This window comes from Mytilus edulis, chromosome 1 (assembly GCF_963676685.1).
Source record: "Mytilus edulis chromosome 1, xbMytEdul2.2, whole genome shotgun sequence".
Lineage (NCBI taxonomy): Eukaryota > Metazoa > Mollusca > Bivalvia > Mytilida > Mytilidae > Mytilus > Mytilus edulis.
This window is the reverse complement of record NC_092344.1, coordinates 14,625,384-14,684,409: the sequence shown is the minus strand read 5'-3', so window position 1 is coordinate 14,684,409 and position 59,026 is coordinate 14,625,384. Positions and strand designations below refer to the sequence as shown.

General features: G+C 31.9%; 1 protein-coding gene across 1 annotated transcript; it reads right to left on the bottom strand.

Annotated features, from left to right (window-relative positions):
* Window positions 1-13,144: 13,144 nt before the first annotated feature.
* Window positions 13,145-55,581, bottom strand: LOC139524746 (DNA replication licensing factor mcm2-like). Its single transcript, XM_071319806.1, has 18 exons — window positions 55,468-55,581; window positions 54,034-54,233; window positions 50,712-50,881; window positions 49,125-49,210; window positions 48,565-48,739; window positions 48,202-48,311; window positions 47,137-47,246; window positions 46,547-46,754; window positions 45,951-46,085; window positions 45,282-45,473; window positions 44,337-44,681; window positions 43,856-44,020; window positions 41,557-41,631; window positions 40,920-41,003; window positions 40,038-40,193; window positions 20,586-20,768; window positions 20,004-20,159; window positions 13,145-13,411 (listed from the first exon to the last, which is right to left on the bottom strand). The coding sequence occupies exons 1-18, from the start codon at window positions 55,471-55,473 to the stop codon at window positions 13,301-13,303; spliced, it is 2,667 nt and encodes an 888-aa protein (XP_071175907.1). The 5' UTR covers window positions 55,474-55,581; the 3' UTR covers window positions 13,145-13,300.
* Between the last annotated feature and the right edge of the window lie 3,445 nt (window positions 55,582-59,026).

Here is a 59,026-nt window from a genome sequence, read left to right as displayed (position 1 = left end):
TCCTTAACGGTAAACCAACTCGTGATGGCGTCCGTAAAATTTACGAAGGGATGATTTAAACTTCACCATTTGGAACTCTTGGTTTAATAGCTTCCTTGTGAGCAGCAACCCTCTATCAAGAAAATCATGATAGGAAATGCAAGCACGGGAATATCGTATCAAGTGGGAGATATATACCCCGTATGCAGGTGCTGCTGGAATGTTGCTACTTAGAAATGGAAAGTTCACAATTGGAAAGCTGAAATCATCTCTTTTGTCGTAAAGTTTTGTTTTCAACCGACCCTCATTGTTTATTTCTAAAAGCATTATAAGCTTTTTGTACTTAAAGAGGATGGCGAGTAAGATAAAACATTGCATTATGTAAGAGTGTACATCATTTTAATTAATATTGTATGTATAATAAATGAACATAATAGTTCACTCAGCCAAGACAATCATAATGGGTTCATTTAGTAAGTGACTTATTTCAAAAGGAAGTGTAGAAATATATTTATTACAAACATTGTCAAAACATTAACTTGAATTTCAGAGTAAGATTAATAAAATATTCAATAAGCTTTTTTTTCAATAATGGAAGGAATTCACGACAGACTTTGGATCACTTTGTAAAATCATTTTTCGTGTGCTAAGCATCTTTTTGTATAATAATCATAAATTTTACCAATACTTGTTGGAGTTGCATAGTTATCCTAGGAATATATTACCTTAGCTGTATATGGCAAAACTTTTAGAATGTTTGGTCATCAATGCTCTTCAACTTCGTGCTTAAGATGTCCTCTTAATCTTTTTTTTTTATATCCAATCATCACTGATGAGTCTTTTGTAGACGAAACGCGCGTCTTGCCCAAATACAAAATTTCTATTCTGGTATCAGTGATGAGTTCATTTACATAAAACATTATTTTTATTTAATCTCCAACTAAATGCAGCAGGAAATATTCTTAAATTTGGGTATATTAATCATCAAACTATACGGTTCTTCTCAAATGCAGCCTTGAAGACGAAACGCGTGATTCAGGCGCATACAAAAAATTGCAAAAGTGGTATTTATATTGAGTTTATTTGTGTATGATGCCGCTGCTGTTGAATATGAAACTTGAAAGAAATCTTAAGTTCAATGAGAAATTGTGATTTATTTATTATTCATTAATTTTCATTTATGATTTTAGGAAAAAACTATACGAAACATTTCCAACAAGAAAAACTTTTGTAAGACGAACAATTCTTCAAAGCACAGAAAATTGGTTATACTTATTCTACTAGAACAAGTGTTCCTGTAGGGTCAAAAATTCTTGCGCCACTTGCGATATCCCTTATGATACTCGTGTCGCACTACGTTGTGTCATATCTAATGATTCGACAACTCACATTACTGGATTGGTAAATATCACGCTAAGACTTCATTAATTTCCTTAGACATCGGTCATGTAATTTCTAGTATCTCTAACTTAAATAGAAACTGTGAACTAAATATTTTCAGGAAAAGAATAGAGAACAATGAAATTGAGAACAAACACTTCGAAAATTAAAAACATTACACGAATGAAAACTCGCACAAAGCAATTCTTTTATAAACTATGACTTAGATGGAGGGTTGTCTTATTATCATGGCACTCATACCACATCATTTATATCTATTTTACAGATTATAAATTTATAACCAATTGGATTATTTGGACTCTTGAAATATCAGTTTATGACAAATTAAAGTTGTCAGAACTAGTATGTGACCTATGTTTAATTTTTACATTTTTCAAAGTTCTCGTCTATTCAATGCTCTTCAACTTCGTACTTTATTTGTTTTTTAACATTTTTGATTCGAGCGTCACTAATGGGTCTTTTGTAGACGAAACGCGCGGCTAACGTAAATAAAAAAATTCAATTCTGATATCAATGATGAGTTTATTTTCATTATGTATATTATAAATTGAAAATTAAATGTCGACTCTCTTTAAGAAGCAATGATAGAATCGCGTAGAGAAAGGATCAAGAAAAATATAACTTAATAAGATATGTCACTTTAACATTACTCCTCAAATATATCCGCATATAAGTTAATCAGTATGATTTCGACCCTTACTGAGGCTATTATTTTTTTTATATAACTCCGTGTAAGTAAACTTTCAAAAGTCCTATGGAAAGCGGAATCAACTTCATAAAAAGTCGCAAATAATAAAAGTAACAGAGAATGAAAAATGTATATAACCGTCGAAAAAAATCATTGTCAATATGTATTCAGGAAGATTGTGGTATCAATTTGCCAAGCAGTTTAAGAGGAGACTATATTTGTGTTATGTTAATGAAGAAAACAACGGCCGCCTAGTCATAATTGTAGCGCTCAGGGCCCTTCACTCCAGTGAGCTTAGAATAATGCTTTATATGAATCTATTATGTGAAGAAGAAAACAATAATCTCCTTCCGTCAAGAATCAAAATTTATGTTACCTTAGTCAAGAACAAATAACAGCTGTATAAGATTTTGACCCACACAGTGGTCTTTAACACAAATATTCGTGATGCATTGAATAATGCGTAATGTATGTGGAACAATACAGCTAGGCTCCTTATTGGGATACGATTGCTTTCAAGCAATCTGTAGACTTATACCAGTGGTTCAGGACAATGCCCTCACGTCAATCGTTTTATTCTAAACATTAAGGACCATCTCAGATTCTTATGATTGTCTTGGTTTAAAAGGTAAAAACAAACAAAGGTATTGAACTCAAACAACTTTCCTATATTATTCTTTTCATAACCTTCATGTTTAATATTTCCCTTGACTTATATGCGTGTTTGTAACAACACCGAAAATCAGAATTAAGCAGTATTTATATTTAGTGTTTTTATAAATTTAGAAACACGTCAGAGGGAATTCCCCAGCTGTGATAAAAATGCGAGAGTTCTCTGAATTCCGATAAATCTATTTCTGTCATATAAGAACTGAAGTGGGGTTTCACTTATATGTCACCGTTATTAAACTGATATTTGATATTGTACTTCCATAAAAAAAAAATAGAGAACCATTTAGGTTTAATATTATACGTTCTTACTACAGAGTTTGTTTAGGTAATTATGCGCATGCGTATAGTTTTCTTAACTTCAAGGGGTACTAGGTTAAATGGTTGCTCTGGATTCCCCACTAAATTGATTAATTTATAACTCATGGGATCCTTTCTATGTATGTCTGCTATTGAGGATTATTGTTGTTGCATAATTTTAAATCATATGCATCATTTAAATTAAAATAAATTTAGTCCACCTCGTAAAGATTTACTTTTACACCCATTTAGGCGAAATGGAGTCTTCCATATTATCGTTTCGAGTTGTCTCCCTTCCGGAAGTCACTTCCGAAAATTCTGAATCAACAACATTTTCAGAAAAATTAACTCGTTCTGTCGATAAACGTCGTATTATATTAAAAAAACGATCGCAATTTAAACCGAGGAATGTGTACGGAAGGGAGTCATGATCACTGACCCAAAGGAAATTAAATATTTTAAAGAGTTAGGAATGGGGTTCCTCCTAGAATTAACGTAGGAATAATAAAATAAAATTAACGGTACCAATTTTCTTGTACCAGATAATAGGTGATAAGATACGAAGTGAAAAATTATACTTCTCTCATTCTGAGTCTCAGTGACTACTGTGGAAAGTAAACTTGGAATTGATAGTACAAAAATAAAACACAATAGGCCTAAGTACATTGTTCCTACACTTTTAACCGGGATTGGCTATTTTGTAACTATTCAGATTACGTAAATTACATTTTACATTTGCAGTTGAATTAGTTTTGAAAATAATATTATCCAGCTACATGTATACATGTGTCAATGAAAACAATGGCAATCGTATCCCTCAGAGCAATCTGCTCTTTGATTTTTTTTATGCTTTGGAAAAACTAGGATATCGAGCGACTAATGAAAACTGTAACAGAGCATGGCAATGATTACATTTTTGTGAATGAATTTGATGATATTCAATGAAATTCTAATACACTTGGTGATGAAAGATCATCAGTGTGGTTTTATATTTCTCAAATATTTGAAAGTATTGCATAATCTACGGCTACGTGGAACCTGGAGATTGTCCCAAGAAGTATATGGTCTGCTGAACGATATCTGAGATATTGATTTGACCACAAAGACTTAGTATTATTCACTGATCCTTGAAATAAAGTCGAGGTCCGGTGAAAACAGGCACGAAGACCCTGCACGTACTAAAAATAGTTATCTTATTACTCATTAAAAAAAAACAGAAATAAACATTGCCAGGACAATGGACAAATAACAAAAGGAGGCTTCATTCGGCATCTGTAAACAAAGAATGAAGTAGTAATTCTTTTACCATCTTTAATATATATTGTTTAAGTAGGTAGTTAGTTAACGCCACCGCCACCAGATCACTCTCTTTCTGCAACAGAAGTCACATTCTCGACAAAAAGATATACAATCGTCTATTTTTACCAATATTCTAAATACAATGTATAATACTTGAGTGTGTATAATAATAGATGATGCTTCACACCAAACTAACATATTCATGAAAACAAATCTGATATTCAATTAGCATGAAATACATATTATGTGCACTTACAGGATACGCAAATAATAAACAAATGAAGTGTTGTTTTATTCTATTTCCTAACATTGCTGACACAAAGACCTACAAACATTAAGGAACACTGCGTGGTGCAGACGTAATATCAAAATAAGAATATAACAAAAACAATAGTGTTTATATAATACAACATTTGAAGACCTCATATAAACGAAAAGGACCAGAGACCATAGCTAAATTCAAACAGAGAATGAGGGCTATGCATTAGGCATGTGCATTCCTTATTCAAAACGATTTTCTACCATACAATTAAAAAATGTTTTCATCACCCATTGAGTAAACTTTTATTCAAGACGTTTCTTGTGTACAACTTGGAAATTAGTATGGCATTCATTATCACTGAACTAGTATATATTTGTTTAGGGGCCAGTTGAAGGACGCCTCCGGGTACGGGAATTTCTCGCTACATTGAAGACCTGTTGGTGACCTTCTGCTGTTGTGTTTTTCTATTGTCGGGTTGTTGTCTCTTTGGCACATTCCCCATTTCCATTCTCAATTTTATGTAACCTATTTACTGATTTCTTAATAGGTCCGTGTCAGAAATCAAAGTTAAATGGTGACATTACCATTATTATATTGACCTATTTCAAAGTAAACATAGCAATTGTGATTAAACATAAAGTTATCAGCTTTTCCAAAAGTCCAAAAAAATAATTTCCATCAACATTCAAAATTGTTGATATACACATTGCAGTTTGTTCATAAAATAAAATACATACTAATATCATATCAATGCATTCTATCAAAACGATTCGCCATAAAGCAGAAGCGGAAACTTATTGTCAGGAAAATGAATAACTTGTATATTCCCTGAAATTAGCATCAACAATAATTATTGCCATAAACGTTTGTTTTTTTTTTTCATGTGCAACGATCACTTTAGAATCAAGTCAGATTTGTCAATCTATTTTTTTTTATGAGAATAGCATAGTTAGTCAGTAGTAACCTTCTAAATTTAAAATCATAGTGGAATGTTTAAATAACCTTCTTCAATATAAAATTCAAGGATGCTTAATTTGAAGAAAAATAATTTTAAGGACTTGGGTAACAATGCATTTCAGATAATCATTTGAAAGAAATTAACATTTGTCTGCAAAAGACAGGTTACCAGAAACAGTTGAGAAGGAATTTAAGAATCGAATGCAAAACATTAGCTCAAAGAATGCGAATAGCAACACCAATATTCACAAAACACTATTTGGGTACTATCATCGTTAAATTAATATAAAACTTACATTTATAGGCTTTATTGCGTATTTTCCGTAACTATCAGTAGAACATGTAAACTTACATTTATAGGCTTTATTGCGTATTTTCCGTAACTATCAGTAGAACATCTGTATTTGGCAAAACTTTGAGGAACCTTTTGTCAGCTATTATTCGTGTGTTTCTCTATCATATATGTTCTCCCATTTATTTGTATTGTAGTCCAACCATGTAATGTTGTCATTTTAATGTTATATTTAACATTGCCATAAAAGCGGGAAGTTTGGCATGCCACAAAACCAGGTTCAACCCACCATTTTTTCTTTAAATGTCCTATACGAAGTCAGAAAAATAGCCATGGTTATAATTCGTTTCTGTGTGTGTTACATTTTGATGTTGTGTTTCTGTTGTGTCGTAGTTCTCCTCTTATATTTGATGTGTTTCCGTCAGTTTTAGTTTGTAACCCGGATTTGTTTTTTTCTCAATCGATTTATGAATTTCGAACAGCGATATACTACTGTTGCCTTTATTTAGGAATTGTGGTCCTCAATGGTCTTCAACTTCGTACTTTATTTTGTCTCTTTAACTTTTTTTTATTCGAGCGTCACTTGTGAGTCTTTTGTAGACGAAACGCCAGACGCCTAAATACAAAATTTAAATCCTGGTATATATGATGAGTTTATTTACAACCACTGGATCGATGCCGCTGTTGGTGGATTGTGTATTCCCCGAGGATAACACCAGCCTAGTAGTCAGCACTTCTGACATGAATTATCAATTATGGTGTCTTCCCAATTGTCCCACTTTTTAAAATTACAGGTAAAAAAGTAAAGAAATTTTGTGGGACAATCGGGAAGATGTTTGTGGGACAATTGGGAATTATTTTGATAGTTATTAATTTGTGTTTATGGTGTGTAGCAGTTAATTATAGGTTACTAATCAATGTAATTTATAAAATATGTGGGGGGAAAAACAAGAAAGAAAAATAATATTTACATATTTTATGTTGCACAAAGTAGGTACAATTGAAATCATCAACCATGGAAAATAATATGAAATCATAAAATTTTAAGACTTAAATCACAGGCACTTGTCTCAGAAAAAAAATCATATATACTTTTATAAAACGTTATATTAAGGTATATAAAGGGGGGAATTATGAGACAAGTGCCTGTGTCTTAGATGCATGATTTTTTAAATTAGTTTTTAATAACTTTTAACAAGCTGTCAGTTAAACTGGAAGTACTGTCTGATCTGTACTTTTGTTGTGTGAATGATGAGTTGCCGTACACGTGTATTGTATTCTGTTTTTGTTAGATGTATTTCTGTTTGCATCCATCTGATGAAACAGTATAAAAAAGACGACGTGGTATGGTTTCCAATAAGATAATTCTTCACAAGAGACTAAATGACACAGAAATTTAACAGCTACAGGTCACCGTACGGCTCAACAATGAGCAAATAATGCTACATAGTCAGCTATAAAAGTCCCCGAAATAACAAATGAAAATCAATTTAAACGAGCAAACTAACAGCCAAATTTATTTGAAGAGGTTAGACGTTAGTTTTTCTTGTTTGTATTATTTTACATTTTTCATATGGGACCTTTTCAAGCCGACTATGCGGTGTGGGCATTGCTCATTGTTGAAGGCCTTATTGTGAATTGTACATGTTAATCTGTGTCATTTGGTCTCTTGTGGAGAGTTGTCTTATATACTTCTTTATGCTGTCTTTCAGATACTTATCAATTCATTCCTAACTAGATTGTGATCTGATGATTTTTTTCAGAAACGTGTTCAAATTTCAATATTGGTTAAAATTGCCTTTAACATCAATGTAAATTGTAAAGAGCTAAATATTATCATCATTTAGTTTTAAACTATATATGTTTATAGTGGATTGGGAAACAAGTTATTGCAACTTATATTAATCCCTTTCCACTTTGCTGGTGCGAGTGCTGCTTTGTAGCAGCATTAGTCTGCTCTTTTTCGAAATCTACAAAGGCGTCTTTTAGGTGCAAGATGGCTCTCTCTTAACGCGGGTCAGCCATTTATCGTCCCCTTCCGACGGACTATCATCGATTCTTTAGACCATACTCGCAAATGGCGTCAAGGGAGAGTCCCTGTAATTTTCTCCCCATAGCAGGGATCAAACCAGGAAACCTTTGTATTAGCAGTCCGATGCACTAACCACTACACCACGGCTCTTCTCCTATGAGCATCATTTAATGGACAAGATGTCAATTAATTGATTGTTTCACATTCAGTATTTTGAATAATAATTAAGCCCGTTTGGGTTGATTACTCATATTATCTCCAATATAACGCGACTATAAACACCTGTCATATAAGTGGGAGATTAAGCTACTTATAAAACCAGATTTAAGGTAGCACAATACAAAGATTTTATAACTCCAACTTCCAAGTTTTAAAATGCTGTAACTTTCTTAATAATGCTTGAAAATTTATAAAAGTGGTAGTTTTGGATAGCTAACAGATTGCTCTTTCAAATAAATGCAATGTTAGTATTATGCAACAATTATGTAACCAATTATAATGTTAACTGTGTCTAAAATATTTTTCACCAAATTTCCACTTTCAAATGAAATTAGCTTCTGCATAGGTGTCCCTAGAGGGTTGAATTTATTATAAGTTGTTCCTATGGCCATTATCTACAAAAGGGTGTCTCAGATTTCAGATAGAATGTATAACTCGAATAATTCAGCGCCCTCTATCCACTACTTTTAATGGAGTGATCGAAGTGATCGTAATATAACGACTGGATTATTCGGGTTAATAGAATGTATAGAACAAATTTTATACCTAATTAAACATTATCTTCTTTTATGTGGTTAGGATGTTTACACTAATTAGAGATTTATGAGAGAATGGAATACCATAGAGACAATCTGAGACACCCTTTTGAAGCCCATGATGTGTTGATTAAGATTTCGTTAACATTTTCTGTATAGTTAAAGAGATGATAGAGCTAAATTCATTCGAGTGAACTTACCCAGATTTTGCCACTAATTACATAATAATTGATTACATAAAGATTGCATAATAAAAATAACGCATTCATTTAAAAGATTAATCTTTTATCTATCTATATATACCTCTTTTATTATTTTCTATGCATTCATAAGAAATTTTTTTAATCTAGCTGTACATTGATATTTATAATTATTAATTTTCAATATATATACATATATGCTTGCTTTCACAACATGTTCTCATCGCAATTAACTAGGTGATTAAAAATTACATCCATGAGATGTACTCACCTACGTCATAGTTCACCTGTGTAACATACACTAGCGTTAGTTTTAATTTGTCGTTTAGTTGAATAATTTCAATTATGTGAACAAAAAACTGAATTTATTCCAGGGGTGGTGGTGGATTGTGGTAAGTATAATTAACCCTATAAATTCATATAAAATCTCTTCTTGAGATTTCAAAAATTACCATTTTATATGAATTTGGTTAAATATACTTACCATGAAATTACATTTATATATATAGAATATTTACTGATTAACAAGCAGTATTTCATTTGGTGGAGGATATGTATATATATATTTTAATCCCGTCTCTCATAATTCTTTTTAGAATGGCATTAATATTTTATATTATTGTATGTATTCGTGTATTATGTTATGTATTGTAATATTAATGGTGAGACGTAAATAAACTTTGTATTGTAATAAGAAAGTTACAGCATTTCAAAGGTTAGTGATTTGAAGTAAAACAATCTTTGTATTGTGCTACCTTAAGTATAGAAATATTATTTTAACTCGATATGTAGAAGAAACGCGCGTCTGGCGTATATATAAATGTTCCATCCTGGTATCTCATTATTGATGAGTTAATTTACTTCCGAGGTTACCCATAATTCTCGTCGGAAAATGCCTGGACCAAGTCAGGAATATGATTTTTTCTTTCATTTGGTTGTATAAGTCTCTAGTCTGAATTTGTCATTTTTTATTGACTTCCTCTTTTTTAATTTACCTTCGAGTTCGGCATTTTTGTACATTTAATACTCTGATCTTTTCAGTGAAACGAATGCTTTAATTCATACTAACCTCTTTATTTGTATCACTCATTAAAAACAAGAATGTGTCCCAAGTACATGTATGCCCCATCCGCACTATCATTTTCTATGTTCAGTAGGACCGTGAAAATGGGATAAAATTTCTAATTTGGCATTAAAATTAAAAAGATTATACCATAGGGAACATGTTTACCAAGTTTAAAGTTGATTGGACTTCAACTTCATCAAAAACTATCTTGACCAAAAACTTTAATCTGAAGCGGGACGAAAGGACGAACGTACGAACAGACCAGAAAACATAATGCCCATAAATGCATGCATAAATGGGGAATAAAAAAAAGTGAAACACTGAGACCAGAAAACATAATGCCCATAAATGGGCATAAAAAAAGTGAAACGCAGACCAGAAAACATAATGCCCATAAATGGGGCATAAAAAAAAAGTGAAACGCACAGACCAGAAAACATAATGCCCATAAATGGGGCATAAAAAATGTGAAACGCAGAGACCAGAAAACATAATGCCCATAAATGGGGCATGAAAAAAAATGAAATGCAGACCAGAAAACATAATGCCCATAAATTGGGCATAAAAAAAGTGAAAGGTTAACAGAGGAAAATAATGTCATTCAATAGCTACATAGAAACTCACTTGTGTCCTTGGATCTTCACAAGATAATCAGCATCAGACAACACAAAAAGTTGAATATAACAACGAAACTTCTGCAAGTCAAAACAAAGACAAAACAGTTATTCTTTATATTTGACAATAAATCTGGAAATACAAGTCTTCAACCAGAAGAAAGAGCTCTTTTAGCCAGGATTACGACAGAATCAGATGAAAATACTTCATTTTTCTTCTAAAATTTGCTTTGTCTTTATAGTGATTATAAGATTATAACACAATGTTGACTGCTGCAACACCATTTTTGCCTATTATGTCTGTATGTGTTTTATTCACACATCGTTGTCAGTATAGTGGAATCTTATGCTACTGTCATAAGCGAGAAGTTTTGCTAGCTATAAAAACCAGGTTAAGTCAACCATTTTCATAAAACATTATTCTATTCATAGGATCAGATCGCAGTCAAGTAGTAAGTCTTACTGAACCCGTCTTTCCTTTATTTTAATAGTCAACCACATACTCTCAATTTATAAGTCAAACAACTTGACCCATCATTACAATGTTTTTGTATTGTAATTTATCTAAACAATTTGATGACTTGTGCTCAAATGTGTTGCTCATCTGGATCTATATGCATACATACTTTGGGCTACTCACTAACATTGAAGACTGGAATATAAATCGTGACACCTATACTATTTGCTTTCTTGTAATTGCTGCTTTTTTATTTTTCACTCTCTTTTGTCTACAACAAAAATAAGAAAAAATCCAAGGCCAGCTTTCTACAAAAAGCAAACCGACCATTTGGCTGGTTTATATGTATTTCTAAGTCCTTTTCACTGTTAAAAATAATCTTTATTTTTTTTTTAGTTTTTCAGGCCAGAGCAGCTCAGAATGGCTGAAAAAAACGTCATTCAAGGGCAATAAAACATTCCAGTATAGGGCATATATTTTTCAAATTGTTTTGGTATGAATACAGTAAGTAATATTTTGGTTTTGTTTTTTTTTTTATCATTCAGACTTTCTAACACAGTAAAGGTTTTCAAGTTTATAGACATAACTCATTTTAACCAACATTTTATATTTTTGACAAAGTTGGATGTTTGTTTATGTCATCAGCCACATAAAACTGGATATTTCAATGATGGTTGTGGGAAAGTTTGCTTATAAGTGACCCAGTAGTTTCAGAAAAGAAGAAATTTTGCAAATGTTAATGGAAGACAGCTAACTGCAAGTGATGAGCTAAAATTGGGGGGAAAAACAAGAATTCAATGTACTTTCAATTTTATTCCATCTTTTTATTTCATGATAATATGAACCAATGCCTCATGTTTTATATAACAAATTAAGAACAATACATCAAATGGCATTGGCACATTACAAATATACAAAATCAGTCTGCTTCACATAGAACAGTATCTTATATAAAACTACATCTGTAAAAATTTCAATAGAAAATAATTTAATTGTATATTATAAAATATTTCTGTATATCCCAGAGTATAACCTGCAGGACACAAAAATCAAAGGAAAACTAATCATGAAAACAGCTGTTTAATTGCAATTTTTTAATTCAAATCAACTTTGCCTCACAGCCTTGGTTCAAGTAAGAGTTATACAGATTGTGTGAATTCTGAATTTCTGTTTTTAAGCAATTATCGCTATAGCTAAACAGTCTAAAACTTCCAGATTAACACAAGGTTTACCATTATATTATTTTGACACATGTGTTTTAAATGACTGCATGTCAGTTTTATTCATGCAAATTTATTTCATTCTTTGCCACATAAATTTCATGAAATAGACCTGATCTTATGCCTTTTTAAAGTTCTACAGAATATTTTATCAGACCACAAATTAGAGAGAATTGCATTGTTCTGGCCCTAGAAAAGGAGCATATAGTGATTTCTGATTTCATTTGCTTCTAGTAGTATTATATTTCTATTGGCGAATTCTGTGAATTCATAATTTTTAAAAGACTACAAACTGATGTAAAACTTTCTTTCAACAGATAATGATATTCTTCAATAAACTGCTATTAGCAAAACAATGATTACTTCTAAATATGAAATTAACCAGTCAAATATGAACATAGTTAAATGTATTAATCTACGTTCACAATGAACACAGAAAGGTGTATAAAACAACACTCACATTCTTATTGAACACAGTAAGGTGTATTAATCTACATTCACAATGAACACAGAATGAACACAGAAAGGTGTACTAATCTACACTCACAATGAACACAGAAAGGTGTATTAATCTACATTCACAATGAACACAGAATGAACACAGAAAGGTGTACTAATCTACACTCACAATGAACACAGAAAGGTGTATTAATCTACATTCACAATGAACACAGAATGAACACAGAAAGGTGTACTAATCTACACTCACAATGAACACAGAAAGGTGTATTAATCTACATTCACAATGAACACAGAAAGGTGTATTAATCTACACTCACAATGAACACAGAAAGGTGTATTAATCTACATTCACAATGAACACAGAAAGGTGTATAAAACGACATTCTTATTGAACACAGTAAGGTGTATTAATCTACATTCACATTCTTATTGAACACATCAAGGTGTATTAATCTACACTCACAATGAAGACAGAAAGGTGTATAAAACGACATTCTTATTGAACACTTCATTGAACACATTATTTATATGAACACATTAAGTATGAGCACTATGCTGAATAAAGTTTCAGTTATATCAAATATTACAAAATCTGTGTTTCTAATATCTTTTAAAATATTGATCTTGTGAAAATTGCACTGTCAACTTTATACTGTCTGGACAATCATCTTCCTTTTCCTGTCCAGGTTAAATCTGTTTGATCTAAATATATCACTTTCGTAGAAATTTGTCAGGTTACTGATGTTGATTTGTCTTGCCTGTAAATAAGAAACAAAATGACTTTTAAACATCTTTGAATTATTATATAAATTATAAAATGTTTTCGATTAAGCACCTCCTTTTAAAAAAGTTCTGTTACAAAATCATTAAACAAACAACTTCCCATCATAGTTATAAAACTTACAAAATCTGGTTAATTCTATAAGGGCTATTCCAGTAAAATTTACCTAGGAGGGGCGGAACGCAGACGATATTTTTTTCCATAGGTGGGGGGTTATCAACATAATTGTATTCTGGAGGGTGGTGGTCCCGATTTAAATTCATTTCTGTTGGTGGGGGGTTTCTGAATGATAGGTTTAACATATTGTTCCCCCTGTTATGAAGGAAGATTCTCCTGAAAAGGTCATCCGACTGCAAATAAAGTTGGCAGACCACTAATTTTAAGCGTCCGTTTGTGTTCTTGTCAAACCAGTGATCGGGAAGGACGTGCCCCCTGCGCCTATAGCGCATATTGACAAGAAATGGCGCAAACAGTGACAAATGTAAGCGCCCACGTGGCGCACGATACTTTTCACTTCGTTTCGAAACGTTTAGATATCGTCAAATGAATTTCCGATCGTGTTCCATGCCGCCATGTGTGTGTACACAACTGTGTTATGTTCCTCCAATAATAGGAGCACCTATATATTTTTGGGATGTCTCGGATGTTGGGAAGGTCTATTAACAGGACAGATAAAACCAGGACAGTTATTTTCGATACGTTTTTATCTGTAACTTTTGTTTTACTCAACATATTGTTAAAATTTAAATTGCATAATAAAGAACATGGTATTTACTTATATTATTTGCAAAAAATATAAAAATAAATAATAATTAAGTTAAAAAAAATCTGCCAGGACAGTTTAATTTTATGAAAAAAATGGCTGAAATTGCTGAGAAAAGTTTACTTATAATTGAAATATTTTTTCCAAAACAACTGTCTGGCATAATATTTTTGTACCATTATAAAGATTATGAAATATTCATTCTAAAAATCTATAATTCAATATTATTTTCATCTTTTAAAGGTAAAAAAATCTGCCAGGACAGTAGCCTTTCACGTTGGTAATTTTGTTGAAATTATTTCAAAATCAAAATACAAAGTTAAATATCTTCTTCAAAATAAATGTTTGGTAAACAAATGTTAGTTCATTAGAAAGTTGAGAATATAAGCTTTATGAAAATATAAAATTATATGAACTTTTATGTCATAAACACCAAAAACATTTGCCAGGACAGTAGCCTACTCCGCTAAATTTAAAAAAAAAATAGCTGAAATTGTCGAGAAGAGTTTACCTATAATTGTAATATTTTCTTCAGTACAACTGTCTGGTATAATATTTTTGTATGATTATAAAGATTATGGAATAATCTTTCTAAAAACCTATAAATTAATATTTTTTTCGTCTTTTAAAGGTAAAAAAATCTGCCAGGACAGAAGAATTTTATGTTAGAAATTTTGTTGAAATTTGTTCAAAATCAAAATACAAAGTTTAATATCTTTTTCAAAATAAATTTCTGGCAAACAAATGTTAGTTCATTTAAATGTTTAGAACATAAGCTTTGAGAAAATATAAAATGATATGGGCATTTAATTCATTAACAACAAAAAAATCTGCCAGGACAGTAGCCTACTTCGTTTGAATTATCAGCTGGACATTAGCCTAATATGCTACATGTTTTATAAATGGCAGAAATAAACATTATTTTTAATCATAAATAAAATAGTATGCTTTTTAACTTATCTGGCTTTTTTTAAATGATAATTAGGACTAAATCATTAAAAATAAAACTATAAATTAAAAACAAATTTGCCAGGACAGTACTATTACATAGGAAGAAGTGAAGAATTCTCAAAGATTTTTTTTATTCTATTCAAAGTTTTCAGTTTGAAATTTATCCGTGATAGAGTCATTAAAGTGAATATTTTTAGAAAACATAATTATATTGGTGTGGTTATTAAAACACTATTTGTTGATTTAATTCGATTTCTATTCATTGTATCAAAGGCAGAAGATATATATCGGAATTATGTTTTGACAGTAATAAAAACTTCAAAGTCACTGATTGGTGTCAAATACTCAAAAGGTGTTTATTCACTAATAAGTAATGTGTTTAGAGCACAGGAAAGTGTCACTTTTTTTATCCTCTTACATAAAACTGAAGAGTTTCCAAATGTTGCATTTTTTAACTTCTTTTTGCAATTTACAACTTTACATGTTTTCTAATAAATCAAATTTGCCATGCACAGTCACAATTCAGTACATTCCACAACACTAGTTAACCTTTTTCAAAAAAAATAATTCATGAAATAATCTAATAGTTGTTCTACATGTGGCCAACCTGAAAAACTTGTAAAAACAAAATTATACAGCATTTGCAATTGCGAATATCCCACAATCTATTGCATTAAATCTTATCTTTAAATATAAAATCAATTAGTTTTTCTAAAATTAAAGCTAAATACACATACTCGCTTTACGGTTGACATGACAGAATATACAAATACACAGATTCGATGACAGATCGTTAAGTTTAGCACGTGCCAACTAAATATTTAGCTATAGGACGACTCATGGGACACTTTTTATGAAATTCATCTATTATCGAATGAATATTTTTATCTTTTCCCAAAATTTAATGCTAAAACTTAACAACGAATTATAACAACAAAAAGTAATAATCTATTCAACTATTCAACCTGTAGGTAGGAAAAATATTTTATTTTATCAGCCAAAATACAGTTTAAACAAGCAGTTACACTAAACCAAGTTTCTTGTGAAGAAAAAAAAACGTTTTAAAACAACAAACACTGGACATGCTGAAAACCAACATCAAATGAACAGGCATTTTCAGATAAAAAACTTTTTAACCAAAACTGAAACTTTAACATAGTGTCATTATCCAATTTATGACATAAAATATGGTATAATTATTAAATACTGGAACACTTATAAACAAGGAATGTCAGTATGACTAGAACTGTTTTAAAGAAATATATTCAGACATGTATGCTTCTTGACTAGAATGTTTTCATAAGTAGAGTATTTTCATCAGAAAAATGTAGATATTAAAGATTTATAAGACAATGTATTAAAGAGTGTATTTTTAATAAAAAAAAAAATAACCATTGAATTTTCCTCAATTGAAAAAAAGGCAACTTGAAAAAAAAGTATTAAGACATTCGACTGTTTTCATATTTCTAACAATATTTAATTATATGTGATAAGGTTATATTTTTGCCAGGCTTTAATGAAAACCAAAGAAATCTAAAGTTTGGGTGAAATCCATAGCACCCCATTAAAAGTAAATGGTCTGTACTGAAATGTTTTTAATGCATAAAAAAAATTGGCAGCATAGCTCCTAAGGACATGTTTTAATTGAATTCACACAGGCCACAGTTTGGGTATATTTAATATTGTAAGAAAGAGAATAATTGCAATGAGTGGGGCAGCCCCCCTTATCCTAAAGGAGCATATTCATTGCAATCGAAGATAGATTTAATATAGAGAGAGTATATTTATTTTTCAAGCTAACCATTCATTTTCTCTACATCTTTGTGTAGTTAGGGTTGCTTCTTATTGATTTGACATGATCTATATCCATTAACATTTCAAATGAGCCCTTCCTCCGTACAGGCGTGTTTACAGATATCCATGAAGAAAAAAGTCACGGAGGAGTGGTTTCATCTTTGTCGTCTTCACAACGATTTGTAGAAAATATGCCATACTTCAAGCTGCTGTCGAATTATTTAACCACTGAAATTGGTTCAATAAAGTCAGGCTCCACAGATTCTGTATCCGATTTGTTTTAGACAGAATGGTTATCGTGTCAGTTATGAATATCCGCTGCATCATCGTCTATGATATCATCACACATCATTACATGTGCCCGAGTCTGTATAAACAGTTTACTAATAAACTTTTTTGTTTGTTATTTGTCTTAAAATTGACACGAGACGACAGCGTAAAGTACTCCTCCGTGTCTTCATGGATACCTGTAAACAATTTCCATGTGCTTTATCATTAAATGGTCACATGAACGCTTGACGGGAAGCTAAGAAAAACCGAACTTGAAATGCATAATTGACCCAGACTTTAAATCATTTCCGGAAAGGACCCAAAGTTCCGGATCGCGTCAATAGAAGTATTAAAAAAAATTTCTTCAAATTTAAAGCAATAAAATTTTCACAGTCGGGAGGATTTTCAAGGGTCGGTCGGTAAACTGCAAACAAACAATATTTTAATTTAAGCCCAATCGCAAAAAAGAAACTATTCAAATATTATATTTAAAAAAAAAAAACAATTGCGTTGTTAATTTCTGCAATTAATTCAGAAATTTAACGGAGTAGGCTACTGTCCTGGCAATTTTTTTTTGGCGTTAAGGAAATAAATGTCCATATTATTTTATATTTTCATAAAGCTTATATTTCAAACTTTTAAATGAACTAAAATTTGTTTACCGGACTTTTATTTTAAAGAAGATATTAAACCTTATATATTGATTTTGAACAAATTTCAACAAAATTTCTAACGTAAAAGGCTTCTGTCCTGGCAGATTTTGTTTACCTTTAAAAGATGAAAAAAATATAAATCATGGGTTTTTAGAAAGATTATTCCATAATCTTTATAATCATATAAAAATATTATGCCAGACAATTGTACTGAAGAAAATATAACAATTATAGGTAAACTCTTCTCGACAATTTCAGCCATTTTTTTTTTAGCGGAGTAGGCTACTGTCCTGGCAGATTTTTTTGGTGTTAATGACACTAATGTCCTATGATAATAGAACCATGCGATTTCACGTCTCGGGTGTTTTCCTATTGTAATAATAAAACCATGCGGTCTAACTGATAACCCGAAAAACGTAATTAACCATCATTCATGATATATATTTTTTTTATAAACAACTTTAAATTTGTTAAATTTGGCTAGTACAGACGAGATTTAGCCCTTATAATAATCTCATTTAGTTTAGCTTGCTATTATTTCGATTGAAAAACCCCAAAGACTTTTTAGGAATATAGTTTTTGTCTCCATAAAAGACGCTTAACTGTCCTTGTCATTTTTTGGTCTTTGGCTCATTTTGACATTTTGTAAACATGACTTCTTCAGCGATTTGTTGTTTTGTTCTATGAATTAATGGTACTCTATACTGTTATTCTTGTCACCGTGATGAAGATATAATGATACAAGAAGTGCAGAGGAATTGCCTAAAATGTCCTCTGATACGGAACGTCTGGAATAAGTATGGTATCGACGAAGACCCAAATTTAATGTTAAAAAACCCAACATGAACATGAACAAGGCAACAGTACCAGTTTAAACATTGTAAATAAAGGTTAACTTAAATATTGTTGCGGTTGGAAGAAGTTATTGTATATTCATTGAAATTGAAATGGCAGAATTTGCTGTACTTAAATCTCTTTCCTTGCAAAGAATATGTCCTTAATAAGGTGGACTGGCCAATTCTTTGCAATTTTTGTCCCAAATAATATTTTATTGCATACAGTTTATAACAACTTCAAGTACCCTCTCCCTTGTATACCGCCTCCCCACAAAAAAATATGTGTGGGTGACTTCCAAACTATGCGGTCCATAAAAAAATATTTATATTTGGCACAGACAATTAGATTTTTATTGCGCATGTTGCGTGGGTGGTATTGAAGGAAAAAAATGGCCTAATTTTTGCGGAAAAATATGGCCTTGTTACACAGGAGAGTATATCATCTTCATCAACATTTACCTATTGAAAAAAAAAAATGTATATAAGAAATACAAAAAATAAAAAAAGAATTACATTGTGCCTACCAAAAATATTTTATGGCTCAAACTAAACTCTGAAACATCAAATGGTTGGTGCCAACCAGTTTCCCCACCTGAAGAATATGTCGTACCTGAAAATCTTATTGACAGTTTTAAAAATAAAATGGGCCATAATTAAAATCGCACCCCCCTTTTTCGGTCACTGTGAGCTATTGCCGTCATGTTGCATCTGTCGTCTGCTGCTCCATAACATTGTTATATGTTTCATTTTATATTTTAATAGCAACATAGCTAGTATAAAAAAGAAGATGTGGTATGATTGCCATTGAGACCAGAGGCGGATTTAGGGGGGGCCAGGGCCCTCCTCCCTTTTTGGATGCACTGAAATAGATAAACCAACAAATTTTACATTTATTTGACAGGATGCAACATTTTTGTATACTTTAAAAAACTAACTAACTTTTATTTTTTTTCTCTAGGTAGGGTTGTCTTGGAAGAAAATACATGTTCTAGGTGGGGGTGTATTTTTTTAATCTTTTCCATAGGTGGGGGGTCAAAAAATAAGTGGCGTTCCACCCCCCCTGGATAATTTTTACTGGAATAGCCCTAATCATTGAATAATGAAAAATAGAATATAGGAAAAATGAGCCATACTTATATAAAAAGATAGGCAAAACTACATATGTATTTATTTTATGAAAACTTACTTGTTGGATAACTATGCTTTCTTCAGTTTTAGTAGAACTATGTTTACTTCAGTTTCAACACTATATTTATTTATTAGATGCAAGTATGAAGCTGTCATTATAATATTATAACAAACCTTATCTGCCAAATCTTTTTCTGAGATTTCTATAGTCTCTTGGTCAAGTCCAAATCTGTTCCTCTGGAATGACATTTGATCCATAGCTAATTGTTTCAGAATAAACAGTAACAATTCATTGTTGTCCTTCTTGTAGGTCAAATATCTGCTAAATGTCTGCAAAATAGAAATGGCATAATATAGTTTATCACCTATACATAGTATATATTGTATAATAAATTCTTTGGGTAAGATTATTCAAAAATGTTTTGAACATGTTTTAAATCAAAGTTTCTTTCGATACCACTTTTTGAATTTTTTATTACACATGTAAGGTGAACTTTTTAGATTTATTTGGCTTGTCATGTATTTAATTCTGATGTTCTTAAAACAAATTTCCTTTCATTTAATCAGGAATGTTGAATGTATTGTTTAAGAACTGGAGACTGAATACATGAAATAGAGACTATATACATAAAATAGGCTCCATATTTCTTCTGTTTTTCATTTAAAGGAGTGCAGTTTGACTAATTTTCCTCTTTTATAAATTGTGCCAAATCGGAAAAAAATCAGTCTTATTCCTCTTGGCCCCAGTAAGCTTACCTTTCTCATTGTTCTTGTGATGCTGAACTTTTGTGTACTAATGAAACTTTCTAACATAATTCTCATGGCCATGTTTACATCATCTTCATTAACATAATCTCTCAGGTGCATCTTAGCATGACCCTCTGCTAAACGTATCATGGACTCAATATGTCTGACGGTAATTGGTATACTACCTGTAGCCTGTAAAAAGTCAAATATAAATATCTTATAACTTATAATATAGAGACCAGTTAATCCAAAAGATTAAAAGAATTGACTTTTGACAAAATTATATTGAGGTCTAATTTTACCGAGGATTTCAAGATCTAAATGGTTCCCACTTAGTGTGTTTTATTGGTGGTACCTTTAATTCATAATTCATATATTATGAATGGTTAGTTTTTCCAATAAGGCAAAAAAAATATATGTCTGTTTACCACTTGACCAACCCTATTTTGAGCACCGACCCAAGCCGTTTTATTTCCATCGTAAAGAGAAAAATCAAAGAGCTGAATAGCTCTGAGGGGAAAGACGGCCCTTGTTTCTATTTCATTTTTTTTGGAGAGGGGGGGGGGGGGTATCATTTGATAGCTTTCATATAAAGAATGAAAAAAAGAACAGCTAGAAACATGTAGAAAGGTTGACAATATTGAAATCAATTGTTGTTCAATGTAATTTCGTTTCTTTAGTTTAGGGTTCAATTTAAACCAATGGAAGAGATCTGCATCTTCTAAATCTAAACATTCAATTAAAGTTGATAGTTAATTATCTAAAATTCAACTAGTTGAATTTGGTCATTTAACAACAACTACAATATTTTTTGAAATCTTAATAGTGTACGACTAAACTGCAGGCTAGGGCCATTTTCCATTTTTTGTGACAGTACTCTTAAGATTTAATTTTTTTTCTTAAAGTCATAAGAAACCTCAAATTAAAAAAAATCATGCATATGTTTTTTTATAACTAAATGGATAGTTTTCATTATACAACTTATGTACATATACTTTTTTCTGAGGAAAATTCTTTAATGTGTCCACATTTACAAGAAGTTTATTTGTTTTTAATTGCTTGCTTCCAGGAAGCAATTCGCCGACGTATTTTCCGTATGCATAGTGACCTGAGCGTAACCCTCCTCGTAAAAATCCGGCGATCGCAATACGCATGGATCTGTCATTAAAATAAACAATTATCTGATTGTACATGTTAAACACGTACTCAATACCCATGCTTTTTGTCATTTATTTACTATAAGGTGACAATCGATAAACTTCGGCTTTAAAACACGGCATTTAATGAGCAGCCATATTTGTTATATCATAACAGACAGAGAGAAAAAAAATTGACGATTATACGATATATTTGCGTAAAAAATGACAAAATTGTGCACAGAGCTCTAAGTTTATGATATAAACATGCATTGGTTCAAGAATTGGATAAACATTATTTTTCACCACTCACTGGTTTCATATGACTTTAAGAAAGTTAGGACTGAAAAATCTATTCAGTTTTAAAGGAGTAGGTCCGGTAAGGGCCGATTTTGGCCCCAAATTTCAGTTTCATCTAATGAGATATTTAGGACACTTTTTAAACACTTAAGTGTCTATTGTAATTGATTCGATTAGTTTATGCTCAAGATTTTAACTGATTCAGTCATTAAAAACGCTCCGATTGAAGCTTAAATATGAAAAATCTATCAAATATGCCAAAAAACGTCACTTTTCAGATGGTTTTCGTCAAAAATGAAAGTGGCCGCATCCGTGTTCATCCTCAACCTTTATATATGTTATGTCTTATCATCAAATACAACTTACATTTCAATATTATGAATGAACACGAATGCGGCCACTTTCATTTGAGACGGAAACCGTCTAAAATTTAACTAAAATGCTATAATTGTGAAGATTTCAGTAATTTAGCATGACTGTATGATGCTAGTACACGATATATGTGCATTGTATTGTCAAAAACAGCACATATTTATGTAGCAGAAGCATTCTACTTTCCAAAAAGTAGCTAAAAGATTACATTTTCACAATTTTGCAAAATTGCTTAATTGTGGGGCCAAAAAGGGATCTTACTGAACCTACTCCTTTCCAGTGATAAAGTTCCCAGTTAAAACTCTCATCACACGGGTACAGGTACTAATAAAAAAAACAATATGATTAATGTAAACTGTGTGAAGCTTGTTTCCAAATACTACGTTTTAAAATATTTGTAAAATTTCATGAATAAATAGGTTTAAACAACAAAATGCAACATTTGGAATTTAATTTTTTCTTGTCACCATTACAATGATTATGTTGGTACACACAATTAAGTTTTAATGGAAGACTATATATAGCTACTTATCATATACTAAATGTTACATTTTAAGTGTTTATTTTAGTGGATAATTACTCATAAATTGAGGTGCTCCTGATTTGGAGGAAAATTCTCAAAACAAAGTTTTGCAGAAAAAAATGAAAAAAATCGTTTCTCTCCCCAATCTCATGTAGCCCTCAGACTTTGTTTACTTTGAAAGTTGATGACCTACAAATTAAAGTATTGCATATTGATGTTTGAATTATCTACAGCAAACATAATTATGTTTCAATTAAACAAATACGATTTTTTAATTAGTGCACAATCTTTAAGGATGTCTGTCATGTCTGAGACATGTGACAGAGTTGTCAAGTCACAACTGGAGATTTAGAAATTTTCAGCTGGAGTTTGTGGCTCATAACCGGAGATTTTTTATCAACATTTTTATCGACGTACGCAATGGTTTTTTGGTGTTTAAACTGCATAAGTTCCTTTTTTGTTAATGATTCTATAACTCCATAGCCATTTTTACTTGATAGAAATCAAGGACGTATAACTAACATACGTCCTTGATAGAAATAGAAGATAAGGGTTTTTTAAATATTTATTTATTATATATAAAGTTCAAGATAGAGTGATTAGCCATCATATATAGTTGGTAAAAGTATCTATGCTTAAGCTACATTGTCAATTTTGGTACCACTAACTGAACAGTGGTGTTGACTTGATAGAGTTGTGAGCTTTCTGGTGGGTTTGCTGTATCCATATGTTTGGTCAAGTCATTAGGGTCACCATAGTCAGCTTTGCAACAAGTGTAGTAGGCATACATATCATATTTGAGATCATTAAGTCATTTGTCTTGAGGTTAAGTAATATAACTGTTCAATGTTTTTAACAGTACACAAAAAAGTCGTTGTTTATACAACTTTAATTAATCCATTGTCAGTATTTCACTTTTAATCATCCAGACATGTGTCCTAAACTTGCTAGTTGATCACCAATTGCCAATACTCTTTTATTGCTGTTTATACAGTCTAATCCTTAACACCTTCATAGATAACTCAAGGCTATTTACCTTTTGACATCAAAACAGTTAAAGGAAACTTCCGTTTTTCTCGGACTTTTCCGATATGAATTTTGATGTTCTCGGACTTTTTCCCTGTCAGTATCAATTTTGTAAACAAAAATTTCTACTGAAGATTTTTCGAGGTTGACATTCTCAAAAAGCGGAAGATTTCAAATTTTAACGGGAGGGACGGAAGAGGGTCTTAAAAGCGGGAGATTTTGATTCCCGCCGGAAGAATCACATGTAATCATTCAATGATTTAAATAACCAGTGAAGGATATCCCTTCTTCAACGTAGTGTGGCATTCCAACAATGACGTCACTATAAAATATAATGTAGGTTGGATATATTTAGAATATCTCGTCATACTGATTTTTCCGGATTGTAAAAGAAACGTAAATACAGTGTTCTCCCCAGGCCGTTTTAGCGTCGCGGTACCGTGACGCTATAATAATTACCGCGACGCTATAATTATTTTCAGGATGTTATTTTTCTCGTTCCTAAATTTTGAACTTTCATCTAATTACCACTTATGACCATAAAATAATATATCACTTTTAATTGTAATCCCTTCAAGTCGGACAATAGAGGCAATTTAGAGTGGTTAAAAAGGTGTTTATTGCCCTTTGGGTGATAACTGTTTGGATACGAATACCCCAAGCTGTCACTTTGACATGATTAATACCACGTGGTTTGCAATCGGCAGATTTCGACAAGGAGAAAACGTAATCAGAAAATCATAAAAAAATCGAAATATATGTTTGCTAAATGAAATTTCAAAAAAAAAACAATTTTTCTCTTTTAAAATGAGGTTGAGTCTTAGCTTTTTACGACTTTTGATATATATTACTTTCTTTCTTTCCCTATTAAATCGAGAGTGAAAATTTTGATTTTGGGCAAAATAAGTTTTGTTCTTTCGTAAGAAAGTGATCAAAATTGGCTTGTGCATATGTTTCATCCATTTAATGCATTAAAAACGCCATATTCATTCCCAATCTCTTGTCAAACATTGTTTATTTTCGTATTTTTCATTGCTTTTGGCGGCCATTTAATATTTTAGTGTAAACTACTGATCAGAACCGGACCAGATATGACAAAAATCCGGATTTTACAATAATAACTATATATGCACAAATGGCACAGTAGACTGAAAACAATGACACATAAAGAGAAAACTAAGCATTAACAGACTAGTTGTAGATAACTTTGTTAAAAATATATCATTTTGTAAAAAGAAACAACTGGGACCCTGAACTAATATGTTTCAAAGGCATGATAAAGAATTTTTTCTATTCAAATTTGTTATTAAGAACCCATGTTTTTTTCCTACATAGGTAGTGCAATTGTATCTATAAAGGTTGCACTATAATAAACCTTTCATTCATTTAGCTGGGTATAGGTAGGGTAACTGGAACCACACATATACTTTTATTTAGACTAAGAGGAAAAAAATAATTCTGGAACTATAAATGAATATAGAAAACATAAACTGAAAATACTGTTATCATGGTTATAGTTTAATTGTATTCTCAGTTATGAATTCAACAATATAAAAACAAAGAATAGGGTGGAATAGAATATTTTATTTACCAAATAAGGGCCTATGGCATACAAACAATATAATACATTTTGTAATAAACAATAATGTATATAACATAAAGGAAATAAAGCGTTGCCACGACACGATAAATTACATTGAAAAAAAAATGCAATTAATTTGTTTACGCCAAATGTGATGCTATCCAAAATTTCTGGGGAGAACACTGAAATAGTGTAAAGGAGTGCTCAATATACGATAATTTCAAGAGAAACAGAAGGGAAATGTGTAAAAAAAGTGTTTACAGTCAATCTATTCATTTGTGTCTCCCTTTCTCATCAATCTCAGTAAGATTTGTTGGGGGGTTTTCCACACTATAAAAACAAAATGAATGATGTGAGGGAATGTCACTCTGGTCAACCCCATTGGGGATTGACGGCTTGAAGCCGTCTTCCCCAATAATGTGTCATAATGTTCATAATCGTGAATATGATAGCTGTTTTAAGAAAATTCATGTTTCATGTGATGAAATAAATATGTTGCCGCCATTTTTTTCCAACCAATAACGAAGGGAAATAATCCAATCATTAAAATTACAGGTAAACTCGGCCCATGATCAACTTGGACCACGACAAGACCAAACTGCACACTCAAAATCATTTCACAAAAAAATTAAATAAACTAGAGGCTCTAAAGAGCCTGTGTCGCTCACCTTGGTCTATGTGCATATTAAACAAAGGACACAAATGGATTCATGACAAAATTGTATTTTGGTGATGGTGATGTGTTTGAAGTTCTTACTTTACTGAACGATTTTGCTTCTTACAATTATATCTATCATGAACTTTGCCCATTAGTAACAGAGAACTATATTTGGTAAAAATTTACATAAATTTACCAAATTAATGAAAATTGTTAAAAATTGACTATAAAGGGCAATAACTCCTTAAGGGGTCAATTGACCATTTAGGTCATGTTGACTTATTTGTAGATCTTACTTTGCTCAACATTATTGCTGTTTACAGTTTATCGCTATCTATAATAGTATTCAAGATAACCAAAAACGGCAAAATTTCTATAAAAAATACCAATTGGAGGGCAGCAACCCAACAACCAGTTGTCCAATTCATCTGAAAAATTCAGGGCAGATAGATATTGACTTGATTAACAATTTAACTTCTTGTCAGATTTGCTCTAGATGCTTTGGTTTCATAGTTATAAGCAAAAAACTGCATTTTACCCCTATGTTCTATTTTTAGCCGTGGCGGCCATCTTGGTTGAATGGCCAGGTCATCGGACACATTTTTCAAACTAGATACCCCAAAGATGATTGTGGCCTAGTAGTTTCAGTGGAGATTTTGTAAAAGATTACTTAGATTTATGAAAAATGGTTAAAGATTGACTATAAAGGGCAATAACTCCTAAAGGGGTCAACTGACCATTTTGGTCATGTTGACTTATTTGTAGATCTTACTTTGCTGAACATTATTGCTGTTTACAATTTATCTCTATCTATAATAATATTCAAGATAATAACCAAAAACAGCAAAATTTCCTCAAAATTACCAATTCAGGGGCAGCAACCCAACAACCGATTGACCGATTCATCTGAAAATTTCAGGGCAGATAGTTCTTGACCTGATAAACATTTTTATCCCCATGTCAGATTTCCTCAAAATGCTTTGGTTTTTGAGTTTTAAGCCAAAAACTGCATTTTACCCCTATGTTCTATTTTTAGCGGTGGCGGCCATCTTGGTTGGTTGACCAGGTCACGCCACACTTTTTTTAAACTAGATACCCCAAAGATGATTGTGGCCAAGTTTGGATTAATTTGGCCAAGTAGTTTCAGAGGAGAAGATTTTTGTAAAAGATTACTTTAATTTACGAAAAATGGTTAAAAATTGACTATAAAGGGCAATAACTCCTAAACGGGTCCACTGACCATTTTGGTCATGTTGACTTATTTGTAGATCTTACTTTGCTGAACATTATTGCTGTTTACAGTTTATCTCTATCTATAATAATATTCAAGATAATAACCAAAAACAGCAAAATTTCCTCAAAATTACCAATTCAGGGGCAGCAACCCAACAACCGATTGACCGATTCATCTGAAAATTTTAGGGCAGATAGATCTTGACCTGATTAACATTTTTATCCCATGTCAGATTTCCTCAAAATGCTTTGGTTTTTGAGTTATAAGCCAAAAACTGCATTTTACCCCTTTGTTCTATTTTTAGCCCTGGCGGCCATCTTGGTTGGTTGACCAGGTCACGCCACACATTTTTTAAACTAGATACCCCAAAGATGATTGTGGCCAAGTTTGGATTAATTTGGCCAAGTAGTTTCAGAGGAGAAGATTTTTGTAAAAGATTACTTTAATTAACGAACTAGAGGCTCTAAAGAGCCTGTGTCGCTCACCTTGGTCTATGTGCATATTAAACAAAGGACACAAATGGATTCATGACAAAATTGTATTTTGGTGATGGTGATGTGTTTGAAGTTCTTACTTTACTGAACGATTTTGCTTCTTACAATTATATCTATAATGAACTTTGCCCATTAGTAACAGAGAACTATATTTGGTAAAAATTTACATATATTTACCAAATTAATGAAAATTGTTAAAAATTGACTATAAAGGGCAATAACTCCTTAAGGGGTCAATTGATCATTTAGGTCATGTTGACTTATTTGTAGATCTTACTTTGCTGAACATTATTGCTGTTTACAGTTTATCGCTATCTATAATAGTATTCAAGATAACCAAAAACATCAAAATTTCTTTAAAAATTACCAATTGGAGGGCAGCAACCCAACAACCAGTTGTCCAATTCATCTGAAAAATTCAGGGCAGATAGATATTGACTTGATTAACAATTTAACTTCTTGTCAGATTTGCTCTAGATGCTTTGAATTCATAGTTATAAGCCAAAAACTGCATTTTACCCCTATGTTCTATTTTTAGCCGTGGCGGCCATCTTGGTTGAATGGCCAGGTCATCGGACACATTTTTCAAACTAGATACCCCAAAGATGATTGTGGCCTAGTAGTTTCAGTGGAGATTTTGTAAAAGATTACTTAGATTTATGAAAAATGGTTAAAGATTGACTATAAAGGGCAATAACTCCTAAAGGGGTCAACTGACCATTTTGGTCATGTTGACTTATTTGTAGATCTTACTTTGCTGAACATTATTGCTGTTTACAATTTATCTCTATCTATAATAATATTCAAGATAATAACCAAAAACAGCAAAATTTCCTCAAAATTACCAATTCAGGGGCAGCAACCCAACAACCGATTGACCGATTCATCTGAAAATTTCAGGGCAGATAGATCTTGACCTGATAAACATTTTTATCCCATGTCAGATTTCCTCAAAATGCTTTGGTTTTTGAGTTATAAGCCAAAAACTGCATTTTACCCCTATGTTCTATTTTTAGCGGTGGTGGCCATCTTGGTTGGTTGACCAGGTCACGCCACACATTTTTTAAACTAGATACCCCAAAGATGATTGTGGCCAAGTTTGGATTAATTTGGCCCAGTAGTTTCAGAGGAGAAGATTTTTGTAAAAGATTAATTTAATTTATGAAAAATGGTTAAAATTGACTATAAAGGGCAATAACTCCTAAACGGGTCAACTGACCATTTTGGTCATGTCGACTTATTTGTAGATCTTACTTTGATGAACATTATTGCTGTTTACAGTTTATCTCTATCTATAATAATATTCAAGATAATAACCAAAAACAGCAAAATTTCCTCAAAATTACCAATTCAGGGGCAGCAACCCAACAACCGATTGACTGATTCATCTGAAAATTTCAGGGCAGATAGATCTTGACCTGATTAACATTTTTATCCCGTTAGATTTCCTCAAAATGCTTTGGTTTTTGAGTTATAAGCCAAAAACTGCATTTTACCCCTTTGTTCTATTTTTAGCCGTGGCGGCCATCTTGGTTGGTTGACCAGGTCACGCCACACATTTTTTAAACTAGATACCCCAAAGATGATTGTGGCCAAGTTTAGATTAATTTGGCCCAGTAGTTTCAGAGGAGAAGATTTTTGTAAAAGATTACTTTAATTAACGAAAAATAGTTAAAAATTGACTATAAAGGGCAATAACTCCTAAACGGGTCAACTGACCATTTTGGTCATGTTGACTTATTTGTAGATCTTACTTTGCTGAACATTATTGCTGTTTACAGTTTATCTCTATCTATAATAATATTCAAGATAATAACCAAAAACAGCAAAATTTCCTCAAAATTACCAATTCAGGGGCAGCAACCCAACAACCGATTGACCGATTCATCTGAAAATTTCAGGGCAGATAGATCTTGACCTGATAAACATTTTTACCCCATGTCAGATTTGCTCTAAATGCTTTGGTTTTTGAGTTATAAGCCAAAAACTGCATTTTACCCCTATGTTCTATTTTTAGCCGTGGCGGCCATCTTGGTTGGTTGACCGGGTCACGCCACACATTTTTTAAACTAGATACCCCAATGATGATTGTGGCCAAGTTTGGTTTGATTTGGCCCAGTAGTTTCAGAGGAGAAGATTTTTGTAAAAGTTAACAACGACGGACGACGACGACGACGGACGACGACGGACGACGGACGCCAAGTGATGAGAAAAGCTCACTTGGCCCTTCGGGCCAGGTGAGCTAAAAATGGTTAAAAATTGACTATAAAGGGCAATAACTCCTAAACGGGTCAACTGACCATTTTGGTCATGTTGACTTATTTGTAGATCTTACTTTGCTGAACATTATTGCTGTTTACAGTTTATCTCTAACTATAATAATATTCAAGATAATAACCAAAAACAGCAAAATTTCTTCAAAATTACCAATTCAGGGGCAGCAACCCAACAACCGATTGACCGATTCATCTGAAAATTTCAGGGCAGATAGATCTTGACCTGATAAACATTTTTACCCCATGTCAGATTTGCTCTAAATGCTTTGGTTTTTGAGTTATAAGCCAAAAACTGCATTTTACCCCTATGTTCTATTTTTAGCCGTGGCGGCCATCTTGGTTGGTTGACCGGGTCACGCCACACATTTTTTAAACTAGATACCCCAATGATGATTGTGGCCAAGTTTGGTTTGATTTGGCCCAGTAGTTTCAGAGGAGAAGATTTTTGTAAAAGTTAACGACGACGGACGACGACGGACGACGGACGCCAAGTGATGAGAAAAGCTCACTTGGCCCTTCGGGCCAGGTGAGCTAAAAAATTAAATAAAATTGAAATACTGACCTACCTACCCTATTTTTTAAAGCATGTAACCTTATGGCCACACCAATTTGATTTATAGTTCTTTGGACAAAAGCTAAAAACTAGAGGCTCTAAAGAGCCTGTGTCGCTCACCTTGGTCTATGTGCATATTAAACAAAGAACACAAATGGATTCATGACAAAATTGTATTTTGGTGATGGTGATGTGTTTGAAGTTCTTACTTTACTGAACATTCTTGCTTCTTACAATTATATCTATAATGAACTTTGCCCATTAGTAACAGAGAAAAATATTTGGTAAAAATTTACATAAATTTACCAAATTAATGAAAATTGTTAATAATTGACTATAAAGGGCAATAACTCCTTAAGGGGTCAATTGACCATTTAGGTCATGTGGACTTATTTGTAGATCTTACTTTGATGAACATTATCGCTGTTTACAGTTTATCGCTATCTATAATAGTATTCAAGATAATAACCAAAAACAGCAAAATTTCTTTAAAAATTACCAATTGGAGGGCAGCAACCCAATAACCGGTTGTCCTATTCATTTGAATATTTCAGGGCAGATATATATTGACTTTATTAACAATTTAACTCCTTGTCAGATTTCCTCTAAATGATTTGGGTTTCAGAGTTATAGGCAAAAAACTACATTTTACCCCTGTTCTATTTTTAGCCGTGGTGGCCATCTTGGTTGGATGGCCAGGTCATCGAACACATTTTTCAAACAAGGTACCTCAAAGATGACTGTGGCCAGGTTTGAATGAATTTGGCCCAGTAGTTTCAGAGGAGAAGATTTTTGTAAAAGATAACTAAGATTTACGAAAAATGGTTAAAAATTGACTATAAAGGGCAATAACTCCTAAACGGGTCAACTGACCATTTTGGTCATGTTGACTTATTTGTAGATCTTACTTTGCTGAACATTATTGCTGTTTACAGTTTATCTCTATCTATAATAATATTCAAGATAATAACCAAAAACAGCAAAATTTCCTCAAAATTTCCAATTCAGGGGCAGCAACCCAACAACCGATTGACCGATTCATCTGAAAATTTCAGGGCAGATAGATCTTGACCTGATAAACATTTTTATTCCATGTCAGATTTCCTCAAAATGCTTTGGTTTTTGAGTTATAAGCCAAAAACTGCATTTTACCCCTTTGTTCTATTTTTAGCCGTGGCGGCCATCTTGGTTGGTTGACCAGGTCATGCCACACTTTTTTTAAACTAGATACCCCAAAGATGATTGTGGCCAAGTTTGGATTAATTTAGCCCAGTAGTTTCAGAGGAGAAGATTTTTGTAAAAGATTACTTTAATTAACGAAAAATGGTTAAAAATTGACTATAAAGGGCAATAACTCCTAAACGGGTCAACTGACCATTTTGGTCATGTTAACTTATTTGTAGATCTTACTTTGCTGAACATTATTGCTGTTTACAGTTTATCTCTATCTATAATAATATTCAAGATAATAACCAAAAACAGCAAAATTTCCTCAAAATTACCAATTCAGGGGCAGCAACCCAACAACCGATTGACCGATTCATCTGAAAATTTCAGGGCAGATAGATCTTGACCTGATAAACATTTTTACCCCATGTCAGATTTGCTCTAAATGCTTTGGTTTTTGAGTTATAAGCCAAAAACTGCATTTTACCCCTATGTTCTATTTTTAGCCGTGGCGGCCATCTTGGTTGGTTGACCGGGTCACGCCACACATTTTTTAAACTAGATACCCCAATGATGATTGTGGCCAAGTTTGGTTTGATTTGGCCCAGTAGTTTCGGAGGAGAAGATTTTTGTAAAAGTTAACGACGACGACGACGACGGACGACGGACGACGGACGACGGACGACGGACGCCGGACGCCAAGTGATGAGAAAAGCTCACTTGGCCCTTCGGGCCAGGTGAGCTAAAAATATGGGGCAAGCGAGCGAAATTTTTTTTTATTGTAAAAAATTCTTGAAAATGAGTTTTGTTGAGGCGGGTGCTCAAGTGGAGCGAGCAGTAAAAAAAAATTTAAATTGTGCAATTTAGAAATTTGTGTACATGTTAAAACTGGGTAGCTTCAAAGAAAAAGAAGGAGAAACATGCTCTTAAAGGGAAACTTCGCAAAAAAATCAAAAATTGATATTATGTTCATTCTGTATAAAAATGTTCAAATTCATAGATATTAAAGTTTTATTCCGCTAGATAAGCGATCACCATCGATTTTAAATTTAGAGTATCAATTCTCCGTGATCCGCCATCTTGTCTTCTTTCCCGATGAATAAAAACGATATGTCTATAAACCACAAAGAAACAAAACTACAGTAACCGATGTAGTCGTAATTGCGTGTCGATATCTTGTCAATCGTACGGTTGTTTAATACGACTAACTAACTTGATACGGAAAATATTCTTACTTTTTTTAAATTACCATGGTCTGTTGTTTTTAAACTGTTGATATTGGAATTAGGTGAAAAGTCAAAGTTGAAATCATAAATAAGTGTTCCGTGAAAATTGTTTTCGAAAATCTAATTTGTTCATAATTCTTTAAAGTAATAAACTTTTTTCAAATATATTTTGATCTTCCCTTATCTGATCACCAGCATGGCTAAAGGTATTACTTCCAAAGGTATTGTGAGGGGTGTGAGGTGACACGTCCAGGTATTCAAGCGATTTCCTGTCGGGCTTGCAAGTTCATGCATCGTTTCACTTCTGCAGGTATTGATCAGTGTACACGGCTGATAACTTATAACTTATAACTTTCCATTTTGAACTATCAGATGTATAATATACAACTCTGTCTTACTTGTCATTACTAAACTCATACGCTTGTTTATAAATAACATTATTTTCTGGTGTAAAGAATATAATTCATAATATATAAATAATACCCAAAAAAATAAGATTTGATGAAATTAAAATCTATTTAAATATTTTTTCCAAGGGTGAATTTGGGAAAATGTAATATATAGTCATTGTCAATAGTGAAGGACAGATTGGAACAGACCAGAAATATTGATTTAAAAAAATGTACGCACTTGCCGACGATTCGTTTATACGACTGGATATAAAGTTACGGAACTATAGCGCAATTTAAAATATATACGTGTATACATTGAACATAAGAAAAAAACATATATTTTGAATAAATAGGGGTAAAAGTGTTGTAAATAGACTAGCCAACGTATGCCAACAGTATGTAATCATCGAATGTCGATAGACTACAGTTGTATACCAAAAGAAGAAGAGAACCAATTTGATTTAAATACAGGTCGATGTATAACTTTTGCTTTGGTTCATTGAAGCTGTGGACCTAGGAAAATCACAGATTTATATTTCAATAAGATTGTTCTCAAACAAAGGAAGGAATTCGTCATCACAATTGTTATATATGCCACTGGACGAACACTAATTATCCCCAGGGGATGTGAATATTTTGCTGGGAAACTTTTGAGTATCAAAGTTTCAAATTAATTTCGGGATTTATTTTCTTTCTTGGTATTCAATAACCGAAAAAAGAATAAATTACTTGTTCGCTAAATAGGGATATTCTTGTCAGATAAAAGAATTTTAGTTATATTTAAGGTGAACGCCACAAGAACCCTGTAATACTAGTACGAGAGTATAGCATGTAAACATTCCTTCTCAATAATATGGCTGTATTGGAAAACTTTTCATACAGATTGACAACTCATTGTCCGATATGCATGTAATATTTGCCACATGACGCCCATAGTTCTTTCTACCATCATCACCTTATTCCTTGATATTGCTGTAAACATCGATGGTTCACACCCAAACAAAATGGGAGTAATGAACCTTCAGAGCTTCTCCGTGTTATACACTTGTGAAATATATAGACGAAATTTCTGTATTGAAATGAATCTACATCTCACAAACAGGATTTTCAAATAACGATTTTGAGTAATCACCTTACAAACCAATATAAACGTATGGCAAGATATAACCATGAAGGAATTTAGTTTTTGTCAGAACTCATCACTATATCATAAACGTATACGTATATATATGCATACAGTTTCAAATATCAAGAACAAGCGTTCGATGTCGATAGTCTGTTCTCTAACTGTTCAGAGTTAGACATGTCACTTGTTCATTCTTGGAAGCCTTCATATTCCCCGTCTAACAATGGGAACTCTTTCTGATTGTGTTGACTATAAATGCTTGTATGGTAATTCTGTCGTTTATCTGTACAAGCGGTTGCATTTCCTATCCTTTCCCAACAAACAAACGAACGAAACGCAACTAGTCTGATTTCTCTGGAGCTCATCCTCAATGGCTCTTATACGTCAGGAAACTTACATGTATACTAATAATGATTGTTTCATGAACAACGATGTATGAACGAACTATTATAAATTCGTCAATATCTGTAATGCATGACTAAAGTATAACTTTTATTACAACTACTGTATTACTTATTTGGATTAATGACGGCTATCATGTTCAACATTGCACAACTATTATCATAGAATTTTAAAAAAAAATCCTCAAAAATCCTCAAAAGATATAATGCCTTAGCTTAGATAATTAGTATTCTTTTCACAAAAAGTTCGTGTAAATGATTGTCAAATGAATTTAATTATGTAAGAATAAAATGTTAAAAAGAAACTAAAAAAAAATTATGCACGTTGTATGTTGTATTTTTTTGTCAATTAAAAACTTTAAAATTGCAATAGTTTTATTAGCATTTAAACACAGCCAGATTTGAATACAAGTTAAGAAATTCCGGTAAAGTCAATGATATCAAACAGATGTACAATGGTATATCAAATTGGGTAATATTGCATTTAGTTTTTATTAAAGATTAAAACTACTATTTTTTGCTTCATATTTGAATCTTTACGCCAATTGCCGCTAAGAAAGTAATCAAAAATTGTTTCCTTTTATTTTTATACACTTTCGGAATTACGAATCTGAATTTTATTTTCAATTAATTTACACAATTTAATTATTGTATCTTTATTCTCATCGTGTATTTAATCTTAGTGTATTAACATCATGACAGCATATACTCTAATCCTTTCTATTTATCCTTTCCAAATAACAACATTTATACCTGTGTACGCTTGAACTCACACCTGCGGCTAAATAGCTACAAGGTAAACGAATTGACCTCAAGCCGAGAAATATACAGTGACCTTTACAAAATAATATACACACTCTGCTCACACATTAGTTGCATTGAAATGATTATCAAAACAATAACGGTAAATAGAACTGAAATATTTTCAGTTCAATATCAGTAAAAATGTTCAATAAATATTTTATGAAAAAAATCTCAACAATAATTAATTAAATTTATTCAAAAACATTTACTAGAGATAATTTTATAGGAGTTTAATTCAATCAATACAAAACGGTATATATATGCATATTCACTTTCGTTCATTCTTATATTGTGGTTTATAACTTCGACCATTCGTCAGCTGTGCGCTTTTAATTACGTATATTGTCGATAAGCTATAAGAGTTAAACAGATTTTATTTTTTCCCAGAATTCAATAAATCGGGCTAATACGTCACGACCCACTCGAGAATTCAACCAAAAAAGTTACAAATACTTGATTTTCTCCGTTATTAGAAGGAATATAAATTTAAAACTTTGCAAATGTGTTTTTTATGTTAAGATGAACATAATTAGATGATAAGTAAAAAATCGCGGAATTTCCCTTTAAGCATATAATCTAATGTATTTGTGCCTGTAGTACAGTCTATACCATACCCAACTTTCTGGTTAGATTTGGTTTAGTATGATTTTGATTATTTTCGTCAAATAAGCTTTATTGCGAAATCTATCTCAGTTTTCCATAGATTCACCTGCAAGTTACCTGTCCATTTAAACTTTTGTAAGTCCTATTGTCCCATCTAACAAATACAACAGGTATTGTTCTCTGTGTAGTTTATTCACTGGGACCTTTAAATTTCTTCTAGGAGAAATATATCACTCATTGATTAATTTACCTGACCAAAAAATTATCTTCTTTTTTATTGAAATACTTCTAATAACTCACATAAACTGTATGCAATATTGTATTTATTCAATATTATCATTAATATATTTTCAATCTGTTCAATATAAAATCTGGTTTAATACTAAAAAGTTTATTTCAGACACATTTTTTAGTATTTTCCAATGAATTTACATGTTTTTGTTGTTGTTCATTTATAGACTTATGTTTATGAAGACCAAGGGTCCGGAAACGGTCATATTTGCCAGTCATGTCCTAAACTGAAACTATGATGTCCTAAACTTTTAATTTGGATTTAGGTCAAATTTTATTTTTCAACCGAAATAATTTCGGTCATTTCGTTGAGATCTACTTTCAAAATCGCCATTTTGAACATATTTTTGTTTGGTTATCTATTTCCTGTAATTAAACTGCCACTTCAATAAAGTGTTATAAACCTGAGGGCCCTCCTAATACATGTAACTATATTAATGCCTCAGGGAGCTATTGGCTAATGATTGCTAATCTCTTTACCTGTGTTTTTAATTCACACATGGCAATTAATCACATACTCCAAACTATTATTATAAAGAAATAAAAAGTCCATACCAACTGGCTTCGTTATTTAATTATTCAACAGGTCAGACAATTGTCAATTATGATTTAAAATTAAATTAAAACTTGGTTTAATTTACATAGAAAAAAATATTTTTTTACTTCTAACACACGTGCTTTGTTTACTATGTAATACGCATGCTTGAAATTCTCTTCCACAGATTTAGACAATTAATTGTAAATTAAAAAAAAATTTCATCCTAAATAAAGCTAGTACAACTATTTTAATTAATATTCTTACACTATTAAAGGTAAAATATTAAAAAGCCGATGATTTCCTGTGATTTGGATAAACAAAACTAATCCCGGAAATGAATCCGGAATTGTTCGTTTTACTATTGTCGCAGTACATCCGGGTTTGAATTTTGACTTCAGAATCAAAGGAAACGTAAGCGATAATTGAGAATATTATCGTTTTGAGTCATTAAAATCATTTTATTTTTAAATTGTTGCCTTCCCTTGATTGCTCTTAAATGATTTTTGGAACATGGTAGGACAAATCATGAAGTAAATGCGATGCAACAGTGAAACAAGTTGTTGATGCTACGAACATGAGTCATGACGATCGAGTATGAGCATACTCATAATGAGTCTCATGCAGTAATGTGATTTTGACAATCATTTTTTGAAAAGGGGCATCAACTTTTAAGTTGTATGAAAATGACCGAAATTAGGTGAAAAAATTTCCGGATCCTTGATGAAGACCTTAATTTAAAAATAATAATATTCAATTTTTTATTTATCAAACACACAAAAATATTGAATATTTGATCAGAAATCAACTTTTAATTTTTGAATCAGTATTACAAATGTAATATTGAACACATTAAAAACGAGTTACTCCATGTATCGAATAAATACAACACCACATGCAGTTTTGTGAGTCCTTACTTAGTATTGGTATAAGTATTTTTTCTTCATTGACAGTTCAATTTTTTACTCAGGTAGATTAATCAATAAGTGATATATTTCTCCTAGAAGAAATTTAAAGGTCTGAGTGAATAAACTACACAGAGAACAATACCTGTTGTATTTGTTAGATGGGACAATAGAACTGCCAAAAGTTTAAATGGACAGGTAACTTGCAGGTGAATCTATGGAAAACTATGATAGGGTTCGCAATAACTGTGTGAATTTTTATTCACACAAAAATTCACACATGTATATAATAAGGTGGCAAAGCAGATAAAGTTTAAAGAGAGGAGATGTGTAAGTAGGTAAATATATTGTATGGAATACAATTAAAATATGTGCATATATTCCCAAAAATGCCCTAGAAAAATATTAAATATCTTTGATACAGTTGTTTTCATATATAGAAGTGATTGTTTATTGGCTGCTTGGCATCTAGTTGGACCTATTTATCTATAAAAGGATCAACATAATGAGTGAGGTGAATATTTCAAAAACATGTTAAGTAAAATAGTTATACATGTATTGCTATGCACGTGATCTCAGTGTAATGGAACATTCCCTTAAAATACATTATGTCCTTATACCACATTCACATGCATTATTTTGATTTGGCAAAATACATTTTCCTTTTGCCCCTGAAACCTAAATGTATCTGAAACTGGAAGTGGTTGCACCAATAATACATTAGTTATTATTTACAGGCTTTTACAAGAGTTCTGAGTGCATGTCAATAGACTAACAATGGGATATGGATTTTCATCAATTTGAAAATATGATTAATATGTCTTTTTTTCTTTAAATCATGTAAATTTAATATTAATTTCATCCAAGACAGATAGCTCTATCTATGTCTGTTGTAGTCAGAGATAACTCTGACGTCCAACGAATGTTTTGCCTGACAAGCTGGAGCCGTTGAACAACTCTATATCTAGTCTGGCTAAACAGCCGTTGTACGTTGTACGTCAGATTAATCTCGGACTGTGTCTATTGAAACAATGATCAGCAATGACAATGGTTCTAACGAGTACTGTTGTGATCATGTCGTCTAACGAAAGATTTTTTATTTTGACTTCTAGAACAAGTCTTCATAGGTAAAATGAAATCCATTTCAAATAACTGTATGTTCAATAACTATTTGTCCTATGCAATGATCTGACAACTTCATGTTGGCATCCCGATTTTTGACCTTTTATTAGCAAATACATTTATCACACGTACTTTGAATTGATTGGAGCAATATATGCTCAAGAAAAACGTCTATGAGGAAAAAATTGTCAAGGATAAACTATTTTTGGAGCAGCATGTGGCCCAAAAATTTGCGGAAGTGGTAATTTTTTTTTTTATTGAAAAGTCAATTTCTCCAAAACAGGAGCAGGAAAATCCAAAGAACTACCAATAAAATTGGTGTGGCCTAAACAAACATTTTTTTTTTTTGGCCTAACAGTGTCCTTCAAATTTGTTTGTTGAATGTAAATGTTTGGTCTTTACTCAGTTCACACCTTGTTTCACCCAATACACAATTTCAGTAAAGAAAATGGTCTACCTGTCAGGTGGAAAGGTACATATTAGCTTTCAATAAAATAATAACTTTTATTGTAATGAGTGGGTATATAAAGAGTCTAGTTTCGAATGTAATTAGTCCATGTATCAATGTTATAGCTGGGAAAGTGTATCTGTGTTAGGCCAGAAATTGACCTCAAATTTTATATCTAAATCTTAAAATTGCAAACCCACTTTTGTGTTCTATTTCAGTCACTCAAGCTGACATGCAAAGTTTGATGTCAAGTCTGAAAATAGAAGTTTTTATAGCCCTGATCTTACCATTGATTCTCTTCTTAATTCTGAGTACATCTTTGCAACTTTATCTTGGTCCATTTGATGGAGTTTTGGATGTACTTTGTCTTTACAATAAATAATGTATTTCTTAAGTAAATCTTGAGGTAGAGGCTCAACTGATGCACTTGTGTTCAAGAGATTCTGAAACATAAAGTAATGATTTTTTTAAAGTTTACCCCATTACCTTTGTTTTATATGTTGCTATGTTGTTGGTCTGGTGTAAGGGAACTAAATCTTGTTTTAATTTTATGTTTTCCTACTTAAATTAAAATTCAGACAAACTTTATTATGCTTTCTGTACTATATTAGTTTTCCAAATAAGTATTACCAATGTTATTTCAACTGATCAGGCGGAGCTTACGTTTTAATTTGCATTAGGACAGTCTATTTGAAGATGTGTGTGATAAGGATGATTGCCGTTATAATAATTATTGATTTATAATCACCTATCAGTGTCATCAAAGGAATTTACAAAAGAATGACTGGACACTTCATTGATGAAGTTCTTCCTAAAACACCTATCTATAGATGGACTGGTTTATTATGAGCGAACTAGTTAAACCCCGCCCAGTCAAGTGAAATAAATTGAGTAATAGCTATTATCATGATGATTTGTTGAGGGTGTCTTCAAAATTGATTATAGAGGGTGGATGATTCATTAAAACTAATTGTAGTTGCATTTTTCTTAGAATTTTGTAAGAATAATAAAAGGATTTTTTTTTTCATGCAAGGTTGAGGTTTGATAAAATTACCTAACATGCCACATTGCATCTAATTCTTAAACATCCCAAAAGAAATCAAATTGACTACAAGTTCCAGAAAATTTATCCTGACACTAACACATATTGATATTTATAATAAACATACCAAATTTTCATCTGCTTGAGCATCTGTAGCATTAGGATGATGTTTAATGTGACTGCCTGTTACAAATCTAGCCAATCTCTCATCCTACAAAATTTATCAATATCAAATATCACATTTAAAATTCAACTGTAAATATTGAATAAATTGAACGATTTCTTTCATTTCATCTGCTTGTGTCTCTCTACTCAATAATCTCATTGAATTCATGGATTCAGAAACTTTTAGTCTACGGAAATGTTACAAACCAAAAATTACAATTTAAAGTAAGTTATATTTTTGTGGAGTTCATTTTTACGGATATATTAATCAAAATGATGAAATGCATTTTATAGCTTTTAATGATTCATGTTGTCTGTTCTAGTTAGTTATATCTTCAAAAGCTTTTTATATTAAAAATTTCTTAATAATTTCAGTATAAAATTCAAAAAAAAAAATTTAGTTGACAATGCAGGTCAATAACCTCTATAGCTACAATGAACAGTTTCTTTCAAGTGTTAAAACATATCCCAAATATCATTCTTTTAGTAAGCTGCCTACTAACTTAAACAGTCAAAATAACCACAACTTACTCTTTTAATGTGAATCTTTTCGCCCCTAATAAATAGATTCATTTTGTTTTATAAAGATTTATTTATACCTGGATTGGGTCAACTGTATCTCTAACAACACACAGAACATCAAATCTGGACAAAATAGGCTCTGTTAAATCAACCTGTAAAGTCAAAATAGATGTCAATACTAAATATAGAACTATATCAGAATATTGGAACATCAGTAAAATACTATAAGCTTTGTTTAGGTTAATTTTGGATTTGACTGTGGCAAATGCAATTTTCTCTGGCCCTAGCAAGCAGACGGTAAAAGTATAATCACAATCGTCCAATCCCTTATTGACAGCAAAAGCTCTCCAAATACAGAATTGTTATTCCCATTTAATGCATTCAAAAGAAATATTTCACTGAGCTTGAAAAATGTTTTAATAATAATTCCTGGTTTTTCAATTTATTTAAACGTTTTTTGGATCGTCCTATTTTCTTCAAAAGCCAAAAAAAATAATCATTTTCTCCTATGTTCTATTTTAGCCATAGGAGCTATGTTTCTTGACATACAAGGAAATAAAATATAAAATTTATACTAGATACTCTGAAACTCATTTAGCCTAAGTTTAGCTGAAATTGATACAGCAGTTTCAAAGGAGAAGATTTTTTAAAGTAAGTCAACATGATGAACAAATTGTGAAAAAAGTCTTTAAAGGGCAATAACTCCTTAAGGGGTCAATTGACAATTTTGGTCAAATTGACTTAATTGAAGATCTTACTTTGCTGAACATTATTGCTGTTTACAGTTTATTTCTATCTATAATTATATTCAAGATAATAAACAAAAACAGCAAAATTTCCTTAAAATTATCAATTCAGGGGCAGCAACCCAACAACAGGTTGTCTGATTCATCTGAAAATTTCAGGGCAGATAGATCTTGACCTGATAAACAATATTACCCACGTCAGATTTGCTCTAAATGCTTTGGTTTTTGAGTTATAAGCCAAAAACTGCATTTGACCCCTATGTTATATTTTTAGCAATGGCGACCATGTTTGTTGATAGATCATAACTTCGGATACAATTTACAAACTAGATACCCTAAGGAACATTCAGTTAAAGTTTGGAAGTATTTGGCCCAGTAGTTTCAGAGGAGAAGATTTTTGTAAAAGATTACTAAGATTTACGAAAAATGGTTAAAAATTGACTAAAGGGCAATAACTCCTAAAGGGGTCAACTGACCATTTCCGTCATGTTGACTTATTTGTAAATCTGACTTTGCTGAACATTATTGCTGTTTACAGTTTATCTCTATCTATAATAATATTCAAGATAATAACCAAAAACAGCATAATTTCTTTTAAATTACCAATTCAGGGGCAGTAACCCAACAACAGGTTGTCTGATTCATCTGAAAATTTCAAGGCAGATAGAAATTGACCTGATAAACAATATTATCCCTTGTCAGATTTGCTCTAAATGCTTTGGTTTTTGAGTTATAAGCCAAAAACTGCATTTGACCCCTATGTTCTATTTTTAGCAATGGCGACCATGTTTGTTGATAGATCACAACTTCGGATACAATTTACCAACTAGATACCCTAAGGAACATTCAGTTAAAGTTTGGAAGTATTTGGCCCAATAGTTTCAGAGAAGATTTTTGTAAAAGATTACTAAGATTTATGAAAAATGGTTAAAAATTGACTATAAAGGGCAATAACTCCTAAAGGGGTCAACTGACCATTTCCGTCATGTTGACTTATTTGTAAATCTTACTTTGTTGAACATTATTCCTGCTTACAGTTTATCTCTATCTATAATAATATTCAAGATAATAACCAAAAACAGCAAAATTTCCTTAAAATTACCAATTCAGGGGCAGCAACCCAACAACAGGTTGTCTGATTCATCTGAAAATTTCAGGGCAGATAGATCTTGACCTGATAAACAATATTACCCCATGTCAGATTTGCTCTAAATGCTTTGGTTTTTGAGTTATAAGCCAAAAACTGCATTTGACCCCTATGTTCTATTTTTAGCAATGGCGACCATGTTTGTTGATAGATCAAAACTTCGGATACAATTTATAAATTAGATACCCTAAGGAACATTCAGTTAAAGTTTGAAAGTATTTGGCCCAGTAGTTTCAGAGGAGAAGATTCTTGAAATAGTTTACGACGACAGACGACGGACGCCAAGTGATGGCATAAGCTCACTTGTCCCTTCGGGAGAGGTGAGCTAAAAAGGAGATTAAATTTCAAATTGCAGATCTTATAAACAAATAATTATCTTGTCACATTTTTTTTATCAATAATAAAACAAATTCCAGAAAATTCAGATTTAAAGTTAACATTTATATCTTTTAACAATGAAAATTCTTTTAATTAAAAGATTACATTTTCAGCAAAGGTCAAGGATGGGTCATATCTTCCACCAATGGGATTAGCTGCAGCTATAATACAACAACGAGCCTGAAGGGAGGTAACTATTCCAGCTTTAGAAATAGATATACTCTGTTGTTCCATAGCTTCATGTATACTTGTTCGATCAGCATCATTCATCTGTGAAAGAAAGAAAAAAATTCTTATCTTGGTATTTCTAAAATTTTCTTTTTCATTTCAATTTTATATTGTGAAATTCATTATAAATATTGCATTTAGCTGTCATCTGTGATTATAAGTTCATTCTAATATAACTTAAGAATTCTTGATTCATTTACATTCTTATTTCTGTTCTGTAATATACATTATTTGGTTAGGTTGCTTATTAAAATCAAATATGCTCTCCCTCTTCAATATTTTTAACAATCATTATCTAATACACTGATATTTTTTTATAAGAAATGATCTCTATATATGAAATTAACTCCAATTTTACCTTGTCAAACTCATCAATTAAACAAATTCCTTTATCAGCTAACACCAAGGCACCAGCTTCAAGTGTCCATTCCCTAGACACTGGATTCCTTTGGACATATGCTGTGAGACCAACAGCAGAAGCTCCTTGACCTGTGGTAAATACAACTCTAGGAGCAGTTTTTTCTACATATTTAAGAAACTGTGACTTGGCTGTTCCTGGGTCACCACAACATAGGATGTTTACATCACCTCTCACTTTATGTTTGCCTCCTGGATTTTTTGGTTCACCTCCAAAAACAGCTAATGCTATGGCACGTTTGATTTCCTCATGCCCATAAATAGATGGTGCTATGCTAGCAAATATCTACAAGATGAAGAAATATTTATAGAAATAAGAAAATATATCCTAAAAAGCAGGGCTTTCACCTGCAACTGCAAATAAGTTTATAATTAGATAGCTTAAACTGGACTCCTCGTTTCACATGCTGATATAATGTTAGGTAAATTTTTGTTTAATATTGAAAAAATTCGTTATATGTAGTTGTATTAATTATTTATCATATGAATTTATTTTCATTCTCCGCCATACATGTATTGTGTATAATTATTGTATTTATATTTCACTGATGCATTCAAAAAAAATATTGTAAAATTGTATATTCTGTATTGCTTCTGAATAAAGTATCATTATTAATGTGTATTAAATTTGATGAAGTTGGTCTTTGGCTGTGTAGACAAGGATTTAATCTGATTATTGACCTTAGCTTGACCATTAGTCCCTTGTAGTTAAATAATATAGACCAGGTTTAATGAAGATTTTTTTTTCTTCTTTTTCTTCAAAGACAGAACTTACTATACATAATTGTACAGTTATAAAGGTATTATACGATTATAAAGGTTTCAAATTTTTTCCATAAATTGCTATTAAACATTATTTAAAGGCCTAAACAGATAAAAATCTTACTCTTTCCCCTATTCTCTCATCCTTTGATAATTGTACAACAGCTTTGATATCTTCATCTGTCAGATTTGCTGCGGCCAGTTTGTCATCTTTCTTTGTGATAAAATTTGCCTGTATTACTGTGGCAAATACTGGAAATCCATTCTGTGTGTTTAATGAGCCATCATAGTTGTTATGGTAGATACCAGTCAATTCCTGTCAAAGTAACATGAAAGTTTAAACAATAAATTTATCAAATTATTAAATATCTTTTTCTGTCCAAGGGATGTCAATATAAGCACAGAATTTCTCTTTCTGACCATAAAATTAAGAATGGAAATGGGGAATGTGTCAAAGAGACAACAACCTGAATAAAGAACATGTATCTTGTGCAAGAATTTCAGTCAGGACGAAAACAAATTAGGATGACATGGTTGGTAATCCTTCATTAATGAAAATACAAGAGATATGCACTGTTTCTCTTAATCTTCGGTAAAGATACAACAAATATCAGCTTCAAAATCAAGTTTATAAATAGGACTTTCTCCATATAACCATGGCAAAAACAACAGCACAATTCAAATTTGTTACCATATCTTTTTTTTACTGAATAAAATTTTGTACAATTATATATAAATCATTGTTGACATGCTACTTTAATCATATGAACAATAATGATAGTAATTAACATACTATTTCATCACCCGGTTTACATGTGTCTACCAAATCATCCAGTAAAATAGCATCTTTAGATCGAGGAAGTCTACCAGCAGGTACTTTACCAGGACTCTCTTGTATTGTTATTCTTTGGTAATTCTTATATAATGTCTGAAATGAATTTGTAAAAAAAACTATATTGGTTTTATAATACATTTCGAAATGGTAACCATCAAACAAAATATACAACACTTAATTTCTGAGGAAGTAGAACAAATAAGCCCTGTTCAAGAAATTTTCATAGAGCCTTGGAATGCACATTTTCTGACTCCACGGTCAGCATTTTTTCTAAGTGATCACCAAAGGACTCCTATAACTATCCACTACCAACAGCAGCTAAAAAAAATCATCCGAAACAGAACTATTTTTAGGACAACTCTTACACATTTTTCTGTTATATTCAATGGTTCAGACAATTTTTCAACAACTCTGTCCATATGTGATAAAAATGAAGTGTACATCTTTGCCCTTTCATGGATCTCTTATCTTTCACAGATTTTAAAATTAACTTGTGATAAATAAACCTTTACTTCTTCCTTAAGAATAATCAACAACTAATTAAGACTGGTTACCTGTTCCATATTTATTTCAAATGGTCCAGTTGACTGACATTCAGGACAAGAACCAGGCTTGATTTCTTGACTCTGTGACTGATAAAATGGTCCAAGCAGGAAGTTACATTTGTTACAATCATATTTAATGACATTGAGTTGTGGCATGACACCTGTTGAACTGGTTACTACACCACTGGTACGTATCAACTGATTCAAATGCAACTGTCTGTAAATAAATATATAAAAACGTCATAAAATATGAACTTATTTCAACAAAATGTTTGTGTAAATAGCTTCTTAAACTTGGCTCCCTTAACAACCATGTGTATTCTTATGGAACCAATATGTATGTTAACGCAAAAGAATATCAGTTTTGAGCTCTAGAAAAATTTAATATTTAAATTGACAAGTAATCTTTCATAGCTATTTAACAAATATAGGAATTATCATTCAAACATTACTGATCTATAAAATACATGAAATTTTGTTGTTTAGAAAAACTGAAAAAAAATCCAATTCTGTTTTTTTGTTGTACAACTTTGAAATGTAAATAATGTGAAAGTGTTCCATGGAAGATGCATCTCTCCTGCAATACAATTATAGCTTACCTTAATGATCTTAATTCTTCTATAAGCGGAAGTTCAGCTATTCGAACATGGATAGATTTAACAATTTTGTCATAATTGGGATACATACTCATAACAACCTCTGTACCAGCCTGTAAAATAATAATGAAATGTTTACTACTGGAAAAAAGGCCTCCCTCTAATAAATGTGACAGTAATCATGTTCCTTTGTCCAGGCTAAAATTTGTTAAAAATTAACAATATTAAGATGAAGGATGTACTTGTTGTTTGATGCATGAATTTCACACCTGAACCAAAAGTTTAAGCATTGAAATCATGAAAGTAAAGTGTTTCTAAGAAATGAAGAGAAAACATTGCTTTCATTTTGCAATTTGAGAATTTAAAATGGTGTTATCCTTTGATCATGATTGTACAATTTTTAGTTGAACTTATTTCTATCATAGATTCATAATCGATCACATATATGTAAATTCTAACAAAGAACATTCTTCTTGACAAGTATGGTCATTATAATACACATCTGACATATTGTAATTTAATATCTACAAATACAAGTATAACTTATCATTAACAAATTGCTGGACATTGACTGGGTAGAATCTAAACAATGATCACTTCACTACACTATTTTGTTTAAACAAGTGAAACTGCGAGCTACTGCTCACTGATGATACCCCCGCCGCAAGTGGATAATATTAATAGTGTAAAAATATGCAAGTGTTCGGTAAACAGGAAGTTGTCGAGTGATGAATCTGAAAACGCATCACACGGCATAGCTGACTTAGATAAACCCTGAAACCAAATTTCAGAAATCCTTGTATTGTAGTTCCTGAGAAAAATGCGACGAAAGTTTCATGGGACGGACGGACAGACAGAGGTAAAACAGTATACCCCCCCTTTTTTAAAGCGGGGGTATAACTATGAATATAGAGATAAACTAGAGAAATATATCAAGTCAGTACCAAACAATTTTGGTACCCAAGTACCTTTTCTTGCCTAATTACATCAATTCTAAATCTGATATTTCTAAAATCCGATTTTTTTTTTTGTCAACTACTTTCTATATAAGCAATATTGAAATTTTACCTCATCAAAATTTGTCAACATTTCAGCAGGAGCTTCTGGTAAAAAGTATGCTAATACTTGCTCTACAGAAGCAAGCATATTATAATCCACTATCAAACTTTCTTTGTTTGCTACAACAAAAAGAATATTGTGCAATATGACAGAACAAGAAGAAGATGCCATAATTTCAAAGTGTCTACTAAGAGTAATATTATAAAGGGACATGATTCAAGAACAGTTAAAATTATGCAACCCAAATTTGGACTTAATTGTGTTTTGTAGTAATACACATTGTGTACAAGTTTCATAACATTTGGTTGATTTGTAAGTTTTTAAATAATTCAGTATGGAGATCTTTGCAAGTATAACAGAACTTTTAATTACCTTCTACCATTTGTCTTATCTTTTCTCTATACACATTGTGTCCTTTCTGATCTACAAATGTTCGCAGGAAATTTTTAAATCTGTTCTTGATTTCTGTTTTAGGCCCCAACATTGATACCCATTCTCGTACAGAATGACCCTTCATGTCCTCTAAGTTCTCTATACTTTCTATCATCTGAAAAACAAAGTGAATACTTAAATGTTGAAATTTTTCAAGTACTACTAGAATATATTCTTACCCTTTTGACAAACTCTTGATTATCAGAGTAAATATTTGTTTGTGTTTAAAAAGTCATTGATAAATATTCATTATTTTTTCTCCAAAAAAATCATTGCAAAAGTTCCACTCCTTAGCTGAATGTATCTTACACAACCACACATTGGCAAAAGTCATTCAAAAGTTTATCATATTTCTTTACCCAAATCAACTCTTTTATATGAGTGGCATATCTGTCTTTAAAATAAAAAATGTTTAAACAATCCTTTTATTCAATTCACTATTTAATTAGATCCAGGAATGGACAACAGCCTTTAAGCCACCTGTGCATAATCATACAAACCTCCTCTTCTTCCACATCTCCTTCAGCAGCTCTTTCTGCACGTCGTCGTTTTCTTGGAGCTTCGTCATCTTCTTCATCAGATTCTTCTGCAAAAAGAAAGAGAAATAACAAGTGAAACTGCGAGCTACTGCTCACTGATGATACCCCTGCCGCAAGTGGATAATATTAATAGTGTAAAAATATGGAAGTGTTCGGTAAACAGGAAGTTGTCGAGTGATGAATCTGAAAACGCATCACATGGTATAGCTGACTTATAAAAATCCTGAAACCAAATTTCAGAAATCCTTGTACATGTATTGTAGTTCCTGAGAAAAATGTGATGAAATTTTTTAACTTGGTTATCATGTGTAAAATCATACAAGTGTTCGGTAAACAGGAAGTTGTCGAGTGATGAATCTGAAAACGCATCACACGGTATACCTGACTTATATAAATCCTGAAACCAAATTTCAGAAATCCTTGTATTGTAGTTCCTGAGGAAAATGTGACGAAAATTTTCAACTTGGATATCATGTGTAAAATCATACAAGTGTTCGGTAAACAGGAAGTTGTCGAGTGATGAATCTGAAAATGCATCACACGGTATAGCTGACTAATATAAATCCTGAAACCAAATTTCAGAAATCCTTGTATTGTAGTTCCTGAGAAAAATGTGACGAAAATTTTCAACTTGGTTATCATGTGTAAAATCAGACAAGTGTTCGGTAAACAGGAAGTTGTCAAGTGATGAATCTGAAAACGCATCACACGGTATGGCTGACATATATAAATGTTGATACCAAATTACAGAAAGGGTGGATGTGTAGTTCCTGAGAAAAATGTGACGAAAGTTTCATGGGACGGACTGACTGACGGACTGACAGACAGAGGTAAAACAGTATACCCCCCCTTTTTTTAAAGCGGGGGTATAATGATTGATACATGCCTTCAAATGATAAATATTATAAAAAGAAGATATATATTTCTAGTAGATAATAAGTCATTGATTAACTATCCAATAATAACTTAGACGTCACTGTAAGAACTAAGGTAATGCCTCAACATGACTCTAACCCCATAAAAGGGATGTACAATTAAGATAAAGAAATAAAGTCTCCTGCAAGACTCACGTCAGATAAGGGACAAGTTTCGGCTAATACAGAGTATAAATAAGCTGCTATGTGGCAGTCCAAGTTTGAAGCCTTTCTAAACTAGGTCAACCTACACCGCTGAAACTACCCATTCATCTATCGTGACTCTGTTCTCGTTTTTAAATCAAGAGACTTCCAATCAGTAAGGAACGACTTCAAAAGATCATGTAGGATAAAAAACTTAAATCAAATAGTTTGGAAGGGGGGGGGGGGGGGGGGTCAACATTGCTGCAAGTTTTGTTAATCTAAAATCGATTTTACATATATATCCCTATTGGTCAATCAATTTTTCCCAAATTAAGTTAAGAGGAGGGTGTGGGGGTCAGTGAAAAAGCTATGTGAATTAAGTTTTTTATCCTTCATTGAACTTTTGATGTCGTCCCTAAACCAATCTGATGTTTTCATTCTAGATTGCACTGTAAAGTAATAGAAGAAATAGCTGATGATAATAACTTACCATACATCAAGCCCCTTCTCATACGCCCATACAAAACACCTTCTTCTTTCTCTCTCTGGCGGATTTCTCTTTCAGCAGCTGCTCGCTGTGATTCTGATAAGTCAGAGAAATCTCCCTCATCCAGACCCTCTTGATCATATACATCTAATGCAGGGATAGGACGATAATCTCTGGAAAGATAAATTTAAGTCTCAGATTTGTCAATCATTAGTAGTAATTGCCTAAATCAAAGAGCATGATTGCTCTGAGGGATACGATTGCCATTGTTTTCATTGTTACATGTTTTAGTATTCAACTGGCACTCAAACCACATCTTCCTATATCTATGCATGTGTAAAATGATCGGTAAAATGTAATTTACCTATTTTGATTCAGAATTGACAAAAGTATAAGGGAGACAACTCAAAGCAATAATATAGAAGACTCCATTTCGGCTGAAGGGGTGTTTTAGTTACACCTTTACTTGTGGACTACATTTATTCTAATTTAAATGATGCATATGATTGAAATTATGCAACGACAATAACCCTCAATAGCAGACGGACATAGAAAGGATCTCATGAGTTTCAAATTAATCAATTAATCATTCAATCTGATACCCCTTGTAGTCAAGAAAACTATATACACATCAGTGTTCTCCCCAGGATTTTTTTAAGCCGCAAAATTCAAGGGCGCGCAACTCCTTTTTTATAGTGATCTTTTGTGATCTGAATCAATCAGTCATAAATCATAACATGCAATATTGCTTTGTGTTGTGTGTTTAATAATGCAGAGTATTAATGAATTTATACAAGAATACACTATATATGAAATAAATTGATTTAAAACACAAAAGTTATTTATATTCAGTCAATTAAAGAAGTCAAAATATAAATATTCATCTCTGTACTCTCTGCTACTTCTAGGGATATTGTTTCAAGATAGTGTTATTTTGTTGGACAGTCTGTTCCTCAACGTTGTCTTAATCCTCTTCAGGGTTGAAAACCCCCTCTCATAATAACTTTTTTCTTATACCACCCTTAACATTTCTAAGCCATGAAAACTCAGTCAGCCACTTGTCACCGAAACCAGAAACATGGTGCTTGCTGTTATCACTTGCTAAAACTTTAGCTCAGTTGGGATAATGAAAAGCAATTATAACATCTGCTTATACTGACAGCTGAGTGTAGAGGGAGGTGTATTCCCCTTTTCATTAGAAGTCATTGATCTGAAAAAAACCTTCTACTTCCATCATGTCTTTTGCTTAGAATTCACCCTTTGTTATTTGCAGAGAACATGTTCATTCAGAATTAATAAAATCGGCCTGGGGAGAACACTGCACATGCGCATATTACCTAAACAAACCCTAGACTTGTGATTTGTAGCAAGGACATATATTAAATGTTAATTAAACAACCTCCATTTCTGTATGGAAGTACAATATCAAATATCAGTTTCATAACAGTGACATATAAGATAACTCCTCTTCAGTTCTTATATAACAGAAATAGATTTATCGGAATTCAGAGAACTCTTGCACGTTATCAAAACTGGGGAATTCCTTCTGACGTGTTTCTAAATTTATAAAAACACTAAATATAAATACTGCTTACTTCTGATTTTATGTGTTGTTAAAAACATGCATATAAGTTTAGTCAAGGGAAATATCAAAACATGAAGATTATGAGAAGAACATTATAGGACAGTTGTTTAAATTCAATCCTTTTGTTTGTTTTTACCATTTAAAGCAAGACAATCTGAAGAATCAGAGATGTTCCTTAATGTTTAGAATAAAACGGTTGACGTGAGGGCATGGCCCTGAGTCAATGGTAAAAGTCTACAGATTGCTTGAAAGCAATTGTATCCCAAAAATGGATCAAAGACTCAAATAACTGGGTTTTTGCAAATCATTTCTTACACAATGGAGAGAGAAATATATGTATAAAACATTTGCATTGCAAAAAATGGAGTAAGAAATTCTTCCAATAATTTTAGATGAAAAAAAATGCAGAGTTCTAGAATCTTAAAGTTTGAAAATATTCGTCTAACAATGTCATCATCCTACATATAGGTGCTTACCTTTAATATGATTGCAACCTATGTGAACTTAGAAGAAGGTACACTTTTACATTAAATGAATTTCTTATAGGTTTCATTTCAAATATTTGTTGGGAAATATTGAAAGAAACATACCTGTGACTTAAAGTCTCTTTTATACTGTGAAAGTACTTTTGTTTGTGGGGTACCAATTTTCATGGTTTTCATGGATGACTTTATCCTCGAATTTAAGTGTCCAACGAAATAAAACAACCATTGTCCAAATCAAGACATGGAAAGATCCCTATCAGTAGGTTTGACTACTGATATGATTAAGAGAATATATTAATATATTAAATAACGCCAAATCTGTGAATACTTTTATAGCAGTCAGAGAATTACAACAGCATGCAGGATTATACCCATTTTATCTTTAATAACCTAAACTGTACAACTTTTCATCTTTTAATTATCATAAAAATAATTTTGATCGATGAAAGTCAGATTTTCGGCATTGGTATGCTAGTATGATAAGTGTTCATTTTATATCCTCATAGATCTACTCTAGTACATATGGGAAATAATAGTTTCATGCTGAGCTTGATTTTGGTAAGAATTTTTTGACAATTCAAGATACGTTTATAGCACTTGTTTATATTACTGTTTTCTTTAGGTGACATGTTTATGGCCTAATTAACACCTTTGATGGTCTTTAATCTGTTGATCACTTTATCATGGGTTAGTGTTATCACAACGATTTACACGGGTCAATGTTTCCTTTGCAATTTCCTCAATCCAGACTATTTGTAACCTTCATTGCTAATGGCTTTAATTTTTTTTGATTTTTTTTTTCTTTTTTTGGAAAACTGAAATCCACGAATATGTAAATTTTGTTCAAACCACGAAAATTGATACCCACGAATTAAAGTACTTTCACAGTACCTTAAGAGTTAATTTGAAGAGTTCTAGATAAGTTTGAAAGGTAAAGGGTGCTACATGTACCTGAACCAATTTTACCATAAATTATAAACACTTTCAAATACATGTATATATGTATTCAGTCATATTTGAAATTAAATGGCACCATGCTCTGTATTTCTGAAAGAGGATCATAAATAACTCATTTAACAAATGTGTTATGTCAACAAGTCAGGAACTGCATAATACTTTTCTAGTATCTGTTTATCTGAGTTCACCCTAATTTTGGATAGGGCTGATGCGACACAATCCTTATATTTTGGTAGGGTTTTGAGATTTGTGTCTAGTCATGTTTTTTGCATTCAGATTTTTAAGGAGAAATATTTACTGTTCCAGGTTATCTCCAAATAGTTCTTCTCCATCTGCCTCTTCCTCAGCAACTCCAGCATCCATTTCACTCTCATCTTCAAAGGGAGGTAAATCTCGTCCAGGACTGGAAGTAAGTGGGTCCCCACGACTACTCCTTCGCCCTCTAGAACCCCTAGAAGGACTTGTGGCTGTGGAAAATGGATCTGATGATGTTTCTTCCTGAAATATACAAAAATGCATATTAACTTTCCAGATTTTCTCTTGCATGTTACAGTAAAAATTTCCAGATTTTCTCTTGTTTATTACAGTAAAAATCTTTAAAATACTACAATATACAAAAAATAATTTTTAGTCTGAAAACATGTTTCATCACCCCAGTTCCCCCAGTTATCTTAACGTGAAGTAAGTTATTTTAGCGGGGTATTAATTTTCGCTTGTTTTCGCAATAAAAGAAAATCTCCAAAATAATTCTGCCGATTAATAAATGCACATACAAAGGTATTGATTAAAGTTTTAATCCACTAAAATAATAACCGCCAAAATATTTATTATACCTTTTTCAATGAAAATCCTGAAATTTTATACGTGAAAAAAAAACCGATATGGTATCTGGTTGGTTTTAGTTTAAATGTTTGCCTCCAATATTATGGTCAAAACCTCTCAAGTTAACCCCTCTTACCCCGGTTCAAATCCTCACTCATCTATGGTTAAACTCAAGAAACCCTTGAATGACACCAAACCATTCAGATTTTTGTTTAATGCCTCGTCAGGGCCTTAAAATAGCTATACATATAGAGAGAGTTACTTATAGAGTTGTTCTGAATAGCAACTTGAGTTGTTCAAGTGATACCCTTAAAACTTTAAAGTAGGCACTAGCGTTTCAGGTATACTCAGCCCTTACATGTATGATTAAAGTCCTATCGCTTTTTGTTCGCCTTTACTGGACTTCTGATGATCCCAAAGGTTCCTGTAAAATTTTGACTTCATAATACAATAATTTTACATTATATCTGACGCCACAATGGAAAAGTGATTGTTATGTGGCGTCATTAGTTCAAGCGGGACAGATTCTCAAGTCAGCAAGGAATAGATTTAAGGACATTAAGGTGTATTGCCAAGTGGGCCCCTGCCAATATCAAACCCTGAAGAGGTAAGGTAGTAATAGTTTTACACATGTACGAACTTGTATATATCTTGGTTTTAATTCATGTCTACAGATAGCGGAGGCCTATGGTTTGTATGTAATCAGAATAAATTTTGTGGACCCTTTTGAAAAATTTTACGACGAAGGACTCACCGAAGACAAACTTTCACTAAATTTTATACAATGATTATGTTGTTGATGCTTTAAAACTGTGAAATTTCATGAGCACAGTTTAAAACTGCCTTTAAAGATCATGTCTTCAAATGATTATAATTGTCGTAGAATAGATTATATTGCAACAAAACTTACTGCCATTGTTTTCCTTTTTTTCTTCACAATGTGCAACTTAAGCGCGGGAAAGGGTCAATAGGTCACAGAACAGGAAGTTTAAAATGGTAAAGCTTATTACCAACGTCAACGTACGTTTGCAACAATCAAAGATCATACTATTATCGTATTCTTCAAAACCACATACGAATATTTATGAAAATTTAAGAATATGTTATAAACTTTGCATTATTTAACGGAACCAATTGAGTGTTAAAAAGTTTTCCATGTCCCAGATGTAGTGTTTTATCATAAAGATCTTTAAAAATAATATAAAAGGCAGTGTCTGCGCGTACCCGCATGTACGAATAGTCAAATTGCCTTTCTAGGCTGCGCGTACCCACATCTGGTTTTATAATAAAATGCCGTCGGATCGGGAATGAAACGTGAAAAATATACAGAATGTGTTGCAATTAGTAAATAAATTGATTAAAACTGTTCAGAATTTTTATAAATATACACATATATATATATATATAGGTAAGTAAACAGTTTTTTCTCAGTTAGTAAATATTCTTAAAATGTACAGAACTATCAGGCGTTAAATTTCATACAATTGTATAAAAGAAATTCGGAGTCTATAGCAGCCGCAGAGACAAGAAGAACCCCGGATCACAAAAATTAAAGAAGATTTAAAGTACAACAGAATAAATTTTTCCTGCATTCATGGGGGGGGGGGGGGGGGGGGGGGGGGTTGATTCTTGGTGTTTCTTTTAAAAACGTAAGCTTGGTTACAACTAAAAATTAAGATCACTGAAAGAAGGGAAACATGCGACTGGATATGTATAAAGTGTAAAAAAAAAACCTACGGGCACGATCAGGACTCGTTGGCATGTGATTGCTGTTTAGAATGGCAACATTTGAAATGTGCTGGGTTGAAATCTGTGCCAAAACAATCATATTGGATACATAAATGTTTTATATATTTTAATATAAATTTCAGTTTCGGTTTTACATTTTACTAAAAGATTATTTTAAAATATCATATGGGTATATTTTTAAATATTTAAAATTTTATTCTTTAAATTTTCATTTAAATTTTATAATAGTATTAATTTCTATCATGTTTTTCTTTTACAGGGACTGTACAGTTTCATTTTCCATCATTGTGCATTTAATTTTGCAATGTTTATTATGTATCATTATTTAATAAATACAATTTGAAAATATTACTTTTCATACTCTTCACTCGTTCTACGCGAAATCCCCACATTATCGATAATTTCCGTATATATTTCACTTTTCATTCCCGAACCGATGGCATTTCAATAGAAAACCGGATGTGGGTACGCGCAGCCTAGAAACCGGATGTGGGTACGCGCAGCCTAGAACGGCAATTTGACTATTCGTACCCGCATGCGGGTACGCGCAGACACTGCCAATATAAAATGCACGGTGGGACATATTTATGGAATAGATTATTTTAAGTCTTTAAGATACAATACTTGGTACCATAACTATAATTTATGGTGATAACACTGTAAAATCTAGTATAGTGTCTTTCTCCTTTATACACAACTTTTCAATATGTTTTCGTTTTGGTGGAATTTTCAGTCAAGTGTAGAGACATATTATATACTTAACATGTCTCTGGTAGGTTTTGTCATTGGCCGTAGCTCCGGCAAAATAACGATTTGTATAGTTTTGGTATTTTGTCGGTCTTATTTCAGATTTTTAATCAAGACTATATGAAACATTTTTTTTAAGAAACTATTTATGCACAAATGATATATGTGGCCGGCTAGATGATGTCAATAACCTTTTTGTTCACCTCAGTTGCCTTTCTAGTCATTCAATTTTGTGAACTGCACTCTTCAAATTACATGTACATACATTAATTTCTGTTGAAGATTGAAAAAAAAAATGGAAAACAATAAATTTGCTATCAATCAACTTGATTTTTGACTGATAATATGAAGAGCTACAGCCGGTTTTTGGAGTACTTTGAAACGTGAAACGATGACTATATAGAATTTATGAAAACCAAACAAAACTTTAAAAATAATCTTTAGTCTATGGTGCAATAAAATATAAGATTGACAAAAAAAAAATAATGTTCATAGAAATCTAGATATTTATTCTATGAATGTTGAATACTGAAATGTGTATATCTGCAATTTTTGCAAAAGAGATGCAGACATTAAAAAATCAAGTGTTATGTTCAGTTCATGTCTGCAGTGGCAGCACCTTACTGGTGCCAGAATTAAAAGAAATTCACCAAAAAGCAAGGCACTGGTTTTGTAGCGCTCGTACAGCAGTTTGATTTTGTTGGGTGTAAACTTTTGATTCAAAACTAATTGGATAATTTTATTAAAAGTTTTAATCAGAATGTCGATTTTTTAATATGGGTTCGTATGCTTTGCTTGTGTCTATTATATATTTTTTAAAAAGAAATATTTTTTAGGCTTCCTATTTAAGAAAAAAAGTTACTTGTATACATTTTAAAAAATAAGACATGTTTTAGAGACTTCTTATTAAAGTAAAGAATATCAAACGTTTTGTATAAATGTTTAAAGAAGATATAGTTGTATAGAGATTTCTGAGATTTCTTATTAAAGTGTATGTTTCTGTATTCTTTATATTATTACTTTCTATAATTCTATTTTAATCTTAATTGAGACCGGCAAAATTGCAAAACTCTATACAAATCGCTATTTTGCCGGAGCCGGTAAAATAGCCACTGCCCAGAAACTTCTTCCAGTAGAATTTTCGACATTTGTGGTCATAAGTTATCTTTGATATAAGATAGTGTACACACTTAATGTTCCATTTATATGTAAACTATAAATTCGATAATGTCAATTTCCCTAAGATTTAACTTACTGAAGACATTTTAAATCAATAAATACGTCACAAACTCAACAAAACCAGGCACAAGATAAAAAAGATTAAAAAAACCTTGATGTTAGTTGTCAATATTATCTTCAACACACGACAGCTTGTTATACAATATGTTAAGAATAAAACAAAAGACAGCTACTCAGGACAGTTTCAGGATTGTGAATTATGGCGATTTTTTTTTTATTTAGAACTCGAATTCCTTTCTCCCTAATGATACACAGATGCATAAAAGATAAAAACCAATAATTATATACCCCAAAAAATAAGAAATACCGTATCAAATAATACTTGCAGTTAACCGAAAGGAAACACAAAGTACTCATATAAGTTTATGTCATCCTACACTTATATCGTGTGTCCTATCATAAATCAACGTCATGAACAGTATACAGAAGGGCCTTTTCTTGTACAATGTCCAGAATGCATTTGTTCATAATTTTAATGCAAAAAAATATAAAAACATATAAGTTCTGCTTCAAACTACAAATTAGCAAACTATTTAATCTCCCCTTTATACAAGAAATATAATATGCAATGGTTCACAACAGCATAAACCGTACTCATTATAAGTCCAATAGTCAAATGAAAAGATTTACAGAAAATATCTCAAACGTTAAAGCTTTGTAAGTGACAAAAAGATATATGCGAAACAGCATATCTTATCAGATTCCTGCATGCGCTTTACATCTTTATAATTTCA

Excerpts from the sequence above, each read along its gene's own strand:
- LOC139524746 (XM_071319806.1), bottom strand. Across the intron at positions 48,740-49,124 it reads GAGATGTGGAAGAAGAGGAG|ATGATAGAAAGTATAGAGAA; the intron begins GTTTGTATGATT and ends TTTGTTTTTCAG. Across the intron at positions 48,312-48,564 it reads GATAAGACAAATGGTAGAAG|CAAACAAAGAAAGTTTGATA; the intron begins GTAATTAAAAGT and ends TTTTTGTTGTAG.